This window comes from Rhipicephalus sanguineus, unplaced genomic scaffold (genome assembly GCF_013339695.2).
Source record: "Rhipicephalus sanguineus isolate Rsan-2018 unplaced genomic scaffold, BIME_Rsan_1.4 Seq1004, whole genome shotgun sequence".
In the NCBI taxonomy this organism is placed as follows: domain Eukaryota; kingdom Metazoa; phylum Arthropoda; class Arachnida; order Ixodida; family Ixodidae; genus Rhipicephalus; species Rhipicephalus sanguineus.
Window position 1 is genome coordinate 1,199 of NW_023614149.1, and position 72,089 is coordinate 73,287.

The window sequence follows — 72,089 nt, forward strand, 5'->3', positions numbered from 1 at the left end:
TCGATCACAAGAGCACGCGCCAACACGTCGGAAAAAAAAGCGCGACGTCGACGTCATCTGCAATCTAAACGCGAAGGCGCCTAAAGGCCCCCAAGATTCGCGAGCACTATGTCGGAGGCAACGATGCACCGTTGATGGTTGCGCAGTGCGCATGCCCGCGCCCGCGCGTGACTGCCACCTCTTCCACGACAGCGCGGGCAGCACCTGTGAATTCTTACCTGTGTGCTAGGCTAGCGTACGCTCGTATCAACGACGCGGGGTGCAAATCGGTTCGCAACAACCGTACTCCAATACATTGCAGGCTAATGGGCCTTGGCCGGCAGCACAGAAAAATTCGTATCACCCCGAAATTCGTACGAGCCGTGAACGTATCACCGAGGTTTTACTCTAAATCTATATATGCCAAAACTGGTACGATGAGACATATCTGTATGACGAACATAAATGACAGGTGGTACATGAAAATAATGACATGCATGTCATGTGATGATGATCTACATGCCACGCTCATGGTGCGCTCGCGGCCGTTTCGCTAGCTTGATACACGCCAACCTTGGTATCGCACGACGTGAATGTATGAAGAACATAAATGACAGGTCCTAATATGCAAATCTTATCATGGATGTCATGTACGGCATGATTTACATGACACTGTCTTGGTGCGCTTCCGGCCGTTTTAGTAGCTGGATATATACCAAAGCTGATATGGCATCAGATGAGTGCGTGATGAATATAAGTGGCAGGGCATGCATTGTACATTGTGCGCCCGTTTCTTCCTTTGTGTTGATGTATTCGAATTTCACCCACAAAATGTTGTAGCAACGCTCGGCGCAGATCGCGTAGCATTGTTTGGGAAGCTTCGCGATTTTCGGACATCTTTCTGTTAAGATTACGCGCAGGGCGCGAATAGTCAAGTTTATTCGAGAGCTCTTGCAAGCGCTAACGATAACGCTAAAAGCTTAATAGTATAATAATAATTGTTGAGGTTTAACGTCCCAAAACCACGCTATGATTATGAGAGACGCCGTAGTGGAGGGCTCCGGAAATTTCGACCGCTTGGGGTTCCTGTACGTGTACCTGAATCTAAGCACACGGGCCTCAAGCATTTTCGCCTCCTTTGAAAATGTGGCCGCCGCAGCCGGCATTCGATCCCGCGACCTGCAGGCCAGCAGTCGAGCGCCATAACCACTAGACCACCGAGGCGGATAACGCTAGTACTTTCGATGCTGCATTTATAAATGAAGACGCGTCTTACCGCAAATCTGATTATCGACGGCTAACGCTCTGTTCGCCGCTATCAGTGTAAAGGCCTTCCGACTATTGCGTCGTCAGTGGGCCGTTCGCTAAGAAGCAGAAGAAAAGACTGCCTGGGAAGGCCCCGAAATCCAGACCGCTGGAGGCCATCTAATAACACCGACTGCAGTCTGCACAGCAAGAGTCACCATCTATAATCGGAATTACCCTGCGAGCTTCCTAATCCTACAACATTGCTCCAGAGACGTCATACTTTCTTTATTGTGAGGTATGAAAAAGAAAAAACAAATAAAAACAAAACCTCGGCCTGCACCAATAATATAGCAGGCAATGCCAATGAGAAAAGAAAAATGAACAGGGCAGAGCCAAGTTAAATTTGGAGGGGAAGGAGAAGGGGACTCCAACCCAGAGTAGCCGACAAAAAAAAAAAAAACTACTGTTCATGTTACATTGATTTCTTGCTGCTAACATGTGTCAGAGTTTAATCTTCGGTACTGAATCTTGAAAGTGGTAGCTCTTCAGTCTTGTCTTCGTGGAATCTCCTTGTCTTGTTTCCTTGGGGGCAGGCTGTTGATTTTTGGTTTAACTTCTACTGATTAAGTGCTCTGTAAATAATGAAATTTTGATGACTGACGTCATACTGGGCGTGGACTTCTTAAACCATCACGGCTCCGTCATCGACTTCAGAACGGAGTCGACAAGTCTATCGTCGGACAAAACGACACCGCCGGATGGAAACTCATGTCAACGTGCCCTGAATGTGCTCGAGGATGGAGCGACCATTCCGCCTTGCTCTAGCGTCATAATTCACTTCGGCACTGAAAAAGCTGAAGACATCGAAGGTGTCATCGAGAGCGATCGGCGTTTGATGCTAGACCGTGACATTAGCGTCGCAAGAGGCATTACTCGGTTGCATGAAGGAAAAGGAAGTGTGATGCTAACGAACTTCAGCCAAGAATGTGGACACCTGAGCTGGGGCACAACCATAGGAGTACGCAGGGTCGCCCTTCGGGGGGGGGGGGGCGCAGAGCCCCCGCCTCCGTATCGCCGCCCCGCCTCCTATTGGGTCATAGTATGGGGAAGACGTAGCACGTCGGCAGGATAACCGGTGGTCATTAAGGGTAACTGACTGGATTCCAAGAGAGGGCAAACGCCTGAGGGGAAGGCAGAAAATTAGGTGGGTAGATGAGATTAAGAAGTTTGCAGGTATAACGTGGCCAACAGAAAGCACAGGACCGGGTTGATTGGCGGAACATGGGAGAGGCCTTTGCCCTGCAGTGGGCGTAGACAGGCTGATGGATGATGATGATGATGGGGAAGACATTGCCCCCTGCCCTCGTAAGTAACAAGGCGGGGGGGTGGGGGTTGCCCCCTTGCCCCTCCCAGCGCGCTCGCCTATGGGCACGACGATTGCATACATCGAGGAAATCGTAGCCATTAGCGGTGCGTTTGCATTTTCAGGTTCTGACGAGCTGAAACGACGACCGCAATACCTGAACCATCCTTCGACGTCAACCCAAGTCTCACACGCACGCCAACAGCAACATCCCCGATGCCTTCTGCAGAAATGCAAGGGCTGTTTCTCGTCGGCATCGCGGGTCCGACAAACGCCCCTTGCTAAGCACCGCATCATAACGGAAGAAACATGAATGCCCGAAAAACAGTGTTCCATACTCGCCGCCATGGCTGCGATCGGCGCTGACTAACACTCCTAGGTTTAAATGCACATATACACCCTATAAAGTGGACGGAAGGATGACCGCCGCCGTAGCTCAGTGACAGAGCATCGGACGCGGTATTCGAAGGTCGCAGGTTCGGTACCTGATGGCGGCAAGCTACGTCTTCGTCAACTTTTCTTTCTTCCATTTATATCCAATTGTTACAAATAACATCTCCTATACTTTCCTTGGTAATACTGTCTGTTAGTTCTCATTAATCCAAGAGCCTCACCGTCCTCTGCGCATCAATTCGCGAGGATTTGAATATGTCTCTGACTGTCTGCTAACAACAATGTCATCCGCGTGTATTAAAGGGACCCCGAAATGGTTTTGATGATTTTGTACGAACACATTGGGCCGGTTGAGCAAGTCCTAAGGATCATTTACAGACCGATTTAAGCTCTGTGCGTGAGCTGTGTAATTTATTACAAGGCTTTAAAGCTGCGAATCGCCACCGATCACAGCGGCTCAGCCAAACGCGTTTTCAAACCGCCCACTTTCACTGCGCGTCGTCTTGGAAGCGCGACGTCACGCAGGCGGCTGATCTAAATTGGACATGTTCAGTCCACGTCGCTGAACCTCCTGTGGGCAGCGAGCGTCGTCTCCCTGTGTTACAACGTGCTCCGTGTTCACGTGAGCTGAGCGACAGTGTTTATATCGAGGTTTCTTTTCTTGGACACAATGAATTGTCCTAGCCGTGTTGTGTACCACATATCTAACAATTGGTGAATTGAAAAGCTGCGACATCGTGCTATGTTTGTGAGGCATCTGGCGAGCGGAATCCCTTGAGCTCGTCGCTGCAATGAGCGTCGTGCTATCGCTATCCGTTGAACGCCACGATTCACGTGTCTGCGGCTGTAACTTCACCCCTGAGGACACAACACATTGCCCGAGTTTACGCTTATCGGTGATCGTTCTCGAATTCTTTTTGTTTGTCCGCATGGTTTTACAGGTTGTCGCCGTACAGGAGAATAAAATAAGATCGGCTGGTAGTGTGGCGGCACCTCTTGGAGCAGATACCAACCACTCCGCGAGCTTTGTCTTTGTTGCCAGACGGCGTGCTGCCGGGCACACTGGGCCTCCGAGATTGCGCGCAACCTGTCGGCGCGCGATATCGGAGGCCATGGCTGGGCGAAGCACAAACTATCGAGTGCGCTCATGAGAGCGCTGCGATCGCCGGCAATGCCAGCATGTCTGTGAGTTGATGGTGCAAGGCAGTGGTGAGGAGGAGAGTATAGATATTGTCCGTAGCAGCATTGGTACACGGAGCGTCGCTTAATTTCTAGTGCGAATGATTTGGGAATGCTCTTGCCTAAACGCTGACATAACTTCAAAAACCGTTTCAGGGTCCCTTTAAAACCCATCTTCTTTCCTTGTACAACAGACGGAAGGTCGAGAAAGGGTCATGGCTTCTTACGCTAGCCGGTCATTTTTGAAGGCCGAATCTAATCACTCGACGACAGAAAAGGAGTGCCTTGCCATCATCTCTGTGACCTCAAAGTTTCGCCTCTTACTTTACGGCAGGCCCTTCAGTGTTGTGAGCGACCATCACGCCTTGTGTTGGCTAGCTAACTTGAAGGACACTTCAGGTCGCCTTGCACGGTGGACTCTGAGTCTTCAGGAAGTCGAAATTACCGTTGTTTACGTGTCCCGATGGAAGCACCCCGACACCGACTGCCTGTCTCGCGCCCCGTCGACTCGCCTTTGCAGGACGACCAGGAGAGAACTACTTCTTGGGAACCATAAGTGCCTACGACCTCGCTGAACTACACCTGGCCGACCCGGAACTTACGGGCCTTGTGGCATATCTCGAAGGCAAGACTGAAGCTGTTCCAAAGGTATTCAAGCGAGGACTGGCGTCGTTTTTCTTGCAGAACGGCGTCCTGCTAAAGCACATTTTATCGCTACTTCGAGCCGGCTACCTCTGGTTATACCATCAGCGTTACGTCCAGAGGTTCTGAAAGCTTTACACGAAGACCCAACGGCTGGACACCATAGATTTTGCCGCACTCTCGCGAGTATACAATAAAAGTACTACTAGCCTCGTCTGACTGCCGACGTCACTCATTACGTAAAGACTTGCCGAGATAGCCAGCGACGGAAGACACAGCCGACCAGGCCAGCCGGATTTCTACAGCCCATCAAACCAGCTCGCCGGCCGTTCCAGCAAATCGGGATGAACTTGCTGGGGCCGTTCCCGACGTCGACTTCGGGAAACAAATGGATCATCATGGCTACCGATTACCTCAACCGCTACGCCGAGACAAGGGCCCTGCCCAAAGGCAGTGCCGCCGGGGTAGCCAAGTTCTTCGTTGAGAACATCTTCCTGCGTCATGGCGCCCCACGGGTCCTCATCACTGACAGAGGTACGGCATTGAGTTCTGATCTAACTCATGTGATCGCGAGATACAGCCAAACAATCACCGCCGGACCACAGCCTACCACCCGCAGACCAATGGCTTCACTGAGCGTCTAAATAAGACCATCGCCACCATGCTGGCCCTGTACTACGTCGACGTCGAACAGAAGACGTGGGATGCCATCCTTCCGTATGTGACCATCGCTTACAACAGGGGCATACAAGAAATGACGCAGATGACGCCCTAAAACTTGGTCTACGGAAGGAGCCCGGCAACGACGCTCAACGCGATGCTGCCTGCTACCAGCGACGAAGACATTCTCGACGTCGCCGCTCACTTGCAACGTGCCGAAGAAGCTCGACAGCTCGCCCGCCAGCGCATCAAGAACCAGAAGAGGATCGACAGCCGTCTCTATAATCTTCGGCGACGCCACATGGAATACCAACAAGGTGACGGTGTCTCCGTCTGGGCAACGATACGCCGACGAGAGCTTAATGAAAAACTTCTTCGGCGATACTTCGGGCCATACAAACTGCTTCGGCGTCTCGGCGCACTGGACTGCAAGGTTGTTCTGGACGGCATCACAAACCCTCAGCGGCGCAGCGCACGACCTGAAGTCGTTCATGTCGTGCGCCTCAAGCCGTTTGCGCGGTAATGAACCTCAGGACTGTGGCTTTTACTTGCTTTACTGCTGTTCATTCGTGTTGCATGCATTTTTTTTACATACTTCCATGTTTTGTCTTACGCATCGGGGCGATGCTTTTTCAGAGGGGGGCAGTGCCTCACCCATTTCTTCCTTAATGTTGATGTATTCGAGTTTCACGCACAAAACTTGTTAGCAACGCTCGATGCAGCTCGCGTCGCAATGTTCGGGAAGCTTCGCGATTGCCTAAGATCATTCTTCTAAGATTACACACATGACGCGAATAGTAAAGTTTCTTCGAGGGCTCTCGCAAGCGCCAACGATAACGCTAGAACCTTCGATGCCGCATGTGTAAATGAGGATGCGCTTTACCGCAAATTAGATTATCCACGGCTGACGCTCTATTCGCCGCTATGAGTGTATACAGCGCGTATTGCTTGTAGTTCGACTTTTTGTTTCCAGGGCACAAGTTTAAAGAGTTTTGTCTTGAACACGCAGACTGCTGCCTTCGTCAACGTCACGAACAAGTGACAATATGCTAGAATATATGTTTCATTAGCATGGTATATGGCAGATTGTGCATGCATGCATGCATGACAAACATGCGATACATGGTGAACTAGATTTCGTGACATGGATGACTTCACTTGCCCCAAAACCAAAAAGGCAATGTATGCATTTCTTTGCTGGCTGCTTCGTACTACATCGATTTTCACAGTGCGCGGGATCTGCCGAATTGTTTTTTCTTAGAACGCACGGCTTTTTTCAGTGTGATCGCGAGCGAGTGCGCGGACACGTCGCGGCATCCCGCGGCGGCCGCGGTAACTGTGCAGCTCACAGTGCTCAGATCTGCCAATGGCCGTGAGCTTTTTGTTTATGGCGTAGTTATTTGTGTTTATGGCATCATTTGTCCAGATCAGAGCAATCAGTCTCTGGCTGACTCTGGTAATTAATTGCGAGCGCCAGGCCGCGTGCTACGCTATAACGTTTGGCTCACAGCTTCTCAGGAGCCTCGACTACCGATCGGCAGCGTTTCCTGACCATGCTGAAAACGTGTTGCAGGGCCCTTTTAAAGAGTAGCCTGTGAAGACAAGAGGAGCCTATCTGCGACCTGCTGATATACAGCACAGCCAAAAACTTGAACGACAGTGCAGCGGCGTCAGTCACTGGGGAAGGGGTGGCAAGGTTGCAGCATTCGCTGCTCAGAATGCGTATTTGATTTGCGTATGAGACAAGCAAATCGCATATCTCATACTAAAGATAACTTTCTCGGTTGCACCCGACCGTCTTGGTGAAGAATTTTACGGAGAGAGCACTTACCCCGTAGTATCAGGTGAAGAAGGTTATTTAAAAAAACAATTACTCCAGGCCGTGTGCTTTCAGAAAACGCTTCAATAATAATAATATCTGGGGTTTAACGTCCCAAAACCACGGTATGATTATGAGGGAGTCCGTGTTGGAGGGCTTCGGAAATTTCGACCACCTAGGGTTCTTTAACGTGCACCTAAATCTAAGTACGCGGGTCTCAAAAATTTCGCCTCCAAGAAAATGCTTGACGTGCCACGAAAAAAAAAGAGAATTTAGGCTGTAAAACAGATTTCATCGGTAGTTAAGCAAAGAGCTGTCGCCCTCCAGATATGGACATAAAATCGATAAGATCGTCTGTAATGCTAAGAAGATAAATCGCTCACCTGAAAACAGTTCTTTTGGGCGAATGCGCTCAAGAAAGAGAATTATTTTGGAGCAATTACTTCAGAGAAAGAAAATGTAGCTAGTTATCAGCAGAAATTCTCACCTTCACTAAGTCTTTCCAACCCTTTTTGCATGCCTAATTAATAGGCGCATGTTCAGTTTCTGACACTAGGAAATTCGGAAGGATGCGCAGTTTTAAATGCGCAAGCGTTTACATTCCGGCTCAAAGAGAAAATCGCCCGCCCACCAGTCCAGCTGTGTCTCTGTTACGTAGGACGATCACTACCGTAAAGATATAAATGAACAAAGAAGTTTTGTTTGCGGGGGTAGGTTTGATACAGAGTCTTAACAAGTGGGCTCACGCAGTACGTATATCGAAGACTTTTTTTACTTCCTGCCGCACGACGGATCATTATATTTTGTTAGACACTGTATTAGTTGTAACAATAATTGCCACAATCGGTCTCCTTCGAAAATGGGTGTTGCTTTCTACGGCTGTTTTTTTTTGGGGGGGGAGGGGGGAATGTAGACATTGGCTTGTTGGAGGGAATACATTATTGTGCAAAAATTAGGAATCTGCATTGGCTCTCAGGTTGCACATGTCTTTTTATATACCACAGGAAAATTGACAAATCCTTAAGGGACGCCTTAGGCGACTATTATTACGGTATTTCGTTACTATGACGATTACTTGATTTTTTGGCGTAGTGACGAATTTGAATCCTCAGTATGCGAACAAACTACTGCGACGGGGGGAGGGTTGAAGTTTACCAAAGAATTGTGTCGGAGCGTCATAATACAAACTTTACGTATTTTATGACGTTTCAGGAGAACCACCTGTGCTGAAAGTATTCCTACATATTCATAGCTGCTGCTAAACTTTGCATCCAGGGATTTTAAGGTGGTAAAACAAACGCAATCTTCATGTCGCGCCTTCGGGCCTCTCTCACCAAATCATCTGTGCACGAGAATAGCGCCAGCGTTAATTAGCAGGCTACGCGCCTATTTGCAGTCGGCTATCCTCGCGTTGCTGTTGTCAATTTTGCTGAACGCTTGAACGGTATTTCATACGTCTATTACTTATTGCATAGGCCATGGAAACTGGGAAATAGACAAGGTATTAACTAAGGGTGTGGGAATGTTCGAGTTTCGAATTCCAGTCGAATAATACCTAATCGAATAATTCGATTCGAATTTCGAATAGCTAGTTCGAAGTTTCGAATAATTCGACATGACGAATATCTAAAACGCGATAAAGGTGCAACATTGTAAGGAGGGTGTCTAAAACTAACGCTAACGTCGTAACAGGAGGCATTCGTTAAAACTTTCTCCTGATATGCTGGTTAAAAAACCAGCGAACGTTTATTTCAAGGAGATTATGTCATTTTCGCATCTCATGGATCCAGAAAAAAGGCCAGTGAACAGTCAGGGAGGCTGCAAAACTGCTAGCGTCAGAAAATAACCGCCACACTATGCGCAGACCATTTAGCCGAGAGCTTAAAAAGTAGCCCAAATGAGCCCTGATTTCATGAAAAGATGATCCCTTGAAATGCTGGAAAGAGCTTGGACTGGACTTTATCCAGGAATCGCCAAAATTGCTTTGCGATTCCTTGCCACCCTGCTACCGAGTTGCCAAGTGAGAGCACGCTTTAAACGGCAGAAAACACCGTGACATCATGGCGAGAGATCCTGAAGTCAGGTGATGTTGAACAGCTTCTGTTTCTGCATAGCAATTTGTAGGCTATATGTAACAGTCACTAACCGAGTTATGTGCTCGAGGACATGGTCAGATTTCACTTCTTTGTTTTTTTCTTTCAATTTTCATTAAAATCTTTTGTACTCGATAATCGATTCGATATTCGATATTTTTGGCTACTATTCGGCACTACTCGATTCGAATTCGATTGGAGATGAAATTTGTCTATTCGCACATCCCTTGTTAACATTGTTTGCAAGACTGCCAATAAGTTAGGTGATATGAGCCGCCGTGCAGAGAAGGAGCAGGTACTAGAGAAAATGCGATGGACATTTGTTTAGTGAAGCAAACCAGCAAAACGCACAAACAGCAGTACAGGGCGCAGCTATAAAATCACGGCATAAATCTAAGCATGCGGTTAACTCCATAATAATATAGTCAAAATGCTCATGCCAACTAATTGTCAACGTAACTTTTGTGCTACGTCAAATGCAATCGAACAATAAGCTCGAAGGAATTATCTTACCTTCAGAATATCGTCCACGAACGTAGCGTTGTTCATGTCTCATATCGAAGGCCAACGTGCGCACAATGTTATTATTCCCTGCTGGACAGAGATGAAGGTCGAGCAACCGCGTGCTTTCAACAGCTGTTTGGCTACGAGGGAGTACCTCGTGCCGCTTCGAATGCTTTCTGCAACAAAGTAATCGCTAGTGGCCAGAGGAAAATAGCACGCAGCAGCGCTACGGCGAACGATTATTTCAACTAGGCGAGCTAAAGAGAGAAGTAAACGACATAACATAGTTTTAAGCCCAATCCACCACAATTCCAGAAGATGTAGCCATTTGAAGAGACCTTCGATGAAACTTCAGTTGGACCTACTTGGTACATATCCTGAGGTTAAAGTAATAGCACAAACATTAAGACAACCCACGTACAAAACACACGACACACACAAGCGCTGCCTAACAACTGCTTTATCCCTTCATACGTCAGTGAATATACAAACCGATAAGCGCAGCCGCACGTGCGCACACAACAATAGATACTCGAAAAGCTTTTTTTTATTAGATCTAGATTTGTGTGCGCAGGTGCGGTTGTGTTGCCTTGAGCTTATTATGCATTGACGTATGAAGGAATAAAGCAGCCGTTAGTCAGCGCTTGTGTGTATCGCGTCCTTGCAATGTGGGGTGTCCTAGGTGTTTGCGCTGTAACATGAACCTCAAGATAAATAGAGAATTAACTAGACAGCTTATTTGGGCCCTTGGGCATGTCCAGAAAACAAGAAACAGCGTGATCAACATGACGGAGACTAGCGCTGTGAGTCAGCGCTTAGCCCTTGTCTGTCCTGATGTTCGCGCTGTTTCTCGTTTTCTACTGAGAACTAAGCCGTTATAAATAAAGGACAGATATGAGGTAGTTGATGTCTCTTCCAGGGGGAATTTGTAGGACAGGCGCGCAGGGAGAAACACTTAGCGCTAAAAATGTACCGCCGTAAACGCAGGATATGGCACTAGACATCACCTCATACTTTACTTTATGAACCATATATTCGAGGGATCCGTGAAACCCAAAGTATGAAAAAGTGACGTTTATTTTATTTTCTTGCAACGGTGAATGTTATTGGTTCATTGCGCTGGTCGCGTTGATCACAAATTATTTGCGTGAGAAGTACGGAGAGTAATTACCGAAGGAAGGAGAATTGATCAAGGGCTAGTTTTCTATGTTATGTCCAACCTAATAAATCGAACAGACAATGAATCAAAGGAAAGCACAGGGGCATTATTTTTAGTCTTTAACAGTAATGTGGTAATTATGGTATAAATGTAAAGACATTAAAGTTTACGAAAAGACAACTTGCCGCCGGTAGGGACCCAACCTACGGCCGTCAGATAACGCGTCCGATGCTCTATCAGCCCGCCTTTCTCACGGCGCATGCGCCCTTCCCCTAGCGGAAAGGCCACGAAACGCCTCTGATTTCGGAGGCTTTCATCCTGGCAATACCGGTCGTCCGACCTCTACCAAAACGCAGAAGGCAGCGCAAAAAATTTAAAATGTGCATTGAGCTATAGGGGCGGTATCCTCCCGTCCAGTTTATGGGGTATTTGGGTGCCCGGAAACCTGGGAGTGTAATTATTGTTATGTAGCGAAGACGCGAACTTACAACCACCAACTTGCCAGGCTACCTTCAAGCTATAGTGTAAATTTTCCTTCCGCAATAGTAATTTCCGGCACGCAATGCTACTACGGCAAATTAAAAAGTCACTGATAGTGCACCCACTTCACGGCGGGTGTGAACACGCGTGTACACAATGACGTGCACATCTCAACGCTTATGCAGCAGCACGAACAGGTCGATTAGAAGTTGTGTGGATACCTGGGCATGATGGTATGCTGGGAAGTGAATGAGAGAAATCAATCGTCTGTACAACATTGAACGAGGCATGACGTTCCTTTTGCGGGCCGGCTTTAATTGGAGTCTCTTGCCTCCGCGGCCCCGCTAAGGGGCTAGGCGATGTTCCCCAAGCTTGGCAGCGCTGAGCCCTGACTGGTTTCAGCATCGTCAGGTCGAAAAACTTCCTTACCCAGAGCGAGCAGGCCTTCTGCTCCTGCTTTTGTACATCCCTTGTTTTCCGGTCTTGCGGACTAGCACCAACCATTCCCAGGATGGGACATCCATCAGACTGTAGAGCCTCGATGTCCTCCGAGGAGGACATCGAGGTACTCTAGGGTTGGATTCACGGATGTTAGGAGCATCCCCTTTGAATTGGGGGGGGGGAGGCGGAAGTGCCGCCTAGCTGTTTATTAGCCCTCTTAGCCTGTGCTGCTTATGCTACTAATGAGTTCTCAATTCTTCCTTTTTTGACTTTAAAACATAAAAGACCAGGTTCTCCCTGGTTGGAGGTACATCCATCCAAGTGCGAAGATCGACTGCTCCCACCTTCGGTCCATGCTTCAGACTGCACAAGGCCCACACATTGTGATTGGTGACTTTAACGCTCATCTCCCCTCTGGGGTAGCACGGTAATGAATGGTCGTGGCAGAGATTTGTCGGATTTCGTGTGTAATTTCGACTAAGGGTGCTCAACGACGGATCACCTACATTCATTCGAGGAACTTCTTACAGCAGCTGTCTCGACCTTACGTTTGTGTCCAGGAGTCTCCTGTCTTCTGCATCTTGGTACACGGATATAGAGACTCATGGTATGACCACCTTCCAACCTACGTTCAGTTTAAGTGGTTCCGCCGCTTCGACTTACGTGTAGTCATCAAACACTGGAGTTTATTCAGGACATCGGTGAAAACCGGCTGTCAGCGCACCACTATACCATCCGAAGTTGAAGAGATCATTGCTTCTTCCTTGCGTGACACAACAAGACAAGTTAACATCCCGATGCAGCGATCAGCTATCGATGTACAATACGAGGCCCTTCGTGCTATCCGCCGCCGCGCAGAACGGCGATACAGAAGAACAAGATCGCCGTCAGACCTCTCAGCCTGTCGTCAAGCTCAACGACACGTTCTTCGGCACCTCGACAAGCTTGACAGGCAGCGATGGAGGACATTTCTGCGGATCTCTGGACCCAAGACAGCCTCTATCTAAGATCTGGCGGATAGTACGAAGTCTGCAGTCATTTCCACAACAAACTCAGCCATTCCGTGCCGTTGCTCTGCATCAGGGTCTGAGCGAATTGGAGGTAGCCAAGGACTACTGTTGCCTTGTCGTGGACACTTCTGATACCGTGATTCAAACTCTTACCACCACGGCCCCCCCGTGTTTTGATGAGCGCCTTGATGTACCTTTTACAATGCAAGAACTGGAAGCAGCAATCTCACTTTCCCGACGCTCATCGGCTCCAGGGCCGGACGGAATCACGTACGCTGCGCTCCGCCATCTTGATACAGAGCCGACAGATCCTGTTGTCCTACAACACCTCCTGGGAGTCGGGAAATGTTCCAGAGAAGTGAAGTGCAGTTGCATAGTTGCGCTGCTTAAACCGGGGAAGTGCCCTAACGAACTCTCATCCTACCGGCCGATCGCCTTAGCCAGTTGCGTTGGCAAAGTGATGGAAATGATGGTCTTGTCGAGGTTAGAGTGGCTCTTAGAGAGCAATAATTGCTTTCCGAATTCATGAATGGCTTTAGGAGGCCGATCAGCCATTGACGGTGTCATCAACTTGGTCTCCGACGTTGAGCAGGAAAGATGTCGACGCAGATTAGTGGCCGCAGTTTTTCTTGATATAAAGGGCCTACGACAATGTCTTGCATTATGCCATCCTTGATGCGCTAGAGGATTTAGACATCGGCGGCCGAATGTATGCATGGATCGTGAGTTACCTTAGTGGCCGTACCGTGTATATGTCGACGAACGACGGAGATACCGATCGTTATAATATTCCGCGGAGTTCCCCAAGGGGGTGTTCTCAGTCCGACCCTCTTCAACATCACGTTGATTGACTTGGTGCTGAACTTCCTGACACGGTGAAGGTTAGCACATATGCTGACGACATCTGCATATGGGCGTCTGGAGCTACACGTCCTCAATTGCGTGCCCGACTGCAACGTGCAGTTACCATCACAGCAAGGTACCTACGACGTCAAGGTCTCGCACTCTCAACTGAAAAATGCGCACTGCTAGCATTTACGCGCAACAAATGACGAGGTACCCAATAATCGTGAATGGGACCGAGATTCCTACGGTAGCACAACACAAATTCCTGGTGTCATCATCGACCGGATCTATCGTGGTCTAAACACGTCGCTGCTAAGGAAGCCAAAGCTGAAAAGTTTTGTCCCGTGTTCGGTTCTTGCAGGAGCAAGATGGGTCCGCCGGAGGCTGCTCTCCTACAACTGTACCAATCTTTATTTCGTAGTATACTTACGACAGCATGCCCGCTCTCCAACATGAAACCTAGTTGTGTGCGCACGCTAGAAAGCATCCAAGCTCAAGGTTTGCGCACATGCTTGGGCCTGCCACGGTGCCATCAACCAATGGTACTATCGCCGAAGCTCGGGCTTGTCCCATGGATGTATATAGGCTCTGCGAGCCCCTTCGAGTCCATCTTCGCTTGCTGACCCGACACAGGCAACATCCCCTATCAGCACTCCCTGTTACCCACCCAGACTGCTGTTGTTCTAGAGCTCTATCGCGGCACGAGAACATTATGCCATCAAGATTCTCTCCAACATCTATTCCTGTGACACCTCCGTGGGTTCTGCCTAGACCGCTTGTTAGGCTTCAGATACTGGGATTACGAAGAAGTCCCTGGTACCATCTATCGGCCTAAAGCAACTTACCCTCCTGCACATTTATACAATGTATGGCTGCGGCACACGTATACACTGATGGATCTACCACCTCACGTGCTTCCGCCGCAGCCTTGTCATTCCGCAAATGGACCGTCGCTAGAAGTTTCAAGTTGGATCACAGACCACTTCGACTGCTGCGGAACTTGTTGCTATTCGGGAAGCAATACGATTCATTTCCGCAGAGCCCGCTCGAAGATGGACGATATTCTGTGATGCCAAAGCTGCTCCCAAATCATCGATTGCATCATGATACAAGGCCCGTATTATACCTTATCGAGAGAAATTGCTGAGCTTCTTGGCAATGCTATGAAAAATGGACATCATGTAGCATTCCAGTGGATACCTGCTCACTGTGGCGTGATGGGGAATGAAAAGGCTGACGCCGAAGCTAAAGCAGCTTTACATAATGCCCCGGAAGTGTGCATTGCGTTTTCGCGAGCAGACACTAACGCCTTACTTCGGCAAGTAATGCGCACCTACACTTCGGAGCACTGGAACAAACCAGAACGCCGGCACAAGCGGCTTCATAAATGGGACCCAGAAATGAAGTTTCGTATGCCTCACAAGCTGAAGCGAAATATGACATGCATCATTCACCGCATTCGTCTTGGTGTGGCATTCACAAGACGCTATGCCCACTTGATCGGCTGCAGTGACACAGGTCCCGATTGTGGTCATTGTCGGATACCAGAGACACTTCAACATATATTTTGCGCCTGTCCAGCGTACGCACGAGAACGACAAAAACTGATCTCATCGATTGGGCAGTATCATAGTAGGCCTTTAACCGATGAGGTTGTGTTAGGTCCTTGGCCTGACGTCAGCAGCACAAGTGTGGTCGTAAAAGCAGTCGTAGCCTTCTTACAAGCCACTGGACTGGATGCACGTCTTTAGATTTGCCCCAGCGTCACGAACTATATTCTCATCTCCCTACCTTACCATCGTCATTCATCACTCTTTCGCTCCCCTGTCCCCCCTCCCCATGTAGAGTAGCAGGCCAGAGCAAACTATAGCTCAGGCCGACCTCTCTGCCTTTCTGTAAATAAATTCTCTCTCTCTCTCTCTCTCTCTCTTTTTTTGCTCACATTTACACGCCACAAATCTCGCAGCCTTCTCTCACTTGGCTCTATGGTCGATCCATTTATGCTCCCAAAACTGTCCTTGAATCCCAACATCTCGGGCAGACTTACTCCTTCCTTGGCTATTGGTTTGATACCTTGACAGTCAACTATTACATGATCCACGGTTCCTGATCCCTTCCAACATATGAAACACGATTTATTGACAATAGAAAATTGCCTTCTGTAGCTTCGCGTTCTCACACGTTCTCATTTGGCCTCAAAGAGCAGGGAACTTCCCTGTGAATTGTGATAAAATATTTCTCTCCTGATTTCACTGTTTCCAGCCCGATATACTTCAAATGATCGTTTTTTATCCATTGCCTATATCGGGCGCTTCCTTTCTGTTTTTCTGACTTCATGTTTAATAGCTGCGCAAAGAGCGCGGCAGACACACAAAGACAAGCAACCGACGAGGACTAGCGCTGGCGGTTGCTTATAATCCTCTTCGTCCGTCCCTTATCTTTGTGTATCTCCCACGCTGTTCACGCAGCTATGGAATACCAACTAGCCCGGTCACACACCTTGCTTCATGTTTAGGTCTCTTTGTATTACTATTATCACCTGCTTTGTAATATTTACTCGTTAGTTTCCTTGCCCATCTCCTCCACTGTGTGTCCACATTTTTCATTATAAGTACCTACATATTATAGCTGTCCGTCTCTTTTCATCCATGCCTCTCAGCAGTTTTTTGTAGCGGATTTTCCCCTGAGCTTCCCGAGCTTCGAAGGATGCCAATCAATGTCTCCCTGTACCGCTTTACTTGTGGTCTTCCCATGAGCACCTAGTGCCAGCCTCCCAACTTCCCTTTGATTTATTTCAAGTCTCGTCTGTACTTCAGATCTCATGCACAGCACGTAGTTAGCAAAAGTTAGCCCTGACATCATTATTGCCTTCCAGATACCCCTGAACACCTCAAACCTGTTGTGTCCCCTCAGTGCTGTGTTTCATTATGGCTGCATTTCTCTTGCAGCCATAACGATCTCCCCTTTCTGTTTTGCTAAGTACCTGATTTATTCTTTGATCCGCACTCCTAAATATTATTACTCTGCTCTTGGTATCTCATTTCCTTGTGTTGTGACTGGACGGTCCGTTGTATCATTGAACACCATGAAACGAGATTTCCTAACGCTGAACTGAAATCCAAAAGCCTCGTCCTCTCCACATAAATTCGCTAAGATTTGAATATATCTCTGACTGTCCACTAACAAAACAATGCCGTCCGCCTATATTAAACCGGTAGTCGCTGCTCAGCAAGCACACCATGTCGTTTATACGAAAGGTGATACGCTATGCTACTGCTCTCGAGCTTTCTCTCAGTGCCTATCATGTATGTCATGAAGAGGATTGGTGATGTGCACGCAGCGCCATCTCTCGTTTTCAGCAGGGCGCACTGCCGTGCCTGAATGGGAAATATGCGAAAATAATATCTGACGAGAAAACTAGTTACCAAAAAGGACTCCCGGGTCCTTACAACAGAGAACCATTCAAAGAACCTCCTAAAATAGCACTACGAAATGCGTGATTTCCCAGAATGTTTAATATTTTGCAACTTGGCTCCCCGTGTTTCTAATAGGCTGTCTTCAAATGTCCTGGCAAACCACGCGCTTTGTACTGCGATACTGCAATTTTGCAAGATCGCTCCAGTGGGTTTCTGCTCTTTAGAACCGGGTCCTTTTTAACAACTAGTTGTTTTTGTCAGATATAATTTTTCTTCGCGCCTTCCCCATTCATTTACGGCAGGCAGCTGTTGCAGCTGCCGAAAGATGGCGCTACGTACAGATGTCCCAAGATCAGGAAATCTTGTGGGATATATTGAAAGAAGTGGGCACAGGCGACGACTGTATACAGCTTTTGAGGGAGACATACCGAGAAATACCGTTTTTGCATAGACGGGAAGGAGTTTTGTAGCAAACAGAACGTTGAGATTAGCAAGGGGCTGAGACAGGGATTTCCTTTGTCCCCGCTGTTATTCCTGCTGGCATGGTGGAGTATGGAAATGCGCTAGAAGGTAGCACATTGGTTTAATCTGTCACAACAGACAGAGCGGCGTGATTACTGAGCAGAAACTTCCAGCATTATTTACGCTGACCTATTGTCTTATTTCCCGACAGTCGAGATGATATACGGCAGCTGGCGGGTATATGCGGAAGGAAAGGCGAAGTTCTAGGACTAGGATTTAGTGTTACAAAATGTGGATTGATGGTATTGAATGATCCTTGTGATCAGGCGGCGTCAATAAAGGGCCAAGAAATACCGAGGGTGAGCGAATACAAGTACCTCGGAGTATTCATAAATGAGGGTGACAGGTACATGGAGGTACAGGAAGAAGCCTCGACAGCAAAATGAAAGAGGAATGCTGCAATAATGAAGCACAGCGAGTTGTGGGGATGCAATAGGTACGAAGTGCTTCGAGGTCTGTGGAAAGGTGTAATGGTTCTAGGGCTTACTTTTGGGAACTCAGTGGTGTGCATGAGGGCAGAGGTGCAAACGGGAATGGATATAACTCAAAGGACTGTGCGATGTCTCGCGTTCGGTGCTCACGGGAAGACGACAAATGAGGCTATAAAGGGCGACATGGGATGGGCAGGATTTGAGGCGAGGGAAGCTCGGAGCAAAATAAGGTTCAATAAAAAGGGTAGGGAATAGGAAGGAGAGTAGATGGCAGGGAAGGTGTTCCGTTATTTTTATAGGAAGAGCGTGGACACACAGTGGAGAAAAAGAACTAGGAGCTCACTAGTAAATATACAGCCGGTAGTGTAAGCAATATGTAAACAAGAGCGTTAAGCGAAAAGTCAGAGAGACGGAGAGGATTTACTGGACGGCAGCAGAAAAAACGCCAGGCCTGCGCTGAAACCGCGCACAGTCACAGCGAAAGCAGGAAGAGCGGCGTTTCTAGAGCCCGTTGTAAGCTCTCTTGGGGCTAGAATACAAGTACACTAGAAAGGTACCCGCTACGCCATAAATCACAATTTTTGTGAAGTTGGGAAGCACCTTGCAAGCCATTATTTGTCATTTTGCGGAGAAGCGAGGCACCAGCTACACGTCTGTAAGGCATTATGTGAACTTTGTTGACGCGACGACTGATGACGATGAAGAATGTTGGCTCAGCCCTTTGTAATGGGTTGGAATCTTTAAACGGCCCACCAGTTATGTAATTTGCATTGGGTGACGCCCGGTCGCTATTTCCCTCTCCCGTCATGCTGTATAACATACGTTGACGTGGAAAAGAGACGGACGGGGGGGGGGCGAAGAACTTTACTGAGACCCGAGGAAATGGATCATGCGCTTATGGGCTTCCTTGGCAACCAATACAAGTGCACTTGCGAGGAACCCACTACACTATAAATCATTGTAATTTCACTGAGACCCCGAGGAAGTGGATCATGCGCTTATAGGCTTCCTTGGCAACCAATACAAGTGCACTTGCGAGGAACCCACTACGCTATAAATCATTGTAATTTTTGAAAAGTAGGGCAGCAGGCACTGTGCCATTTTTCGTCATTCTACGGAGAGCGTTGGTACCTGCTAAACGCATGTAAGGCATTATGCGCACTTTGTTGATGCTGTGCCTGATGACGATGAAGAATTATGGCAGAGCCCTTTGTAATGGGTTCGAAGCATTCAACAGCCTACTCGTTGCGCAATTCGCATTGTGTGACGCCGTGTTACAGAATTCGCGTTGTGCGACGCTTGGTGCCTATTTTACCTTCTACCACGCTATATTGCACATGCTAATGGGTTCCTTCCCGACATGAAGCCTGTATAAGACCTTTTTGCAAAGCAGTTTCAAGCACCGGCATGGCTCAGATGAAAATCGGGCTTTCAGAAATTTTCATCTGAGCCATGCCGGTGCTTGAAACTGCTTTGCAAATTTGTATACTTTGTATTTGTATACAATATTTGTATACTGTATCACGCAAAATACTATATAAGGACTTAATATCTATGCTCTTCCCCCCCGCTGTACCGATCATCATATTTTGATCTTCCAGGCCACGATGTGTTGAAAAGAGTGCAAAAAATGTATATATCTCCCAATTCAAAAACATTCTTTTATAAACTCCATTCTGAAACACTCCCCGTAAAACATGGTTAAACAAAAGGCATTTTTGTATCGTCGGTGAACTGCCGTCTCTGTGATGTACCTGAAACAATAGAGCATTGCTTCGTGAGCTGCAAAGATGCGATTCTTTTCTGGGATGTCCTTCAGCGAACTCTGCAGAAAGAATTTGAAATTAATTCGTACACTATTCGTTATTTGATGCCAACACCTCTTGATGAAGTGCCGTACGATATGTTCCTTGTTATCGGTATGCACAGTTTGTGGAAGACGCGAATGCAGGACCGTAACGCAGAGCCGATCACCTCGTCACGTATACATTTCACCCGAATGGTTATTAATTTAAAAGAAGTTTACGACGAACTTGATTTCAGGCCGGACTGGTACAAAATCTTGGCGAGGTGCTTAGCCTCGCCACCTTTTCTGGGCAACACCTGATGAAGAACTCTCCCTGGAATGGACTATAAGTTAGTCTTCCAGTTTTGTGGAAGTGCTTGTACTTTCATTGTCGCTAAGTGACTGTAGTAGTGTAACTCTACTGTTGTGATACTGTGTACTATTTTCATACGCACTCTATTAAATACCATGATCAAAAAAAAAAAAAAACCGGCATGGCTCAGAGGTTGAATACTGGGCTCGCACGCAGAGGGCCCAGGTTCGAACCTTGTTCCATTCTGGAATTTTTTCTTATTTCGTTTTTTTTTCTTATTTCGAGCGATACTGGTTACGGACACCGGCGGCGGCGGCGGCGGCGGCGGACAACTACGGCGCCAAAAACGGCCGGTGAAATGATCTCATAACAGCTTTCGCTGTAAAAACCGGCTTTGAGTAACTACCGAAAGGGCAAAAAAAATGAAATAGGGGGGGCATTTTACGATAATCCAAGGGGATGCACTTTACTGTTTGAAGTGAGATCAGGTTGCCTTAGAACGCGTACTTATAAAGCGAGATTCAGTAAAGAAGAACAATGCACGTGCTGTGGGGAACATAAGGAAACGGTGCAGCATGTTCTGATTGAATGTGGACATATCCACCCAGGTGTACGTTTGGGCACGAGCCTACATGAAGCCTTGGGTTTTAGAGACGACAATGGAAAGCTGATCACACCCGCGATTGAAATAAGTAACAGACGGTTAAGTATTGGTGGAAGAAAAATAGAGAAAGGACAAAAATAAATATTGGGAAATATATAAAGACATTCTGCCGTAAAGGGCAGAGAACTGGGCTGAGAACTTGTTTTTTTTTTTCTGTAGTAACATAGATTTAATTGAAGTAGAGACACTAGGACAACAATAAGAAAAAGAAAAGTACAGGGATTTTTTCTTTTTTGTCGAGCCTGGTAGTACACTTCTCACAAACCCGCTATAAAGGGGACGCTCATAGCATCAATCCATCCATCCCAATTCCTGGGACTGTCCGACACCTTGATAGAAGGCAGGAAGTTTGAGCGTGTTGGTAGTTAATCGCGGTTCAGAAGCCACAGCGCGCTAGCAAACACGAGACAAGATGAAAACAGGGCAAGCGCTTGAGCGCTTGTCCTTTTTCATCTTGTTTCGTGTTCGTTAGTGCGCTATGAGTGCCCGAAGCCTTAGTGGAGAGACCACTTTCCGAAAAAAAGGATCCTGATACCTTGGCCTAGGCTTTCGTGCATGCACAACGCCACAAAAGCCTTATTGTGCTTCCTGCAGTCGACGGGAATTCATAACGTTTTGATCCACTAGAGTGTGTTCGTGTTCCATATGTGCCCACTAAGTACCCACTAGTTATTCTTGCTGTTCTGTTTTATTTCCTATCTTACCTTCTGTTCCCTTAACTCTCTCCTTACGTGCCGGGTTTTCAAAAGAGCACGTGGGGGGTTTAACCTCACTGCCTAAATGTCGTAATGGAAGGCGCAAGTCTGGTTTTCTACAATTCAGTACCTTACTGCACACGCCATCCCTCAACCGTGCTAGAATTGTCTGGTAGAATTCCTTCTTTGCCGTCTAATCATGCGGTAAAGTTCCTGATGAACAATGCTTCTGGAGTAAAAAAAAAATTAAGACGGTTTCGCACAGTAAGGGGCAGTTAAGCTAGGAAAGCAAGTGGAGCTTAGGAAATCCTTATTGAGGCTGTTCCTTATAAATTTCTTTATTTTTCCTTCTTCTTTCTCTTTTCTCGTTCTCACTCTCGACCGATAGCAACACAATCTAACGGTTCCTATAAATCAGCGTTCTGCTAGCATGCCGAGATAGCCGAGCGGTTTACGGCGTTCGACTAGCGGACCGTGGGTGCCCTGGTTCTAATCCAGCTCGCCTAGAAATTGTAGTTCCTTTTATTTGAGGAGCTTCGCTTCTTCCATGCTCTTCACTTCTCTTCGCCTCTCTCCTTCTTTGCTTCCTTCAAACGTGTTCCAGGCGGACGCATGGGGAACGTCATCGCTCGGCGAGGTTTTTCAGCGCACTCCGAACAGCCTACCTCCGGATTAAATGCTTCGCTGTTAAAAAAAAAAACACACACACAAACTTCACCTTGATCATCGCCTGATCGTATGCATTTTTTGGAAGAGGAGACCATTTTCTAAACCGCAGCGACATTAGCACCTTTCTTTCAGCGCCATAGCCATAAACCCACGTCTCTTCGCCGATTATGCCAAACTTCGCCAAGGCCCGTTGCATGTTTGTAGGTGAATTTCCCACACACACGTGTCCTTCAAGCTGATTTATTGTCACTTTGGTAATAAAGCGACCGAGCAGAATGTTCACGCGCCCACGTCAGTGGCTGTAGCTCGCGAAGTAAACGGCCGCATCGAAACTCGGCAAATTGTAGTTTTGATCATCTAAGCGTGCAGTATACGCGCGCCCGGTGGCCACAGCGGTTACTTTTTGCACACATCTCGTATACGTTCATTTCTGTACATATATACATCTTGCATACATCTTGTATACCTTAGAGCGGCTTCGTATAATATGACAATTTAGATGTTGTCGTGTATTGATCTGCACTTTACACAAAAATGCTGGTTCGCCTTTAGTGTCCGTTTAGACAACTCGACGACGATGCACGGAGTCGTGAACCACACCACAAGGTTTTCGAGCGACAAAAACAAGACGACCGACAATGCTCCGACGCCGCACGACTACGACGTTCCAGGGCCGCAATGCACTGGGAAATAAAAACGCGTGACGCTGAACGTTATCGGCAAACAAACAACGCACTATACTCGTTACAACCCAAGCGAAAATGTAAGCTCCGCTCACAGGACCGCGGCACGCCTGCCCGTCACGTGTGAAAGACAGTCGTGCCACCTGCTTTCCACTCGAACCGCAACTACTTTTTCTCGGCTATAATGTAAATACTACGCATGTAAGAGTTTCTCGTTACTGCATAAAACATTGCGTGCGGCAGAGCAGCGATGTCACATCCCTAACGAAACGTATGTCTGTATGCGAAAGTCAACTGTCAACACTCGAGAAGTGCTTGACGTCACAAAAATGAGTGAGCGCTATTGATGGATCAGTTATGCAAGTTCTCTGTGGGAGGGAGACCGACGGCTCCGGGCGAAGTTGAGATTTCTTTCTTAGGTCGTAACCCAGTACATTCACCCGTTCGTCGTCTCATGCAGTCTCGTGCGGGATTACGGTGTTGCAACCGCTTCTGTCCGTTTCACATTTTTTGCCGGGTGTTTCTAGTAATTATAACAAACACTGAGGCGCCACTTAAGCAACTCCCGGAGGAGATTTTGCGTGCAATTTATTATTCGTTTTCTTTTTCTTTTATACGGCACCATTCTAGCGCCCATTTCCTCATTCCCTTTGGGCTCGTCGACCAGAAGCAGCTCGCATTCCTTTTAAAACGATGGCAGAAAGGCGGGTGAACAGGATCCCTCGCGACACTCCGCCCTCCGTGCGACAGCAGTGGGTGCCTATATCCAGGCGGCTACAGGCAGGGAAACAAAAGCATAATATGTAAACCGCAGGGTTAAACCTGCCACCGTGATGGTGGCGACTGCGGTGGCGCGCATTTCGATGGCGAACGAAATGCCGCAGGCCCGTGTGCTTAGATTTAGGTGCACGTTAAGAAAATCCAGGTGACCGAAATGTCCTGAGACCTAATACGCGTGCCTCATAATCATAGCGTGGTTTTGGCACGCCAATCACCAGGTACTATTATTAACGTGCCGACATCACAACACGATTCTGCATTAAATTTTGAAGCCCTTGGGTTTTTTAACGTGCACCTAAATTAGCACACGCAGCTGACCGTTTATTAAATTTCTGCGACAATCATAGCATGAAAAAAAGATGACGCGCACATACACGGTCGCTGCACTTTTCACCGGTAACATGAACTCAAAAGAAAAATTCACAGTGTAGAAGAAAACGTTTAACGGGATAGGGTTAAAGATAGGGTGTGTGAATATCAAATTTTTCGAATACGAATCGAATACGAATATCCACCTTCGAATATCGAATCGAATATCGAATATCAAAGGAAAAATGCCTCCACAGTAACAATATTTCATTTAACATGTAGCTATTACAAAAAAAAAAACATTAACAGCCTGACTGGCAACACAAACATACACTGCTACACAATGTCCAGGCTAGCACAATGCACATCACAACACAAGCAATATCACGGCACAATGAAAGTAATGAATACATGTTATCATGAAGAAATGAGTTGCTCCACATGATCAGGCAGCAGCGCTCCCTTGTAACAGAGACAACTCCCCCCCCCCCCCCCCCCCGCCACTGAAAAGGCACGCTCGCTTGGAACAGAATTGGTTGGTATATGGGGCAAAGCTTTGCCAGATTGGGGTATCTGAAGGTGCCTACAGTCCGCCACCAGTCACGTGGGCCACTGTCTTTCTTCAGAAGTGGTCCTGCATAGTGAACGAGTGGTAGTGCGGTACGTTACGGCCGCATAATATTGAAAATGTACGGTTACATGACCGCCAACAGCGCTGCACGTCGGAGATGCACCAGCAATAAATCATACGTATTGGGGCGCTCGTCGCAGGCAGATATCGTGCCTCCGTGTACTTACGATGTTTGTCGCTCCTCTCGGCAATGCTTGTAGCGATACGAACGCAGCAGAAATGTGGGAGACGAGCTTTTTTTATACATGTTAATCGAACCGCAATATTCGAATTTTTTCGATTATCGAAGTTATCGATTATTCGAAACTTTTCGAATACACGATTTTCGAATCGAATACGATATATTCGAATGTAATATTCGACGAATATTAGAAACTTTCGAATATTCGCACACCCCTAGTTAAGAGCTGATTTCGCAGACATTCCGTTGTTGCTGTCACCGTCGGAGTCGCTGGTTGTGAGCGAAAAAATCAGCGTTTCCCGTGAGCGAAAATTCGAGATAGCTGCAAAATCAAGAAATACAAAAATCCGGCAGATCCCACGCACTGTGGGAAATCGATGCAATGCGAAGCAGCCAGCAAGGAGCTGCATACATCACCTTGTTTGTCTTTGAGGCAAATAAAGTCATTCATGTCATGACATCTATTTCACTATATAGCGCATTTTGTCATGCATCCACGCATGTACCATCTGGCATATTTCATGCTAATGAAAACTTATTCTGTATATACAATGCATTACCCGTCAGTTATGTTTGTCATCCACTCACGTCACGCAATACCAATTTTTGGCGTATATCAAACTAGCGAAGCCGTCACGAGCGCACCAAAAGCATGGCATGTATATCATGCCGCACATGACATCCATGCAATTATTTGCACGTTAGCACATGTTACATATTTGCGTCATACAGTCACGTCGCGCAATAGCAGTTTTGGTGGCATATCAAGCTAGCGAAACGGCTGCGCGCCCACCAGCGTGGCACGTAAATCATGCCAGTCATGATATGCATGTTGTTATTTTTATGTTACCATCTGTCATTTATGTTCGTCAGAGTCACATCACAGAATTCCAATTTTCGGGTACATCAAGCTAGTGAACCGGCTGCCAGCGCATCGTGAGATGTAAATCATGCCGAACATCACATGCAGTCGTTATTTTCTGTTACCACCTGTCGTTTGTGGTCGTCATACAGTCACGCCGCGCAATACCAGTTGGTGTATATCAAGCTAGCGAAGGCGGCTGTCATCGCAACATGAGCGTGCCATGTAAATCATGACGTACGTGATATGCATGTCATCATTTGCACGTAACCACCTGTCATTCACGTTCATCATACAGTCACGTCGTGCAATACCAATTTTCGTGTACATGAAGCTAGCGAACCGGCTGCTAACACACTATGACTTATAAATCATGCCCGTACGTGACATGTATTCATGTCATTATTTTCAATGTAACACCTGTCATTATGTTGGTCATAATAGTGACGTACGCAATACCAATTTTAGTACATATCAAGCTACGGAAGCGGCCGCGACCTCCCCATGAGGCGTACCATTTCGTATACCAAAAATGGTACTGTCGTACCATTTTTTGTGTATATGAAGTTAACGAAACGGCCGCAAAGAGCACCAAGACCGTGGCATGTAAATCATGCCGTCCATGACATGCATATCATTATTTTCATGTGATGACCGCTCATTCTGTTCGTGATACAGTCATGTCATGCCACATCAATTTTAGCATAATTCCCATTACGAAACGGGCAGGAGAGCACTAAGTCGTAGCCCCTAGTAGATAGATAGATAGATAGAGAGATAGATAGATAGATAGATAGATAGATAGATAGATAGATAGATATGATAGAATAGATAGATAGAGTAGATAGATAGATAGATAGATAGATAGATAGATAGATAGATGATAGATAGATAGATAGATAGATAGATAGATAGATAGATAGATAGATAGATAGATAGATAGATAGATAGATAGATAGATAGATAGATAGATAGATAGATAGATAGATAGATAGATAGATACTCTCAAAGTCGCAGAAGTTCGCTCAGAAATGATTCGCATTTTAACGGACCGTTGTAAAAATTGGTAGGGACCCTTATGCGGTTGCCAACGGAGACATGAAGGCAAAACCCATGGGCAGGGAGGGATCGTCTTCGTAACTTCTTTATCGCCTCAGGATCACGCTTTCGCAAAGACGAAGAGAGGAGGTCACACGTGCGTTTGTTTCTTCTTAATTGTTTTTTTACGCGCACGATGGAAAGACGTAGTGAGGGAAGTTAACGCGCAGCTCTTGCCACGTGTACCAAGTGACAATTTGTATAGTTTCGGGGTGGCCTTAATGGCGGTACGATTACAAGCTGTGACGTTTGCGACACTTACATCAGCGCTGTTGTCTGTCTTTTCTAATCTTGTCCTCGTTTTAGTCGCGCTAGTATTCGTTCAGGATGGACTTACCGGGGTTGGCGACATCCTCAACGACTTGCCGCAGCACATGCGCTGATTCTGTTGCCCATCTCAGGCACCGTGTACCACTTACGGGCGCGATGTCGTACTTCTCGACGAGTGACACAGTCGTCGTACCTGTTAGAGGAATAGGCAAGTGTGATCGTGTTTGTAAGATCTAAATTTTAGTTTTGCCATTTTTTGAGCGCGTTGGAAACTGAATTCGAAAACATATTCAGCGCTAGCAGACAAGGATGGCGAGAGATACGACACCGCAACGCGCTAACTTCAACAACTTTATTTCTAGGAAGCATCAATTATTTGCACAGTGGCGCCACATCCTTTGCAAACAAGAAGGTGGCAAAGGATTGGACTGAATGTAGCGCTAACAGTTGAAGGTTGACGCATTGTGGTGTCGTTGCCCTGCGTGTCCTTGGCTGCTAGCACTGAATATGTTTTCGAATTTAGTAAGATCGCCGGTAACCGCCGTATCGCACCAGTCAAATCTCATTTATTCCTGCGAGCTTGCAGGCGTCATCACGCAAGCTAGTCACCTTCTGCTATTGCTTTTCCTTTGTCATGGTACCCATAAAAGTGTTTAGTCTCTGTATAATTTTTATCATTCCCTCATTATGGGTTTCACTGTTGTGAGTTACCGGACTACACTCATCAGCTAAAGTAATGACTTCCAATGATGCTTACGAAAGGCCCGCAATGTCCATTATGCAAGGACTTGCATTTCCTCTTAAGAGAACATTGACGTGATCGAAAAAAATCATATGCACTGAACTTGGACAAGACACGATATCGCAACCCAGCTGCAACTAGGCCGCATTCACAAAACGTTTCCTTCGTAAGTGCGTTTCCCCCTGGGAAGCCGGTTTCGCCAATATGTCCCGCATCACGATTCCATCAAATATTCTCTTACGAAAAATTTTTTGCGTAAGAAATTTTGCGAATACGGGCCCTGATGGCCAGGTTAAGGCAAGATGGTTAAGGGGAATATGATATGGTTTATGCCACTCCGCCCAGTTATCTAGACTGAGCATTAAATGGACTACGAGGTTTTATTAAGGCGGAAACCTTGGTGCCTCATCAACCGCGAAAATTAACCGGCGCGTCGCGTCAGCCGCGTCAACAAGGGTGATGCAAAAAATCAGCATCACGTGTTGCACGTCACCACATGACGTCACAGATCGCCAAAAATTTGTGACGTCACTATAACGTAATCACATGACATGGTATCTTGGCGAACGGTGGGCCGATCACGGAGGCAATGCAAAACCACGTTAGGTGCAGAAAGCTTTCGGAGGGTGGCGGGGCAGGATCACACGTGACAAACATCGACTGAGAAAAAAAAATGGTTTTCGCCTTCCAGTCGTGTAAAAAGGTACCCTCTAACACTGTTCAGACTCATTGTTTACATTTTTTACTTTCGGGTTGCGTAGAATGAAGGCTGAAGAGATTAGTGCAGCAAGAACAGCAGCGATAGGTGCACGCAGTCCGAAGTTATCCAGCCTAGAACACTCAAAATACAATAAAATGGAGGCCTAACCCTCAACTCGATTTTCGCGGGGCCACCTGACCACGTTTCACTCGCCCTGTTACGTTTGAATGACGCCCCAATGATATGAACTGAAAGATCCTGGGTGTGTTCCAATACTCACCGAGACAGCTAAATAGACAGCTAAGTGGACAGCGGCCATCTTAAGTCCCAGTCCAGTTCTCACGTAGCCGGCAAAATAGACAAGCTTCGAAAAGACACCATCTGAGACAAATACGATGCAGGCTACTCTGCCGTCCAAACAGATGGCGGCTCAGTGAACGCTCGGATAGCTCTGATGTCGCCGGTATGTTCGTCTGCACACCAGCAGACGCTTTTCCAGGTGCTCAATGTGAGCTGCGTTCAAGTTTTGATAGATCTGAACACGAAAAAAAGGTAAAGAAAATAACTGTTACGTTCGTTTTTCTTAGCTTTTCTTTTCGACGCGAGGTGGCGTCACGTCGCGCAGACGCCATCCAGACGCGTTTCATTTCTCGGAGTACCACGGCTCGATGCTGTCTTCTAAGCTGTCAGGTAGACTGTCTACGATGCTGTCCAGAATTGCAACACAGCCCCTATGTACGGGATGCTTGCATACAATGTTCCCGTTCTTTCCAACGTAATGATGACTCAGAAGACACTGAGATCGGGCTAGTTGTACGATCCATATTTTCTATAAGCGCGAAGGACACGTGACAAGCGCTTGTCCTGTGTGCTTCGTTTGTGTCACGTGTCCTTCGCGCTTATAGAAAATATGTAATGATGACGCCGTTGCGATAGTAACAAACAATGTGGTGCATTAAGCGTGACTGCGTGTGCGAAACGAGGCAGATCGCGAACGCCTCTATCATGTTTTGTTGTTTTAGTAATCTTTCTTGTTGCGACGGCGTCTTTATCAAGCAGAACAACGATAGCTTTCACAAATCGCGAGAAGGGCTGGCGGCCATCGCTATCAATTCTCAGCGTTGCTGGAGGAAAGCTGCGTCCGTGTTTAGAGCCTTTCAGATCGAAGAATACTGCTTGTAAAATAACTACGTGCTTTTGGGATTAACTACTACAGCTACAGACACTGCTAAGGGTGAGCTTTCTGGCGCGCCGTAAAAAAATTGGGTCGAGAAAGATCAGTTGTCGGTCCCTTCATTTAGGAGGAGGGCAAGTAACTATATCACAAATCCAATGTTTTTATATTTACCTTAACTTCAAATTTCTTGCATAAAAAAAATGTTACGAACCGTTACGGAACAGAAACGGAACGGAACTTTTTGCGGTGAACGAAACTAAAATCGAAACGAAAAACATTTCGTTCCGACACCCTGCTCACACTTCAAAGCAGTAGTGTTCATACGCTAGCTCAATATTTATTTACTAGAGGCGTGAGTTACGGATGGGGGCAGGCGCCGTGACACCTCCCCCCCCCCCCCCCCCCCCACTCCCCGCAAGCTCTTTCACAGGAAGTTCTTGATAAAAGTACCAAGTGTGAGTCATCTCTTTCAATAAAGTTGTTCTGTCTTACTGGATTGCAACCACTGATAACTTGTATATGAAGGTATGACATCAAAAGGCGACAAATAGAACACTTAATATTCGAGATATTGGTTTAAAGGGCATTGACACCAGGGTTGAAAAAGCTTATTATACGCTAACGGACTCATGAGTCGACTCACTCAGACTCAGATCGAGCCGTGAGTTTGAGTCTGAGTGAGTCGGGGTGAATAATATTTAAGTGTGTTTGAGTCCGAGTGAGTCCGGCTGAGAAAAATTTCCGAGTCTCAGACCGAGTGAGTCCGGTTGAGGAAAATTCTGGTGAGTCTGAGTCCGAGTGAGCTCTAAGGGCAAAATATATTTCACGAGTGAGTCTGAGTGAGCTTCACATTTTTTGCCGACCTATGGGTTCATTACGTTACCTTGATGCGAAAACCGACTTTAATTCTCTAATCCCAATGTGTGAGTACTTTCAAAATGAACTTTTTTTCTTATAATCTGCAGAAACACTTTGAATGACTTAAGAAACTGTTACACTATGTTTAGGGGATATTCATGATGCTTGGTGCTCCGGCAACACTTAGCGCGTCCGCCATTTTTGTTGGGCGCGTCTCCATAAGGGAAGACCACGGAGAGGCTGAGCCGCAGTCATTGGCGAAGTTTTCGGACCAAGAAATGCGGCAGTTTTTTCTTCAGCCAGCGCAGAACGGTCAGCAGACCTCACTGTGCTGCCACAAATCGACGATAACTAAATATAGAAACTCTTCGCTCTTAAAAACTGATCCGGACGGCCGCTGCAAGAGGCACGCCGCTTCGCAAGGCCGAACTGCTGTTCTCCAGTGACGTGCTCTTCCGATCTGAGGTACGCGTTGAAGAAGAGTGTTCTTCGCAGAAAAGGTGTGACTGTCAAACTTCTAAGATAACCTTGCACTGCAATACATCTCCATTGCATTTCCCTCTACGAATTTATACACGCGTCATGAACACTCGTCAGATATTGACACCACGCTGTTTCTGCGCTACCTGTGCGACGCTGTGCTGCTTAACGATCGGCTCATTTCTTTAGCCACAAGTATCTCTACGCCCTCCACAGCAGAGTGTGTCGTTTTTTTTTTTTTCGAAATAAACAAGGCATGCATGTGTGCATGAGCGGTGCGCCGCAAGCCAAGCAAAATTACTGATTGTGCATTTCAGGCAGGTCACCACCTTCAAAAACGCGCTTTTTGAAAAAAATTGACTTTTTTTTCGGCTTCACATTTTCAAGCTCCCTCTCTATTCATGAATATTTACCAAAAAGAATATGCAGTTATCTTGAGCTGTTCGAAAGTTATAACCATTTTCTAACCCCTCCTAGACGCATCCAAAACCGAAACTTAATGTTTATGATTCCACAACACCTGCCATTACGTTATTAATGCCTCTCCGTATACATAATACATAATGCTAAGTTGTTTAAGTACGTTTCAATGTTTGTGGGTGTTTTCGATTTATTTCAAAATTTCCTGAACACGGTTGCGGCACACTGTTGTGTAAGTTGTGCGTGTTTTTTCGTACGCCATTTCAAGCTCTTGGTCTTAGTTACGGCCTCTCAAGCACAAAGTTATAGTATTCCATGAAATATGGCGAAGTATAGGACAAAAAGAAGCGTCAACGCAAGTTAGGGAATCTATACCAAGCGTGGACCCACTGCGCACGACGTGGATGAGAGTCGACTGGAACGAGAAAAAAAAAAACGTTCTTCAGCTGGCTCAAAAAGATTGTGCCGCTTTAAAAGAGTGCCAAGCTATGAGCCTGGTTAATTTCAGATATATTGAAGGTTTCTTTAAAATAGACATTCGGTTCAAATGTTTAAAGCCATTTTTCTCAAAACATGATTTTTTGCATCCTACAGCTACGCGAACAGTGATAACTTTCCTTCTAAGAAATATTTTTGCATAAATTTTTGCGTGCTATTTATAATAGGTGGAACTGTGCATTCAAGCAGAATGATTGAAAACGAGGAGTAAATTTTTGCACTATGGCCAATGTTATGCAAAACAATCCTTTGAAATCAACTTTATCAGTATTTTTAGATTACGCGCCTTAGATTAGAGATCTGGTAATCGCGGTGGTTAGATCCACAGATTATTGTCCTCACTGTGCAACTGCCAAGTCGCGTTTGATTCGCACAAAGCATTTTCGAGTTATGACTGTTGGCGCAACGTGCATTTTATGGCACATTTTGATTTTTAGAATTTCTATTTTTTACAATTTTAGCAATTTCATCATTTTATAGTTTACACTTACCATGCCCTACAAGCCGAAACCATAATTATAACGTGTGGACTACAAGTGTAAACTTTTTTCTCGAAGGTCGTGACAGCTACCTTCAACTGTATACAAAGACAGCGGCACAAATAATGGTCTTTTTACTGCACACTGGTTGCCTATAATGTTTTGTCGTTATCTATCGTGCGGATTGAGTTTGTCATTCTGGTTTTAGGGGCGAAGCTCTTTAGGTGTGGGTCGTTCCCTCCTCTGTACTAGTAGTGGTAGTATGTAGCCAGTTCTAGTTTAATGAATTGCTCACTAGATCAGCAGTTCACTAGATGTCATAATTTACAAGACAATCTCGTAGTGTTCCTTGATTTACACTACAGACATACTTTGCGGGCGATATACTCTAGTGAGCTTTCAACTTTTCGTCTTAATGTACATGATAAAGAAATTATTCCTACAAAAACACAAAGCACACCTTGAGCGAGTTGCTTGGTTTTCGGACGCTTATGTGCAGTAAACGCCGTGCATTGTTCGCGAAGCCGGAGCATAGCCGGAGTGCTTGCACATTCGCGTTCCGTTGGCTTTCGTTGGGCATGCTACCGACCTCGCGTCGTGGAACGCGAAGAGGAACGCTACGCGCGTCGTGTCTTCCCTTTAGCCTTGCCGTTAATTCTCACAGGGCGAGCGGGAACGCGGACGCTCTTGGCGCGCATTCTCTTTCGCTCGGAGTCGTGCTCGCTCTTGGCGCGCTTTTTTTTTCGCTCGGAAGCGGACACTTCCCTGCATTTCACCGATCACAAAGCGGTGATAATGAAGGGACCACGTAATAAACAGTACAAAAAGTTTGTTGTTTAATATATTATGACGTCTTGGTTGACGCGACGTTTATTCGACTGAAGGCCTCGGAAGAGAATAGGCCGAGCGCGCACACACCCGATGATGATGACAATGACACACGGTCACGATGAGGACAAGAGACAAACGGATGATGATGATTATGATAATGCACAGATGAGGAAGAAGCACATAACTAGTGCACACAATATACACGGTGTTTCACACTCTTTATATGATGTACTGGGCGAATTTCACGGAAGAGTTTCACGGTTTACCGAAGATTCTCTCCGGAACTTCGCCCCACTCATCATCATTCACCCCGTGGTAATGCTGTGATTTTTTCTTGGACATTATGTGCGCGTTCATTGACATATCTTGTTAATATATTGTGCTCTTTGCTTTCGCATGCCACGGAGGCGTGCATAATCGCGCGCTATTGCAAACGAGGGCCCGCGATCAGCGGAAAGATGAGTGCAATAATCTACCGATCTACCTAAGTTACTGTATACTACCTTTAGGTAGCAAATACAGTAACTCTAGATCTACCGAACAGCTCTATCTACTGTACCATTACGTAACTCTCTGCTCCATGTTCGCAGCGCACGCTGACCGAAGAAAGCAAAACAAAAATGAAAGGGGAGGGATAAGGCGCGTAAAGCGAAGGGCAGACGCGGCATGCGGACTATGTACTTCGGCACACACAGCTGCCTTGCGAAGCTTGCAAAGAGATGGCTTTGGAATCTTTGCGCTAATCGAGTCTCGTGTGGCGGCACTGATTTACCGTGAACGTGCGCAGAGCGTCTGTGGAACTGCCTACACACGTTTTATATGTAAATTACTGCTTTCGTCGATCTGCAACACCGACAAGCTAATGTTGCAATCGTGCTCTCTCGCGAGTGTGCGTCGTCGTCCGTCTCTTTTAAATGCATATATCTTAATATAGTGTTCTGCAATTCAAGCTTATGTTGCAGGCGAGCAACTAAATGGCACGGAGAAATAAGAACTGAGGTTGTAGAGCGCTTTTGCGCGCGCCGGCCATTCCGAAGCAAATCACAGTGCTGATCTTGTTGACGAAACAAGTTCGCGCCGGTACATTATTTTTCTTCGTTCAGGTAGCTGATATTTAGGTTAAAATAGTGTTACCTTGTTCCCTGCATTGTCAGGGCTCCCTCTTCGCTTGAAGACCGCACGAAGCATTGGGAAGTCTTCGCAGAACGAAGATAAAAAAAAAACAGTATCCAGCACCTGAAAGGCTGCGATATGCGACTGCTTTCGTTTTCGCGCCCATCAAAACATGGCGGAGCGAGCCTATGGGACAATCGACAGATGGCGCTGTGCATTTTGATTATCCCCCATAGATTGTGAGAAAAAAGTGGCGCATACATCTATATATATATATATATATATATATATATATATATATATATGACGTAAGCAGGCATGCAGGGATGGCTGGTAGAAGCCGTCGAGGAAGAAGTGCGCGTGTGATAGAATAAAAGTGTGGCGTATGAGCCACGGCACGTCTATCACATATAGCGTCACATATATATATTATATATATAGTGAGACGAAGGACTCACGTACGAAATGTAGCTTTATTAACGTTTCGTACGTGACCCTTCTTCTCACTCATCTATCGTACCGGACCCATCGATCTTCATACCCAAAGTATATATATATATATATATATAATATATATATATATATATACACTGTCTTTACAGCAGGGCATGAAAAGTGGCACACATGTTACCGCTGTCCTCAGGCGGTATCAAATGCAAAAAAAATTGCACAGGAACATTATTTACAAATTTAAGGGGGCTGGTTACTTCTAGAATTGTTTCAAGCATTCAATGCACAGCGGGACTTGGTATTTGCTGCCCAGATAACGGTTGTGCAATTATGGCTAGCACACGAAAGGCGACCTGTGACAGGTATACATCAGCCAACCCGACTTCGCGACTGCAGTAATTAGCTGCACCTAACGCCGACTGCGATTGACGCCGCTTTTGGGAATAAAACCGGCGCTCAATAGAAAGGAAAATACTGCATATGTGCAGCTGTACTGGTGCGATAGCAGTCCTATTAGGGCTAACATCACCAGCCAAAATCGGGCCCGAGAATGGTTCGTTGAAGGAAACTTAACGATAAGCGCAGCAAAAATCTTGTAGCAAGTGAGTCACTAGGCTCTCTTTAGTAAACAGGCAAAATATCTCTGTGTTGCAAGTGAGTCACTAGGCTTTGTTTAGTAAACAGGTAAAATGGGAGCCTTCACAGGTGCGTTGAAGCAATATTTTCAAGGCGCTCATTCAGGCCACTGCAGCGGATACCCAGCAGTAATCAAGGCACGCGCAAAATCCAACTTGCTGTCCGCGCCACCTGTCGTAGCGATGTAAAGACTCATAATAGCCTTTTGAATACCTCGGTAGATGGTACCACCGGTAAGAGCGGCGCCAATTCGGACCGTTTTTTATTGTGAGTGTTTCAAATGCACACTTGTACGGCTGTCCTACAAAGGGTTAAGTTATCGCCAAATGAAAACACCAAAAGAGCTGCGCTCAGAATTCGCATTAGGCAATCTCGTAATCGTGCGTGAATTTTTTCAAGTTTAAAGAGGCCATCCTACGGACTTTTTGAGCACACTTACCATTGAAGCCACCGATGATGTAGATACAGCCTTCCAGTATGGCTGCGGCGAAGTTGCTTTTGGCGTGAGGCATGCTGGGTAGCTCGGAGTATCTATGTTTTTGTACGTCAAGCTGCTGCACTGAAACACGTAAATGAACAAGTCTCAATATGACGCCTGAAAGAAACGCTTGGCTTTGCCTTTCATGATCCTGGTATCTCGCACTTGCACAGTTTCTGAACACTGCAACATGTCAATAGCCACATATAAACTGGACACGTCATATGTAATAGGATGCTTCTGTATTTGCATGCCGAAGCCGCAGTTTGACTAATCATCTGACAGCCGTAGCCATGCAGTCACTCATTCATGTACTTCCGCGATATACGCCGGAAACACATGACAAAATCACTCCTAAAATCGTTAAGTTACGTTACTAATTATGTATCTAGAATTTTTCAAAATCTAACTCGCCACGGTGGTCTCGTGGTTATGGTGCTCGACTGCTGACTCGAAGATCACGCGATCGCATACCGGCCGTGGCGGCGGCCGCATTTTCGATGGAGGCGAAAATGCTTGAGGCCCGTGTACTTAGATTTAAATGCACGTTAAAGAACCCCAGGTGGTCGAAATTTCCGGAGCCCTCAACTACGGCGTCCCTCATGATCATATCGCGGTTTTAAGACGTCAAACCTCAACATTTGTATTATAAATTTGTCAAAATCCAATTAAATTACATCACAAATTACAGCTAGCTAAAAGTAATGTGAATGAATCACTGTTACTTTTGAAAAGTAATGGCATTACTGTGAAATTACTTGAACAAATGTTTACTGACCCCTCTTGTTTGGAAGTAAACCTCCTATGAGGGCTAGTTGGTATGACTTCATGATATGACTTCAGTTCTTCGTAGCACGAACAGCCATGACGTCTTGTTTGGGGTTTCGAGGGCCGTGGCCTTCCAGCAACGTTATTGAAGGCTTCGATTTCAGATGCTAACTATGGGGCTTTTCTGTGGTCCTGCCTCGTTCCCACGCTGCAGGTTTGGCATTCAGATTATTTGTCTTTGTCATTTTTCTTTGGTTTCTTGATGAATTTTTTATGCGATATGAGACGCGGACGTGCTCTATTTTACTAAAATTGAATTTGGAAAGTAATGAGTAATTTTCTTGAAAGTACTCACGTGAACTAACTTAATGCATTACAAAATAACCAGCACACAAATGAATTTAATTACATTAATAATTACAGCAGGAGTTAACTTTATTTCTGTAATGTGATTACTGCCAAGTTAGACAGGAAAGTGTGGAAGACGGTGGATTAATCGTCATGGCGCGTTCGAACACTGTGATTTTGTGGCACGATTCCGTGGAGACGATGACTATACTCCGTTTCACACATCAAGTGCGACGCTGTGGAGGCCAGCGAGACTTCTTGCAGTAATTATGTTCGCATTAAGAAATAGTACAATGTTTTAACTAGCAGAATCGATTTTAGGGGCGAAGCACCTTAGGGCCTCGGCGTATCGGCGGGCGTCGTCGTCCGCTGTCGCCGTGCGCATCGTCGTGTCCTGTCCATTTGCTTGAGTGCAAGAGTGGGCGCCACTGCCTCAGCATTCGCCATGTGGCGAGAGTGCACTGTAAGCGAGAGGCAGCGAACGGCGCGCGTTGATTATGGAAACGCTCTTTCTGCGATGAACACTGAACTACCAGCTCGCAAGGAACGAAAACGCGCCCTCGCCCACGAGAGACAACGCCGATGCATGCAGCGTCTGCTAGCGAGTTTCTTGATTCAAAAAAAAAAACCGACTGTCTGCGCTGTACAACCGTTCACCGGCCACCCCGTATGTACAGGCACTGCATCTTGACCTGCAATGTAGTGCCGGTGGGTGATTACTCCTGTACGTAGTTGAGCAATAAAGATTCGCAGCGTGCACATTAACTAAAAGCGGATCTGTGTCCGCTGCGGGTCTCTGTGTCTAATCTTTCTTGTGTCTCTGATTGCCCATTAGCAATGATTTTGATGTGGGAAACACCGGCACACACCGCATGCTTCGCCCTTCCACAGGTTTCACGTTAGTGGAGTTGAAACACCCTTCCCTACATGCTTCGCCCCTCCCTGCTTTTCTTTTCTTATCGTTTTTAGGCTAAGTAACAAATCGCAATATTTTGTGCTTGGCTTCGTTGTTGCTTGCTTATACTTTTGCTCGCTTTTCCAAGAAACCCAGTTACACGACTGTTGTTTTACGGCTGGATCGCTTAGCGTCTTGTTTTTTTTTTTTTGTATTTCATTTTCAGCCCGTCACGACGCGTCACGCGAGGCTTGTGCGAGCGTTTACAAGGACAAAAACAGAACACAAGATGCGTGGAGTTATATATTTGCCACAGCGTTGCACCGGATGTGTGAAACGGAGTATAGTGTTCACGCACGCTCGTGGAAATGCTCCGTCGACATACTAGGTCTCTGATATGCGGTGCGCTGATGTCCTATCTGCATTACCGCGCCCATTCCCCAGAATATCAATGAGCACAGTTTCGAAACTATCGTCACTTAGTCGTTTGCGAATATTGTTAGTAGCTACGTAGGACTTCACACCGCATTGTTACACAAGCCCGCTGGGGCAGCGAACCTTAGGATTCATTTAGAATTACCCGGCATTATGCTCCAGGAAGAAATGACTACTTAGGTTTCCGCGACGCCAAATCAAGTGCACGTGCTAATACTAGTCGTATAGATATAAGTGACCCGAAACATTGTTAAGTACTCATTGCCGAACGCCAAATAAAAAAAATATTTACGTTGGCTTCAAAGACGCGTGCTTTAACGACTAACGAGTGAAAAGAGACGTACGGGTGGAGACGCGAGCGACGCCGTTGCTGCCGCCAATGATGTAGATCATGTCCCCGTAGGCTAACAACTTGTGACCACTGCGTCGCCAGGGCATGGACTGCATGTGGGTCCAGACGTCGGTGGACGGATCGTAAAACTCCACAGTATCCAGGACTGAGAAACCTGTGTAGCCGCCAGCGCTGCAAGAGGGCGTATACTGTCGTCACAATCGTCACAGTAATCACAGTAACCGCTATCGTGAACATTATAACTCCAGAACCACCACACCCACAATCACAGTTATGTACGCAATAGGGACAGTCCGTGATGGCTCAAGGCAGCATCGTCCAGTGTAAGCTTGTATGAAGATCGCGGACCAGCTGGCTGAGGTGCTATGATGGTGCGTGGCTGAGCTAGCGCTGCTAAAGACGCGGGTGCAATGCCCGCCCAGAAAAGCGAAAACACTGGTGCACATTGATTTCAGCGCGCGTTAATAAATGCGCAGATAGATGCGGCCATGGTGGCCGCATCTATCTGGAGTACCCTACTACATCGAGCGCCTTATGATTATATCGTGCCTTTCGCACGTAAAACACGATCCTATTTTATTAAGATAGAAGCGTAACTACAATGACTTGTGAACCACACTTGTTCAAGGTAGTATTGTCACGTGGTGAAGAAGGCGGCACTCACACTGGCAGAGACAAAACTCTTTATTGGGCGAACCTGCGCGCAGAAAACGAAGTGACTCAACGCAAAAGCAATGCACGCTGTACACTGCTAGCGTCGAGCAAGTTCGTCGGCCGCCGGTAATCTTCTCCTATGTGAAGTGCGTCGCCTTTTATGCAAGCCGTATCGAACCTTTCAGCGTTATCGCTAGCGCTCGCGTTGGGTCTAGAATGAAATCGATTACTCGTGCCCTGCGCGTCATCTTAAGAGAAAAATTAGCTTAGCTTGCGCAGCAAGCGCAAAGCTATAAGACAGCAGAGCTGATGGGCACTCATGTAGTACTGGCTCTTGCTACACGTGGTGCTAGGTTTAGCACATTTTCTCTTTCTTCATTCCCCTATTTCTTTTCTCTCTTTTCTCTCTTTTCTATGTATTCTGTGTATGCATATTTTTCTCTGTTCATTTCTATTTCTTTGTTTCTCTCTCTTTTTGGGTCTTTCTATCGGTCTCTTTTTCTTTCTCTTTCTTTGATTCTGTCTCTTTCTCTCCTCCTTTCTGCCTTTCGTTCTCTCTATTTCTCTCTTTCTCTTTCGTTCAATGCTTTGTTCTCCCCACCTCCTTTCCCTCCTTGTGACCCTCACATCTGTCGTCCTCACCCTCACTCCCCTTTCCCTTCTCCTTGCTTTACTACACTGTACAAGTCTATGCTGTGCTCTGCTGCTAGCGTGCTTGGATAGCCGAGTGGTTAAGACGCTTGCCTTCGGTTCGTGTGTACGCTGGTTCGAATCTCGTCTCGCGAAGAAAAATTTTCCCCTTAGAATTTCTCTCTTTCTCTATCTTTATTTCTCTCTCTTTCTGTACTCGCCCATCACAGTTATTGCATAATGCGCCGCAGAAATCGGCGCACGCGTCGTGGGAGCGAATCAGGAGATGAAGACGAGGACGAAAAGGAGGACGAAGAGAGAGCGTGTCGGTTAATGATGATAGTTTTTTCTTTCCGACAGACAGATTGCGCCCGGCTTAAACAACTCCGCTGTCAAAAGCTGAAGCAATGACGAAGTTTCCAAACAGTGTGGCACTCCCTGCATTGAAAAAGTTAAATTAAGCTACGTGAAACGGAAAAAGACAGGCCAATATCTTTGACGATGCAATAATTATGTCGACATTTTATTCAAGCTGAAATTAGGCCCCGGGATCTACGTGCCAAAATGAACGTACAACTATAAACTGCCATAATGGGGAGCGCCGAATCGCAATTCACCACGTGTGGTCCTTTAAAGAGCATCTAACTGAAGTGCACTGGTGCTTCTGTAGTTCGCACCATCGAAATCCGACCAACGTGGCGAGCAAATTAAACCGTGCCCGCGAGATTCGCTGCGCAACATTTTTCCGCGCTCAATTTTTATAAAGTACGTGAACGCTAGTTCGACTTTGAAAAATTCATGGAGTCCTTTTATCTTATTTTAGCCACACCGGCTCAATAAAATGTCCTGAAAATTGGCATGTTATGTCCCTGTGTTCCGTTGGGACGCAAGGAAGGAGAATTTAAAGGCTCGTTTTTCTGTGTCAGACTCAACCTTAACGAAACCCAACAGACAATGTAGCCAAGTGAAGCATAGGGGAGGTTACCTGTAGTAATTATTACATAAAGTTGAAGAACTTAAATTGGACGAAAAGATAACGTGCCGCCGGCGGGGAGCGAAGCTGCAATCTTCGGACAACGTGTCCGATGCTCTACCAATTCAGCTACAGCGGTGGTCGTCCTCCCGTCCACTTTATCGGCTATATATGTGCATTTAAGCCTCGGAGTGTCAATCGGCGCAGCTCGTAGCTATTACGGCGAGTGTGGAACACTTTTTTGCCTGCTGGCCTCACGTAGCATGTGACCTTTCTACGAGCTGTCAGCTGACCAATAATCCCTCACGTACTACCTGAAGGCAACAAGACTGCGAGAACTAGAACCCTGACTATGAATTATTCATAACTCTAATTTCTTTATATATATCATCACGTTTGCATATTCATATCACTAACAACGTCCCCTATACTTTCCTTGGCTTCATTGCTTGTTGGTGTTCATTAAGGGCGGCGCACAAGTTAATACTGACGCAAGAATTATGCAAGCCCAAGGAAACCCTCACCAGATTTATGCTGTTGCGGTGCGGATACGTCAATTGCGGCGTCGCCACGTCTATTTTTATCTTGTCACTTTTGTCGCTTAGCAAGCGTCTTCTGGTGGCAGGAGCTGTTCTTTTAGTACTGTGAAAGGGAACTTGCCAAGTGCGAGAAAAGTTCTTTGTCTTTAGCGCCCCTGTAACCCAAGGCGGCTAAATTCCTCTGCGATCTTTACGCTTAAATAAGTGTGTATGTGACTGATAATCAGGAAATAGGATCATGGATGCTGTAACGCAGAGTATAGGCGCCGGGCGGCCGTCGTAAGGCGCCCGCTGCACGCCTCCCGAAAAGCGCCCCAAGCGGCGGCAGGGACAGCGTTGGCATGTGAAGCAGACGACGCGGAGGAGGCTCTGCTACTTTCGGCGTATATTCGAAGAGAAGCGGTGGCGTTTCTCTCTGCGTTTGACGCCCAGAGGCAAAGAGAAGCGGTAGGAAGTGTTCTTTTGAACAATGCACGAAGCGTTAGACTGTTGAACATGTGTTCAGACAGCGGGGCCCGTCGTCGGGCTTCGAGACTCCCGCGCAGTCGTTTGCGGTCGTGGACGCGTTTAATGGTCGCCAAGTCATCTAGAAAGAATGACACGTATCCCTTTCATGTGCAAACCCATGAGCGCCGTCGAAACATCAACGAGTCCTTCTTTGTGTGTGCTGTGCTTTTAGGCATTTGTTTTCGTTCGGAGGCGGACCAGAGGGGGCACGATGCCCCCCCCCCCCCTTCGGGACTGCAAATGGAACGGGCCCGATTGGCGACAAACTGTCAAATAAATATATATTCATTTTAACTGCAGAACTCGCTGTTACTCGCTGTTGTCTGGAGGGTTATCGGTGGGATGACGAGTCCTGACAGCGCAAGTTCAACTTTGGTGCTGTCAGTTATTTTGCGCTGCGGTTTTAAAGCCTTGACCAGCTGGAGTCCACGTTTTCATGCGTCTGCTCTAGAAAAGGGTCGCCGCTTGCACGATGCAGGTCACGTGTACGACATCATGGCATATAAAGGCGACAACGAGCTGCAGTCTCCTACGCAATACTTACCATGTCGCGCACAAATAATTTTTTTCTTCTTTCTCGCTTGCACGTATAGTTATCTGTTAATCTCTTTTCTACATGTTATTTTATTCTACTACCCTGTAATTTGTACTCTGTGAAAATCTTCATATACAATGTATTGAATTGTACTGTGTGCCCCCCTCACCCTATGCCTCTTACGGGGCCTGTGAGGTATTCCCAAATAAATAAAAATGAATAAATTGCGTTGGAACTGCGCCCCGCAGACGAAGCTTAACGCAATAAGCTGCTATGTGGATCTACATGCAAGTAGCACCATTTCTATTTTTAGATGCGAAGCATCTTATAGCGGAGTTCAATCCGGTGGTGGTGGTGTGTGCGGCGTGACCACCCATGCTGCGCATGCGCATACCCTCTCCACACACCTCCTCTCCACTCACCATCACCACTCCTCCTCTTCCCTTCCCCCACTCCCCTTTTCCCCCTCCCTCTCCACTCTCTTCCTCTGAAACGCCTGCTAGACATGCCGAAATTCTCTCCTGCGCAACGCCGCGATGAGCGCCAGCGCATGCGCGTCCCCTCCCCCTCTCTCTCCTCTCATACGCTTCCCCCCTATCGCGCGCCTGTCGACCGCGTTCCCCGCTCGCCCTGTGAGAATCAACGGCCAGGCTAGATGGAAGACAAGACGCGCGTAGCGTTCCTCTTCGCGTTCCACGACGCGAGGTCGGTAGCATGCCCAACGAACGCCAACGGAACGCGATCGTGCAAGTGCTCCGGCTTCGGATCGCTCATGGTCCCCTTTAGCGGAAAATGGCGTAATTTTTTTAATACTTCGTTATTCTCTATACACGTAAACATTGTCTCCCACGATTTAAAAAGCCGACGCTACGTCTCCGATTCGATTTTCGGCTTTTTTTACGCGATGCTTCGCCGATTGCACATATTGTTCCTCCGTTGTACCTATTGCACACTCCTGTTCCCGTTTTGTTTTCCTTTTGCAGTGTTAGCTACACTTGCCTAGCCGGAGCCGATTTCACGTGGATCCTCATGAGCCGTGCTGCGCATGCGCAAGATTCAGTGATGTCACACAGCTGGCTCACCGCTCTCGGCGCACTCCCGCCACCGCGATGTCACGCTCTCTCCGCCACACCGCCCCGCGCGACTCGCCGCTTCCGGTCTGCGCATTCGAGAGGAGTGACGTCGTAGCCATGGTAGACGCACTGGCGCCAGCGCGCGCGCATCTATTCGCCTTCGCTGTGCAGTCGCCGTCTGACACAGCGCTGGAGCCACGTGATAGCGCCTCTGACTGGCGTTTGCAGGTGGGTAACGCCATGGAGAAGGAGAGCGCAAATGCTGCTCAACGCCGCAGAAGAGGCGAGAGGCTTATCTCGTCGGATCCCGAAGTAGTTGCCTGGCAATTAGCGGTTCAGCGTACGAAGAATGAACAAAAGAAGGCTAATAATCCTAGACAATCTGGAAAGCTAAGAATAATCAGCTGAACCTTTGCTAACGCTACGTATATCCTGGCATAGCCGAGCTAAGCCACTGCAATTTTTTTTCGATGCTTCGCCGATCCTAATATATGAACAGCTATCTTCAGTCTGTGTATTTCATGTAACCTGACCCGACGAGGGCCGTCGTTGGCGGCCAGTGCGCGAGCAAGGCCGTCGTTGACGGCGATTGCAGACGGGAACCAATGGAACTGGATGTACTCCCCAGCTTTATCCATGTTTGAGATGCTGCTTGTGCAGGCTACAGCGCAACCTGTCTGCTCGGGCTTGGTTCCCCGAGGCATTTCGGCAGCGCACATTGAAGCGCAGCCAACATCCAGCCCCGCGTCCTCGCAGCAAGCGCTTGCCCCTTTCCGGCACCCACATGCCATTAGTTCCGCGCTTCCACCGAAAGAGGCGCCACCAGCCCAAACTCGCTCCGCGCCCGGTGCCGATAGTTACTGCTAGCGTCGTTGATTTTGTTGTTTGACTTCACGACACCCGCCCAAGATTACAAGAAACAAAAGCCCCACCGTCTGAAGCTCCATGAGATCGTATTTGTAAGAACTTAGGTGACGCTGGGAGGGCGCTTTCTGAATCGGGGCCTCACACACGGCAACAAATTAGACAACGTGAGTGCTGCGGTATCAGTCACGGTGTAACACACCAAGCAGGCTTTCCTGCCAAAATTAGTGTCTTCCATGGGCGCCTACAAAACTTGGAGGACAATTGAGTTTCACTTTCAAGAGTAAAACGCGATAGCGTAATCGAACCGTGTTCGTATCGCCTTCCCAATTGCTAGCCTCGCTTCGCTTCTCGGTCGACACCTAAACGGTGCCGCAAGGAAAGCCCTAGAGCGGACGCACGCATGCGGCGGGACAGAATACGGCAAGCGCGCCCGTGGGCCCTTTGCGCCATCTCGCGGGTTTTCTGTCAAACCGCTGAAGAAACTCCGAGATGTGCGCACCACCAACGGTAAATGGTGTATATAGATAGCTCGCCGTCAGTATGCTAGAGGATGTATGCGTGGTGGCCGAGCGGCTAAAGTCATCGCGCCACGGAGTGAGTAGTCGCATGCAGGTTCTCACTCGCGCTTACAATAAAACCACAATAAAATAAGCTCATAATAATAATAATAATAATAATAATAATAATAATAATAATATCTGGGGTTTAACGTCCCAAAAATAAAACGAGCTCAAGGCTACGTTCAGCACTAGTACGCTGGCAGAGGTACCTAATTATAAATCTGGGGTTTCACCTGCCAAAACCATGATATGATGAGGGACGCCTTAGTGGCGGGTCCGGAAATTAGACCACATAAGCTTCGTTAGCGTGCACCTAAGTTAAGTACAGGGATCTCTAGCATTTCATCGCCATCAAAATGCGTCTGCCGCGGCCGGGATCGAGACCGCGACTTTTGGGTCAGCAGCCGAGCACACTAACGACTGTGCCACCGCGGCACCTTCTGTCAGGCGTGCCTATGTAAGCAGGAGAAGTGAAAATCACAAACATTGCCCGCAGGCGTACATTAAATGCACACTAAAAGCAAGTAACAATTTATGTCACAGTGAAAGGTCAGTGCTTGAGAACGTCTCGAACGTCATTATGCCCAACAGCGCTTTAGCAATCGACAAATTACGAGAAATGTAGCACACGGTTCGCGCCACCAGTGGGGCATTCCGGAACGAGAGCCCGATGATGTAGAAACTCCTCAGTAGAGTGACTAGTACTCAAACTACCCATGGTAAAATAGAACATTGCAGTGCTTTACAAGACTGAAAAAATGCATCTTGTGTATTTGGTTTGATTCAAGAAAAAAGAAAAGTTTTGTGCTAGTATGGGGACCTGCGCATTGGTCCAAAAGTTTCGTTTTTGCTGGGCTGTGCTCTGCTGTTCTGCAGCGCCGGCTGTCGGAAAGGAAAGGGCGGCATGGCAAATGCTAGGTCACAAAGCCCGTTTTGGGAGGCGGGTGGTCTGAATAGCCTTAACTGCATGCGGACCGCCAAACTTGATTTTCACTTGAACTAAGCGGCACAACACAAGCACTACGAGGTTGATGGAACGCTATTTCAATAATCTACGTCGACTTTATATTTACCTTTCCTGTCCTTCTAAAGAGTGTGCCTGGACCATGGAGTGCTTTACCGTGTGCTTTACCGTGTGAGTGAAGCGGCTCCGGTGGAAATATCGAGCATGACTATAGATGGCAAAAAAAAGGAAGCGGCGGTAATCAATGAATTCAAGCCTCCAGCCCTCACATGTAGATGCGCCCGCGAGCCACCGCGGCGCTCGCGTCGCTGCGGTATTCATTCATGCTGGCAATCTCGGTCCAGTTATTCTTCTTCACGTTGTAGCGCTCCGCCGTTTTGATACGAGAGTTACCGTCGTAGCCTCCCATGGCGTAGATGTGCCCCTGCAATAACAGGACGTCATCTAGTTACATAACGTCTGCGAACAATTGTAGGATTTCGGCACACTTGTACGTCGCGCCCTCTTCGACGGCGGCCGCAAAGCCGGTCGCCACTGAGTGGAAACTATGCGAATGAAATCATATCATAAGGATACAAATTACGTCCCGGGATCAGGTAAAGGCTACCTCAGTATAGCGGGACAATATCATGCTACACGCACGGACAGCGTGAAGAAATGCCGTTGACTAGAACTCTCGGGATATGGCGTTAAGCAGTGGCTTCCTTTTGTCACCCGTCAATTCGGCAAACATACCGATCACGTCACTACATAGCCTACCGATATCAATGATAACCAACAATACGCAAAATGAAACAATCGATTCATGATGTTGAACAGCGCACATGAGGGGGCGGTTGAAAAGTAAACAGGACAGGCGATAAGCGATTCCGTTAGTAATACATGATGACTCGCAACTACGTTTGATCACATACCACCGTAAAACGTACACAGTCGCACGCAAAACGCATAAAGAAAGACAAACAAGAGAAGAATGCGATACACACTACACGTGGATACTTTGACCACTTCATTCCAATGTGCCATCTAGATACGCTAATTCTGTCTGAGATAGCGCATTCGAAGGCTGGCTGACGGACACCGTGCTTTTCCGTGCAATCTGTGCTGCCTCGACACCTAACCTCGTGTCCCTATCTCTATTCCTGTACAAAAGCTGTGTGTCATAAAAATTCGGCGAACAACTGCACTTACGGCAATGCGCAGACACATGCGCGTATTCTTCTTTGTTCAGACTCAAGACATGCTCCCTCAGCTTAACATTCATGCATCGCCCCGTCTGTCCTATGTATACCCGCCCGCAAGAAAGCCTAAAAGAGCATACGACATTCGTCGGGAAACTTACGTACTTATCAACACGATTCACATTGCACCTTTCAGCCGGGTCGTGATTAAAACCTTCAGCATGCCTTACCACCGCCGGACATGTCGCTCGCAGTTAACCAAGAGCGGAGAAAGCGACTTATACCCCTTATCGATTCGCAACGTCCTTGAGACCGTGGGAAAATGTTTGCCAGATAAGGCATAACAACCTTGCTCTCACATCTCTATTGGTTCATCATATCGCGAGACCTCTACCTATTTGATCAGTTTCTCGCAACTGGCTGAAATCAAGCTCGCTGTGTACCAGACTTTCTCTTCAAACCTGGTCACTTGATGCGTGGATGAACCACTATATGTATGAACACATGTCTTCGTTAGAGCGGAACGTAGGCCGGGCAAACAAATGGCATTCTTTACCACCTTCGAACGGTCAGAGCAAGAGTTCAGCGAGCGGTTTTGCTGAATGTGAAAAATTACTCCCAACACACATGACCTTCCCAACGTCGCAGCCTAAATTCGACGTACTGTAATTATTGTTCATTTGGTAGCTCTGAAGTGAGCCTCAAGCCTTCGCCTACTATACTGAACACCTCTAAATGACTGACACCTTCTTAGCGCATTCATGATTGTCAATACGAAGGAAAATCGCCCACGTTTATGAACGCCTTCAACGCTTACCCTGAAAGGGCCCTCTGTAGGCCACAATCCACTTATGCAAGGAAAATGTTACTTAGTACTGGAGGCACCTATATATTATATATATATTATATATATATATATATAATATATATATATATATATATATATATATATATATATATATATATATATATATATATATTGCCCACTCTGTGGGTGAACAACTTGCCATCCAGCCAACGATTGTCGACTGCAAGTTACACTCAAAAATTCGAGGAAGCTCTTCAACAGCACAATTACTAACGAACTGTATCTCAGCATTCCGTTAATTAATGCATGCCTTTCCACAGTGCAGGAAATCTTATATGGCAAGGCAATCTTTACTGATTGCAGTAAATCTTTTGTGGCAAGGACTAAAAAGATCCTCGACGTCCACAACAAATGCAACATAATTTCCTGATACTTGACGAAAGCCAGCAAAAGAATGGGACACGAGAAACGGGCAGACGAAAACACCGCTGGAACTAACTGCTGTGATTTTATTGAAAAAAAAGCATCAACCAAGAAACCTCACAACGCATGTGCAGCACGTCTGTATCACCTACAACGTCACCGGAGAAAGAGAGTACACAATCATCTTTCTTGCCATCGTTGCAACACAATAAATGCCTTGCAATGAGGCAAATGACGGTGTGCTTATACATTTATCTCAGCTTTTCCTAATGTAGTATGCCTCTACAATTTCACGTTATTCTTTGCCCTTTCCTCTTCCCAGATAAGTGACATTGCTCATTCGAAACCCAGCAATACGAAAAAAAATTTCTTGTGTTCTGCTCGTTATTCCTTAATAGCGATTCGTGAAACGTGACGAAGAAACGGACGCACGTACACGATGAGTAGGTAAGAAATGCTTACACATTTAGAATTTGGCTCGCATATGCACACAACGACTTGACTATACTGATCGACTGAGTTTGCAGATGACGTCAAGATGGTTGCAGAGCCCCCTCATAACGCCTGACAGCATATGCCCATTTTATATATACCCAACGCGAACGCTAAAGCAATACAGTTCCCGAAAACTTGTTAGTGCTTTTGATAATGGTGAATAGATGCGTTCCATCGCCTGCGGTTTGAGTTAGGCAAGCACGACAACTTCACTGCACCTATGACCATCGCGCATATAAGCAACGCCACTCGCATAACCATGGATAGACTAAAGCTGAAGAGTTCACAAAAACTAGGTGTTTTCTCTTAATGGTAAAAGCGGTTTCTTTTCGTCGCCCACACTTGCCTCGAGATAAACCACGCTGACGTAGCAGCGCGGGTACGCCATGTTTGCCTTGGCGCTCCATCTTGCCAAGGGGACCTCGAAGCACACGACGGAGTGGAAACACTCGCGACCGTTGAAGCCGCCCACGACGTAAATGCACTGGTTGATCACCGCCACGCCGTGGTACGACCTGCGGTGGTGAGAACCGCTTAAATACCAACGTTTTTCTTTTCTGTACCGCCTACAAGCGATATGTGAGAGCCCATCCTAACATACAGCTTCCCTCCCTGCACCTCCTGCCTCCGTTGGCGAGAGTTGTGAACAGTGCTGTCCTTTACTGCCATATTTGCTCTTGTCAACACTGGCGCTTTTTCATCATCATCATCATCAGCCTGGCTGCGCGGGAAAAGGCCTCTCCCGTGTTCTACCCATCAACCCGGTCCTGTGCTTGCTGTAGCCATGTTATATCCGCAAACTTTTTAATCTCACCTGCCCACCTAACCTGTCTCCCCTGGCGTGTTTGCCTTCTCTTAAAATCCAGCCAGTTACTCTAAATGACCAGCGGAGTTACTCTTAATGCACAGCCCATGTCCATTTCTTCTTCTGAATTTCGACTAAGATGTCCTTAGCACCCGTTTGTTCCCTGACCCCCTCTGCTCTCTATTGTCTCTTAGGGTTACACGTATCATATTCATTTCCATTGCTGGCTGCGTCGTCCATAACTTAAATTGAACCCTCTTTGTAAGCCTCCAGGCTTCTGCTCCGCAGTTAAGCACCGGTAAGATGCAGCTGTTATATACTTTCCTTTTGAGAAATAGTGGTAAACTACCATTCCTGATTTGAGAATGCCTGCCGAATGTGCTGCACCCCATTCTTATTCTAGTTACTTCAGTCTCTTGGTTCGGCTCCGTGGTCACTAGATGTCCTAAGTAGACGTATTCCTTCACCACTTCCAGTGCCTCGCTACCATAGTCCTCCATAAAGCAAGCGACAAAATTCCAACAACAACAACAACAACAACAACAACAACAACAACAACAACAACAACAACAACAATAATAATAATAATAATAATAATAATAATAATAATAATAATAATAATAATAATAATAATAATAATATCTAGGGTTCAACGTCCCAAAACCACGATATGGTAGTGGAGGGCTCCGGAAATTTCGACCACCTGGGGTTCTTTAACGTGCACCTAAATCTAAGTACACGGGCCGCAAGCATTTTAGCCTCCATCGAAAATGCATCCGCCGCGGCCGGGATTCGATTCCGCGACCTTCGGGTGTATTCCGAAATTGGGGCACGCTTAAGCTTCGCCTCTAAGAGTTGAACGCGATAGCGATATCCTGTCCCTAGTGCGTACTTCGACCACATAGTACATACTTCTTATTGTATGTTTTTACTCGAGTAGTTCAGATTGTGCATCATTGCACTGTAATTGACAAAGTACAAATTAGTCGCATAGCGCATCACACCGAGCTTTGGTGACTGCCTTCTCGGCCTCCGTCTTGCGTGGCCGCCTTCGTTGTCGTGCGCCACTTGACACTGAACAGAATGCGCGCACTAAGGTATGTGGCTTATGTAATGGGTAGCATGCTTTAAATCAGGAGGAATTATGCGCGAGAAACATTTACGAAGTTGCGATGCACCCACTACGTGGTCATAAGGGAATACGCGCAGTAATGTGTGTGCCTTTTGTAATGGGTGGCTGTCTTTAAACCACCAAGTCGTTATGATATTGACGTGGTGTGACGCCCGATGGCAATGTACGCTTGTACCCCGCAATATTACTGCCATATTACATCTCGTACTGTGACACCCGTATACAGGACGCGTATTTTTGGGAAGCATGAAAGTTACTTTCAGTGCAGCTCCAAGCAGAGGCGTGACTGTGTGGTAGAACACCTGCTTGCCACGCAGACGGCCTGGGTTCGGTTCTCACTAGGACCCGACATTTTTATTATTTATTTTATTTGCAGCTTTCTTGATTTTTTGGTCACGGACAAGATGACAGTGATTCCACTCCTGCCCCAACTGCGCCAAAGTGCGCCAAATTGTATTACTGCACCATCCTGATAATATGGACGAAATTTGCGCCAAACTGCGCCAAAGTCTCGGGTTTGGGGCCGTCTATCACCGGCAATCGCACCGCCGCCGCGTCAGAACATGTGCAGCTCGATCTTGGGGCTGCAATAAAGTCGCAATCATGGACCAAGAATTATTCCGCTGAATAAATGGCGCTCGCGCGTGCGTTCCGAGTAAGCCACGATTGCCATGCACGGTGCCGACGCAGCTTCTGTTCTGCAAGTCGGCTCGACGGCAAAACGCGCTCTCCGCAGAGGCTCGTGACGTCTAGGCCTATCGGTAGCGAGAAAGTGCGACGGTGATTTATCGGCGGACGTCGTCTGTTCCAGAAACGGTGCTGATAGCTCGTTTCAAGCGTCGCACGGCACGTAAGGAAAGCAATGTTCAGTAATAACTACATGAGTACCGCTAAAATGTCTGTGACTTCTGTTCCGGACATCGCGGAATGAAATCTGGGATCGCTCGCAGTAGATATATGGACATTATCGAATTTTCCTTGCTTCGCGTTTATGGAAGAGCACCGCGAACGGTGGAAACGGCGTTGACACTTTTCCTCAGATATACTTATCCATGGATCTTCATCCAGACAACCTTTTTTGTAATTGCTTATACCACCACGTCCGAGTTTAATCACTCTGCGGTAAATACCCCCTAAAAGGGCCTGCTCTTTCGAGCTCACGTGCTAGGGTTACAATTCGAATTTTTTGCTTGCTTTTTAAAAATGTCATCTCATTAATAAAAGCATATATCCTGGTCGGAGCAGCCGCAAATGCGCAGCTGTCAGTAGCGGGCCCGTCGCTGACGGCCACAGTGAAGCGGCTACGCCGTGTTGCACGTCCGCCCCTCACTTTCGGGGGTCAATAGCTAACGGTTAAAAAAATTCAGTTTCGCTTAAAGGGGTCATGAACCACTTTTCCAAGTAATGATCTAATAACCTCAGTATCGGAGTGTACTGCCTCCCGAATCGATTGCCGCAAAAATTTCTCGAATCCGTCAAGAATCAGCGGAGTTACGGGGGTTTGGCGCACGCTCCCAGCGCTTTCTCTCTTTTCTCGTGCCGACGAGCGCACTGGAAGCTAGACAGGGAGGGATGGCATGGGGGAAAGAAGTTACGCCAGCGCGCGTCATGAAACGCGATCGCTCTCCCGCTGTGATTCGCTTGCGCGAGTGCGGCGCCGGCAAGTGGCGGCATTCCGCGGCAAGAAGCGCATCGGATCCGAACGCCGCTCTCGATTTACGTCGGCTATCGGCCAATAAGCATGCTATGTCTTTGCGACGTACAGCGGACAGACGCCCCGCCCACCGACGAGAGTGAGAACCGGCCTCTGTTTGAAAAGAGGGTGCCTGGGGAAACGGCAACCTTCGCGCTCCGCTTGTGGCCATTACGCGGCGCGCACGACTGTAATATTTGGCAGAGCAGTTCATAGCCGTGTCAGCTTTCCGCAGGATGTGTTTTTTCAATCAGCCCAAGGGGTGCTTCATGACCCCTTTAAGAGCGAAGCAATGAATGCGATACCAAAAAATTGTATTGTGAAACGAAGTAAGACTAGCAGCTAACTCTTTTGGATCCGATCTCGCGTAACTCAACAAAACGCTGGTTTAGGGGAATATGGCCCCTCCAGGAACCGAAGCGTTTTCTTGCTCTGAGTTTCTCTAAACGCGAAGTAAGCGTTGAGAGCACAGCAAGTTTACGAGCCGTCTCCTGATGCCTCGACATAGCGCGCGCGCAAGCGCCTGCGCCCTTCGAACGATGCGCCCCCCCCTCTTCGCCTCCACTGGCATCCCTCATGCTCCTTATGAAAGATGGGCGGGCGTGTTCCTCTGTTGATGAGCAATCGACGGCAGGCCCGCACGCGGGAAGATGTTATCTCATGCGCTGTCCGTGCGACGGAGACAGACGGCCGGATAGTTTAATCTCCGCTTCAGCCACGTTCGTCGCCAGCACTCGCGAGCTTTTACCCGCGGCTAGAATGCGCGTGGTGATGTTAATAATTTGGACTTTATACGGAAAATTACGGCAACGGCGACGGCAAAAATCCGCCAAGAGTGTCCATATAATTGTTATCGCAAGGGTCAATGTACGGGGCAGATTTTGCGCCCCCCCCCCCCGCTTAGGTGATTTGGGGGGGGGGGGGGCGCTCCCCCTGTGCGCACGCCTATGCTCCTGAGATGATTTTTTCCATGAGATTTGCAATGAATCGAAATATTTCTAGCATTCATAAGAGCCCCATAACAATACTCAGGTGATTGAATGTGAATGCAATATGCTTCTGTATTGCACTCCCAGGTTGTAAACTTCGCTGCTCCAAAGTGCTCCCAGATGCAAAATTATCTGCTCCAAAGTGCTCCAAGATGAAAATTTTGCTGCTCCAAAGTGCTCCAAAACGGAAATTTTGCTGCTCCAAAAATTGCTCCAAATCAGAAGTCCTCGGTAGCATCACTGAGATGATGATTTTTCGCTCCCCAAGCAACGAAGCCCGACACCCACGCCGACGGCGGAATTTCTGCGAAACGAGCTGTTTAACGCTATCGCGTTAAAAAGAAGGGTGTACAGTAAACCCTCGGTGATACGAATCTCGCGGGGTTACCAAAATATTCGTACCCTCCGAAATTCGTATCACGAGAAAACATAAAAAATTAGTATGCGACGAAAGAAAGTTGGCATACGTTTTGATTTAGTGTTTCTCAAGGCCGCAGCGACGTCATGAACAGCTCTGAATAATCATCTGAATAATCTGAATCTGAGTACTGAGGCGAAAGTGACTTTAGAAGCGTTTTGCACGCGATAGATGAAAGCAAGAAAATTTTGGAATCGCTGTCCTTTGTTGCTGTTATTTTCTTGTCGCGGTGGTATTGGGCTGCATTTCGGGAGATTTACGGCCGTGCCCGCAGAATTGGGAGGTTTGCTCGAAATTCAGGAGTCTCCCGTGCAAATTGGAGAGTTGGCAGGTGTGCGCGTACGTTGCGAGGCCTAGCTCCTTCGCCAAGACCTTCCGCTTCGTCTCTTGGGGCCTTCATCCACCTTTTATGGTACTTCGTGATGGACCCGCCGCGCAAGTTCCGGTTTTGTTTCATAGAACGTCTGATTGCGAGGACATGGCTTGCATCGACGTGGCAGGTACGTGTTAACACAATACAAACACGCTGCTGCCGCGAGCACTGCGTCACGCAACGCGTTGAAAGAAAAAAAAAAAGGAAAAGAAACGCGACGTCAATGCCATCTGTAATCTAAACGCGAAGGCGCATAAAGGTCTCAAAGATTCGCGCGCCCAATCTCGGAGGCAACGAGGCACCGTTGATAGTCGCGCAGCTGGCATGCCCGCACCCGCGAGTGACTGCCGCAACAGTGCGGGCGCCTGTTCGCAGATACCTGTGCGCTAGCGTACGTTCGTATCAAACGTCGCGGGTTTGAACATCGGTTCACAACAACCGTACTCCAATACATTGCAGGCTAATGAGCCTTGGCCGGGACCATAGAGAAATTCGTATCACCCCGAAATTCGTACGATCCGTGATCGTATCACCGAGGTTTTACTGTATAGCATTTAGACACGGTCTCCCCAATGCTGTTCACCGAGTGCTTGCAGGAAGTGTTCAGATTGCGAATAGTTATGAATAGAAGTTAATGGAGAGTACCTCAGTGACCGGCGATCCGGTGATGACATTGCATTGATGAGTAATTCAAGGGATAACTTGCAACTCATGATTACCTGAATTGGAGAAGGAAAACAGAGTGGTAGGTGTGAAAATTAATGTGCAGAAACTAAAGTAATGAGCAACAATCTCGGAAGAGAACACTTCTTCGCGACAGGTAGTGAGGCGCTTGGAAGTGTCACTTTGTACTGTCGTCTAATGGTTGTTAATGTTGCCTAGCGCTGACCTACTATTGGCCAACGTCGAGTAATGTTGGCTTGTGTTGAATAAATAATAATAACATCTTGGTTTTAACGTACCAAAACCACGATATGATTATGAGAGACGCCGTAGTGGAGGGCTCCGGAAATTTCGACCACCTGGGGTTCTTTAACGTGCACCTAAATCTAGGTACACGGGCCTCAAACATTTTCGCCTCCATCGAAAATGCAGCCGCCGCGGCCGGATTCGATCCCGCGACCTTCTGGTCAGTGTTCGAGCGCCATAACCACTAGACCACCGTGGCGGGGCTGTTGAATAAATAGATACAAGTGCTGGCTAAATGACAATTACAGGTGGCTAATTTGGCTATTAAAGGGTATCCGCTGTTATAACAACAACACCGTTTGCATTTATTCTAATGACGCGCTCGCATGCGTTTTCTTATATAACCAAAGCTGTTAATGCTGAACTGAATCTAAATCTGGCCATCTTGCATGGAAGTTTCATTGATGTAAATAATGCGTATGTATATACTCCGTTTCAGTTTTCAGTTACTCTGCAGAGTCCTACACACACACACACAACATTGCGCGACGGAATATAAAACCCGCATAGACGGTGAGTTGTTTTCGCTATTGTCCGATAGGACTCTATAAAATGTGCGCAAATGTGAAGTGATAGCATGCTTTGATAGTGACAGGCACGGCGATTTACGTAATGGCATGACCCCTAATGTGCTTGACCAGTTGCTGCGCTGCATCTACTTGCCTTTGTGCTGCGTTGCTTCCTCGGCGGCTCTCCGCGCACGACGTCGGTGACATTACCTGAGCCGAAAAACTAAGGACCGCTAAGCGGCGCTCAAGTGGACTTTCATGCTTTCGCATTAACAACTCATAACAAGCGCATTAGGTGCACATGGCTGTTTTATGAAGTTACCATTGGAATAGACAACAGCCCTCAGCAGCACCAATCATCAGCATCGTCGTCGTCTTCGCATATTTTATGTACATCAGAGGACGAAGGCCTATACAATGATGTACGCCCCCGTCCTAAGCGAGCTATTCACGATCAGCGGAAAGCGGGAGTGATTCCAACGAAAATATGCTTATGTTTGGAGGCATTATTTTTGTACTTTTGGCAGTAATATATGCGACATTTCGTGCCATTTTGATTGCCTTCCCGCCCACTCCTGCGCTTTCCGACTCGAGAATACAGTCGCCATGGGAGACATTCAATGAAGTGTCTCCTTGATCGCCTTAAATGAGCGCGAACGTTTTCTGCGATTAACTATCGAACATGAGTGTACCTCCTTGACACACACACACACACACACGCGCACGCACGCACACACGCACACACACACACACACACACACACACACACACACAACCACCCACACACACACACACACAACACAACACCACACACCACACTCATCACACACCACACGCACACACCAAACACACACACACACACACACACGTATAGTCAGCATTGTGAGATCCTAGATGTTTTTAGAATTGGTTACCAAGGACTCGGTTTTACGTGAGCGCGGCGTGATTCTCCGTTTATTCTCCGTAATCCTAAACGCAACCGAATCGCGGTTGGATATATACGCGAAAGCAGCGCGAAGAAGTTTCGGCGAAGGTTTGTGAGGCATGCTATTCGTTAAAAAGCCAACACAAAAATTGCCTAGCTATGACGCGTGCGTAGTGGTAACAAAACGTAGGCCGCGTACGCACAGCCCGGTATAGGAAGTTTCGATACAGGCCACAAAGCTACACCGGCGCAAATAACATATTTCCGTAGAGATTCAGCAGTAAATCGAGAGAAAAGTGTCAGCATTACGCCAGATTCAGATGGAATTAGAATCTATCCAGACTTGCGCCACATCCAGCTTCCATTACGCGAATTCAGTTCATGACAGTTTCCAGTCCATTTCCAGCTTAAATAAATGCCTGCTGGCGAGAACTGTTCTCTCACAATGTGCATCACATCTGCCACGCTTTCTCTCCTTCACTGCCACCAACACTTTGGCGAATTCGCAAACGTTCCTTCAGTATTTGCACGCGTCAACTGACCAGTCTGCTGACATGCCAGCCTCTAATTGGCTCAAATTACTTTTACGAGGAATATATAGCGTGAGAGGGTCCAGTGGTTCTAAGCCCTTGTTCGCGATCATAGCGCAACCCCCTTACTCTACGCCTACTGGCGCGATATGAAGTATTTTCTTCGCTACAGGCACCTGCACCACAATGCCTTTTACGCCATGAGCTTGCAAGAGGGGACCACAATACCTGGGCGAGGTGTACTGGTTGCCCATGGAGCGCCACCTGGTGGCTCGATAGTTGTACGTGATCATCCTGTTGGTGGCGCCGTCAGTCCATCCGCCGAAGACGAAGATGATGTGCTTGGGAATCCGAGGCGTGAGCCACATCCTATGGGACAGGTCGATACCGGCGACTTCGCCAACCGACAAAGACTTCGTGGTCAACGACTGCACGGGGAACGCATGTGTCCAATTGGCAAAAGGTGTGCGCGTCCCGATGGAGAGCCCCCGACAAAGGACGTTATTATATAGGGACATTTGTATCTGAGTCAGTTTACACAAGAGCATTTCTCTCATTATGCGTTGCGCTTGCACATTAACGTCTGCGCAAACAAAGGAGGCCCTGCTTCACATTTGCATTTTGCATTAAAGCCATTACAAAATTTCTATCATGTTGATGTTGTTGTGCCCTTATGCGAGCAAATGAGTAGTAGTTACTAGATTCAACTCACCGTCGCAAGATGACGCTTCAGCACTGTTACATCGGTGTAACAAGAGCACTTTTGATCGCGGTGAGGGCCGATCTGGATGGGACTTATTTCTTGAAGGCGACGAACAAGATTGTCGCTTCTACACGGTACAGCCTCATCCAGATCGAGTGTGGCGCAGACGTGAGCCAAATCGCGATCTCGAAGCCAGACCGGGATGCGCAGATCACGATCGTCTCGATCCCGACCAGCCCTGGTCGCAATTAAGTGTCACCGTTTAGCAGCACACGATACGGATCGGCCCTGATCGCGATCAAAAGTGCCCGTGTGACACCGGTATTACTCGCATCTCCGTAGCAGCCACAGAACCCGAGTGACGTCGCGGCGCGATGCGGTAGGTAGGTAAAAACTTTAGTTTTCCTTTTGAAAGGACGTGGGCAAAGGGATAGAGATAATATTTGGGGAAACACAGGTATCAATGCAGTTTCCAAGAATGAGCCTTCGTCCCTCTATGCCATACCGGTTTTACAATCTGTTGCATTAAACCAAAGCGATGACATCTTATACGATCACTGAACAATTCTATATAAGAACGTGCGGTTTGGATTTACTTCTAATACCTATTCCGAAGCACGATGATTGCGACTTGCGCTAATTACGTACAGTGGCGCGAAGCCAGCATGCGCAGACTTTTCAATATGGGCTGGCGAGAGCGTCTGCCAAGCGTAATTGAAGAGTCTTGCGTAATCATTCAGTTGCGCATTGCAAGCTACAGACAGACGAATGCGGTGAGCGTGGAAATGTAAAACCGCATTTTGGTATAGTTTCGGAATTGTTCCCGTTTGAGTTTTTTCCAACAGAACAAGACACAACGCGCCAACGTGCCCAAAATACTAAAGGCGTAAATAAATGCGTGCAAGTCATGATAACGAAGGAAGCGCCCGGAGTGCAGAGGAACAGCAGCTGACCTGGTGGATCACGCCCAACAACTTTTGTGCTGTCTCTATCAGCCTGGACTTGGTGGGTTGGTCACGACCTTCTCGAGCTCTCTGTAACAAGAGGTAAACGACGTTGGACACCGCGGCTATGTAGTCCAATATGCGACACACGCATTTTGAAGTGGACGAAGTGAAGACGAGAGACAGGGTGTTGGCCTGCCGTCTTGACTTCGCACCGTCTTATGCACCATTCGGTACCGTTCTAACAGCGTAGCAGCCACCTTCGCGACCACCTTCGCGATACGTACACGTAACGCAGTACTATTGAAATTGACGTTTGCTAGCCCAAGAACACTTGTTGCAGGTGGTTCAAGTAATCAAATAGGCTAAAGACGCTTAAGGGGGTATGGTAGGATAAATCGAGCGGAAACGCATTTTTTATTGCACTACTAAAAAATAATGCACACTGTGAGGAGCAAAACTATGCAGTGGTGAGCGCGTAGGAGCGCTCGAAACTAATCCAGGCAGACGGACGCAAAGGCTTATTTGCATGTTGCTTTCCATCATAGATTTGGCGTGCAGGTGTTTTTTATAATAAATATGGATAGATAGTCATATGCTGTCTTTTTCATAATTTGTGATTGCGAATCACTTCTAAATAGTCTAAACGTGGGACTTTGAAAAGTGTGTGTTCTATATTTAAGGAGAAAAAAAAGAGTAATTCGATTGTCTGTATTCTGGTATATGATGAATGAGGGCAATATTTTTTTTTCTGGCAAGATAAAGGTAGGAAATTATTCTTTTTGGTAGGGAGTAATGACAGTGTCATGTGGCATCAGTGTGCAAAACTTAAGGGTCTTGCTTTCTTTTTTTTTCGTTTCCGAGGGAACGCGCATCAAAGTTTACATTCCAGGCTAACATTCGGTTCTCAAATGCCAAAGAAAGTTAAGAAGGGCTGAAAGAAAAAAAATACACCATCTGAAAGCCAAAAGCATCCTTAATGAACAGGCAAAATTTACAGTGAGATATTGAACAGTTGCTTAGATATGAGGCTAAAACACACATGAAACATTTACCCTACCATAACACTTTAAAAAACAAATGCCCAGAGGTAACAAAGGGCCTTTGAAATTAAAGTTTCTGTTTACTATACATTACATACATGATATGTATCTATTTCACTTGCATCGTTCTCAGTATTGCGATAGACGACCACGTCGTTCAAGGCGATGCAATGTTTGAAGACAATGCAATGTTTAACAGGATGTGTCTGGTGCCTGTTTGTGTGCAAGCAAACATGAACTTCTCGCCCAACTTCTTACCGCGTTATGATGATTCGCTAACAATCGCGATGCCAACGAAATCGATTCGTGGCGACAAAGAAACGTCAATGCCCACTGGCGCTCCATTAAAGTGCATACAGACGCGCCGGTGACCTACGTTGGCGGGGGTTTGTGCACTCACGCGGCGCTGCACCATGCGAGGCGCACTAGAGGCAGGAACCTCGCGAGATATGCCTTCCTCTCGGCCATGTCGGCGGAGATCCACTTCAGGAGCGCGTTGAATGCGTCCATCTCCATCGGTACGTGCAGTCGGTTATCTTCCAGGATGACGCGCATCTCCTCTGGCGTAAGTGCCTCGAACTGGCTGCCGCTCTTCCACACCTGCATCAACGTACGGACGAGTCTGGCTAGGTCGTTTAAAGATAAACTATTTTCTCTGTGATACTATCCACAACCGCAGCACTAGCGGCGGCTAACGATCTGTTTTAATTGGCAATGCTTGAATACACAGGTGTCATGCTGCTGAGACAAAAGAACACACACTTCACTTGGCTAGGCCTCTATGGCCACCTTCATCTACTATGGCGATGGAAAGAAACGCAAACAGTGGAAAGAGTAGCTTTCGGCACAGTCGACCTCTGACATGCCTTGACCAATAATGCCTTCAGCCGGCGGCACCGTAGCGCTAGAATCTTGATCTGGATGGCGCTATCGCACAGCGTGTGCTTATCATCCAAGGTCGATCCAAATAGTTCTCGAAACTTCGGGCCAAAAGCGGTTCAGAACCTATTGCCAGCAACATCAACAAAGGGAGTTATGGGTGCTGCGATTGAAGCGCGACTCGGTGTGGAGGGAACAAACACTAACAGCGTGACACCAAGTTTGATTCGAGGGCGAAGCAATCTTAGCGTTTTACAAAAGGCATTTATTTCCCGTGCAATATTATATAGGTGCAATGTGCAAAGAATTTATGACAGTAGTTAATTGTAACCAAAAGCCTATTTCTCAGCGCCCTCTCAAGAGCGGCACAAGCCAGTGTCATTTATTTCAGCCCTTGCGATGTATGGAAATGCGCGCTCGTAAAGGTAATAATAATAATAATATATGGGGTTTATCGTCCCAAAACCACGATATGGTTATGAAGGACGCCGTAATGGAGGGCTCCGGAAAATTCGACCTCCTGGGGTTCTTTAACATGCCCGGAAATCTAAGTACACGGGCCTCAACCATTTTCGCCTCCATCGAAAATGCAGCCACCGCGGCAGGGATTCGATCCCGCGACTTTCGGGTCGGCAGTCGAGCGCCATAAGCACCACACCACCGTGGCAGGGCCGCTCGTAAAGGTCGTCGCGAGGACACGCACCCTCACGTGTTTTCGTGTTCAGCACTTGCATGCGTTCTCTGAATTATTGAGGCGATGATTTATTTTTTGCTGTGCGCGTAGTTGGTGAGATGCGTTTCATCGTTGGTGAACGCGTTGAGTACAGTGTCCAACGGGCAACAGGACGATGCGGATAAAATTTAACGCCAAACGCTCGCCTCTGTACCCGCTGAAACGATGTGCTGTGCAAGGATGCACAAGCAATACACGTACGCTTGGCGATCATGTCTTCTAGATAAGACACAGGGGCAACGGTTCAGAGTAGTAAGCTCGCTGGATTTTCATTATTCAGCATTCCTGCTGCCTGGTTTCCTTCGTGAACACGCAGCTACTACTATTATTCCTGTCATCGGTGAGCAGATTGATATGTTATCTATCGCGCTACAATTCACATGCCTGTATACGTTACACGCAAAGGTAATTTATCGGAGCATAAGGCAAAACATGGCGCACGTAGTGTCCATGCACTTTTTGTACTTATTACCACACTTGGTGCTCATTATTCAAGCTTGAAAAAAATTGCGCTATAGCGACCATTGAATAAAGCGGAAATATTATTTTGCGTGACTAGGCGTCATTTCTTCTTGTTATAACTGAATCACACATGCTATGCACACTTTAAGGAACCTGCATATATGAGAAGCAAATAAGCAACATCGCGGGTATGAGAGGTACGTGCTGCTTCGTTTAATCCAGCTGCGGAAGATGCCACGATCGCAGAATAAAAGTTCCAAGAATAAATTTTACGAGTGTACCTAAGGCAAATTAAGCGGCTGTACACCCTAAACACCATTGCCTAGATATGAGCCGATATTATTTAGCTGGCGTTGACTTGAAGCGCACTCGCCAAGACTCGCCGGCTGGCCTTAGCGCGAGTTCTTAGCGATCAGGCGCCTGCGAAAACAATTTTTAGATCCAATTTCGCGCTAGTGCCAACAAAATGACGTCACTTTTTTGCCCGAATTCCGTGACCGTCTACTTATTTTTTTGTTCCGCCGGAAGTGTTCCCTCCTCCCACAGATGGCGCTAAGGCCGATGAGCCGCTGATGAGCGGCCATTTGTGAACGTATGGGCTTCTATGAAAGGTTGGCTACCAGATACATTTAACTTGTATCATCTGCCAGTCATGCCTGGTACTCGGAAGGGACACGCTGTGCGATACTGCCAGCCAAATTTAGATTCTAGCGCTGCGGTGACGCCGGCTGAAATCACAGCTTCGCCTAGCCACAGTCAAGGCATATCAGAGTTCGACTGTGCCGAGAGCCACGCATTCGCCGATCGCGTTTCTTTCCATCGCGATGGTACAGTGGTCAACGATTCTATGCGATAGCGGAACGTCTGCACAGACACATTTGGTATCTAGATCGGCGAGGAACGCAGATGGGCCCCTGCGGATCGCGCCACAAAAGCACCCTCTGCGCTCATCGGTTCCAAACATACTTCCGGGGCGGCTTCCGCGAAAACCACTCGTCGCAGCCACTGCGAGTGCTTCCCAGCGGCTGTCTGCGAATGGCGGCCTCTGGTCCTGACCGAGATCCATGAGTGTACTTGCCGTAAGACCGAGAAGTGTCGCTAGTTCTTTCTCAGTGACGAACTTGCGCGAAAAGGCAACGCTGATTGGATTCCAGCAGGAAAGAACGGCGCTCTATACGTGGCTTCCGGAGCAAGTATCAAAACGAGGCGCGGAACCAAGTTCGGCGCATCCAGATGCACCGAAACCGCGCTGATCGGTCTCGGACCAATTTTTGCGGCAGTTGCCGCCGGATTCCCTCACCGCGAGCCAATCTGAGCGCGAATCAAAAATACGAAAAATGGTGGTGCGCATATCATATCGCAGTCATCAAAGTCCGTAGCGAAAGCGAAGTCTCTCGTAATCGCCCTGTTCTTTTCGACAGGCACCGTAGTGAAGCACAACGACTGCTGTCACGAGTAGCAGTCCTGCTCTACTATACTCGGCGACAACTTTTCTTGACAGCACTGTGGAAGCTACAGAACCGAAGTCGCAACTGCCTGCTACAGCGCCAAAAATAGTACTTAAGTTAATGATAATTTTATCGTTGGCCTTGCTGAAATAAATGCTGCTTATTATTATGAGACTCAAGCAGTTGCCGGAAGTTGTAGGTAAAATACAGTTATTGTTAACCTTACAAGAATGCCTTCCTTTTCTTCCATTCTTAGGACATCACCGCCATTTTCAGCACGGTGTTTCCAAGGTAACATCGGGCGTCCATTGACGTAGTGGGTCAGTGTGCGGCCGCAAACGTTCCCAAGGAAAATATACCCCTAATGTGCCGCTAAATGTACACTGATCAATCGAAAGTTTTCTCCCATTCACATTTTCCTGCTATGTAATTTTCATACAAGCGTTAACAATGCGAGCGAGCGAAACCGAAATCAGCCGCATAGCTGCCGTACTACTTGCGGAGTCAACACGAATGTGCGGAAGACCCGCCTCCGTAGCCTTCACTCCACTGTCAAGATAAGTTGTCGCCGGTTTAGGAAAGCGTTCGATGGTCCGCTTGTGAGACGAATGCTGTCGGAAGGAGGCACCAAAGGCAAATGGTTTCATCTCGATCTATAATACATAAGCTCAGCGGTCCGAGGATTCGCTGGGGGCAGAAGAAACGCCAGCTGGCACACTGGCCATGTGTCGCTAAGTGATCAATGGTTCCTTATCACTGATACGCTGAAAGAGGAGATAAAGAAGGCATTCAAAATAGCACCATTACACAGCATGATTCTGTTTGCACTCGACGGTTTTACATGATGAATGCGTCTTATAACGTTGCATGCACTATATCACCAAGTCCATGCACGAAATAAAATAGCAAAAATGTGACCTAGTTCGGTTTGTCGAAGGCGTGTGGCATACATCTTAGGAAGGTCTGCAAAGTGAACTTTTACGGTGGCATATTCCAGCAAACATCGATATACTGCACTGATGAATGAATTTCCCGGTCTTCGTATTTGTGGCGGCCAGTGTCCGTGATGGTGTGAATTTTCGTAGCGTTAGCTACACTTGTCGTAGCCGGAGCTTATTTCGCGTGGATCTCATGAGCCGTGTCTGCGCATTGCGGGAGGGATCAGTGATGTCACACAGCTGCTCACCGGAGCAGGCATATCACGCGCTCTCCGCCAACCGCCGCGCGCCGGCTCGCCGCTGTTAATCTGCGCGTTCGGGAAGAGTGGCGTCGTAGCCGCGGCAGACACACTGGCGCCGGCTGCGCGCGACTACTCTCTGGAGAGTGGCGTAGCCAGGGGGGGGGAACACCGGGCCCGTGCCCCCCCCTCTCCCGGAAAAAAATTTTCCCGGGGATGAAAGGGCGCAAATGACAGTAAAACTGAGAGCTGGGCGACGTGGTATGAATTCATGTTGAAACTTTTTTAGTTTTTTTTTTCTTCATCCTCGGAATCAGCGGACCAACTTGTAGGCCCTCTGTCAAAGTGCAATCGTCGCTTCATTTTAACTTTTGCGTCCATTGCGGAGCTCGTTCTCTTTCGGACTCGACACCGGGGGGGGGGGGGGGGGGCGGTGGAGTAAACTTCGAAATCGATGCTCATGGCACCACTCCCCAGATGGCCCCAGACTGGCTGCCTTCCATGCTTTCCGGTTCCGGCAATGGCTTCAAAGGGGCTGCGAAATGCTGCCAAGCTGTGTATAGGCGAAGACACCAATGCGAATGAACGGACGTATTAGGATGTTGGCAGCAGCTGTCACGCGAGCATCACGTACGCAGTAAAGATGCGGCTTCTAACAGCATGAGCAGTGTCCTCCGTTTTTTGTGCGCGCTTAAAAAAGTTCAACATGAACGCAAAATGACACTCGATCCCACTTATCTGCCCAGACCCCAATGTCGGATCAAGGAGGTGCCTCCCCGGAAAAAAATTTCTGCTACGCCACTGTCTCTGGAGCTGGCGTTCCGACCAAAGGGCCTTTTGCTCAAACGGCTTTCGCTGTTCGAAGATTTTTTTCATCATTGAAATCCTCCATTTTCCACAGAATTGTGTCCTACTTCGATTACCACGAATTCAGGAATTATAGCAACGCGAAAAGTAAACCATTTTGTGAGTACTTTGAAATTTCTGCTTTGATCAAGTAATAAATCGTTGAATATGATTCCGGTCCATGCGCACGTACCTGATCGAAGTTGCGAATCAGGTAGCGGAAAACTTCACTGGCGAGGTAGTTGTAACCGCGGCTGGATGCCAGGTGGTAATTGTCTATGCAGCTTTCCGGTTGGAGGTCGTGCTTGAGGAAGTTCACGCAGTGATTGAGCAGCTGGCTTAACTGCGTCGTTTAAACCACACTGGATGAATACCGTGCAGTGTATTGCATTTCAATGATGAGTTTTTACGTACGCAAACAAGACATGAGCGAGTTTTAGTATGGTGGGAACACTTACGTTAGCGTTAGCGTGCGTCTCAACGCTAACGCTAAAACGGAACGCGCTGCGTGCCAACTGGCGGTCTTTTAGCACAGCGGAAGGCATTCCCGCTAACGATAACGCAAGCACATACAGCGCCATCTAGACATAAAAACACTACATGCACTGTAGAATCCACAAAAGCGCCACTAAGTCGAGCTGTGATCCAAAGTCACCGTTGTTGCGCTGCCATGTCGCGTTGGCAGAGAAGCGTTGAATTCTGACGACCAAAAACACACGGTTTCTGTCGACATGCCGCGTTCGAGGTTAAAAGTCGGTCCCGCTCGTGAAACTCACACGCATCACGCAATCAGATTCATGCACTGCCGCGCCAAAACATGAAGGGAAACGAATCGTGACATGTCTACGGCTTGACTTGTGGCCGTATCTTGGAAAGAGGTGACTGAAGACAGCGTCGCCTCTCTGCGCGGCTACAGAAAACACGAGCGGGACCTTGTTATAACAAATTTTGTTAAGCCTTCTGCACCGCAAATACACTTTGTATCTCAAAAACGGAGCTATTTTATCGGCAGTACACTGTTGGCGAAGCCTCATTACTCAAATTTAAATCAAATACGAACATTATTTGGGAATGCATGAGTGTAATAATGCAGGACGACGACTAGGAAGATTCGAAGTGGACGGCTCTCGCTTCAGGAGGCACCGCCATCTTGCCCTACGTACGGGATCTCTTGCGTGCGTTAGCGTTGAACGCTATATTCCAGAAATAGCGTTCGTACGTAAGAGCTCGGGCTACGTTTACGTTCTGCTCATGCGCAGTTAGGAGCACGCAACGCCAACGCTAACGCTAAATCCTTGCGTTTGCTGTTTTCCGATATACTAAAACTCGCTATGGTTATGACACTACAAGGCATTTCCTGCAGTAGAAGACTCTGCATTTATCCTGACCAGCTGGGTTTCCTTAGTCCGCACGTACATTTATGTATAGGGGCGTTCTTGCTAACCCTTCCATCAAAGTCTTGGAGGACGCTTGAGCTTCGCCTTCAAGAGTGGAACGCAATAGCCTAATATGGTCGCGTTCTCACCGCCTACCCCTTTGCCTGCCATGCTTGGCTACTGGGTGAAAACCTCAACCGTGCCGCTAGGATAGAAACTTGTGCGCGCATTACACTGGCCGTTTGTAGCTGCTCTAGAATGTATGCTGCAAATACAGTCGCGAAGTTCACAGTACGCCATAATTCATCATTACGCGAGGTAACGGAGTGCCCACAGTATGTTTATGTAAAGCTATACGCGCACTATGTAGGCGCACACTTCGTTCATACTGTGGCTGATGACGATCAAAATGAATTCTATCTCAGTCATATGGCTCTTAATCTACCCCTCACTATGGGCGGATGAGCAGGCCTCATACGCGTCAGTTATGCCATAATGAGTGTCACCTGCAGTAAGAGGGAAGAGCTAGGCCACTGGTTGCCTACCGATAGATGCTCGCCACCTACGGCTAACTAATTAACAGGGGCTAGCTTTGATGCTACCTATCATCATAGGTCGGCAAAAAACGTGGAGGTCACTCAGACTCACTCATGAAATATATTTTGCCCTCAGAGCTCACTCGGACTCCGACTCACCGAAAATTTCCTCAACCGGACTCACTCGTACTCAGACTCACTGAAATTTTTCTTACTCGGACTCACTCAGACTCACGGCTCTGTCTTAGTCTTAGTGAGTCTGAGTAAGTCGACTCATGGGTCCGTTAGCGTATAATTGGCTTTTTCGACCATGGTGTCAATGCTCTTCAACACCAATACTTCGCATAATTGATGCTTCACTTGGCGCCTTTTGATCTCGTACCTAGATATGAGTTATCAGTGGTTGCAATCCAGAAAGGACATTTTTATTGAAGGAGGTGACTCAAATAAGATATTTTTATGAAGAAGTTCCTGTAAATGAGATTGCGGGAGAGAAGTCAGCCTGACCCCCCCCCCCCCCCCCCGCTTTGTACGTAACTCACGCCTTTGATTAATAAATATTGAGCTGGCGTATGAACGCTAGTGCTTTGAAGTATGTGTGAGTCGGCGGGAGTATAAACGTGGGCCGACATAAGGCTGATAGCAATGCTGAAGTTGTGTAGATAGAACCGTAGGTCGGCAAAAAAGCGTGGAGATCACCCAGGCTCACTCAAGAAATATATTTTGCACTTAGGGCTTACCCGGACTCAGACTGACTAAAGTTTTCCTCTGCCGGACTCACTCGGACTCAGACTAAAATTTTTCTCAGCCGGACTCAATCGGACTCAAGCTCATCAAAATATTACTCACCCGGACTTACTCAAACTCAGACTCACGGCTCGATCCGAGTCTGAGTGAGTCGACTCATGAGTGAGTTTGCCGACCTATGCCTATCATTGACTACAAGTACATCTGAACGTTACAGACACCTCGAGCCTTGTAACTCCTCGAGGTGCCCTAACTAGGTTATATACGTTGGATTAAGACATGTCGGTTCTGCCACGTAGATATCCTACTGTTCATGTAAATACACGGTCCACATTGAGCTATTATATAGTCGCCCTTCGCTACCAACGGCACCACGAAAAAACCGCAAGCACGACGCCTAAAACAACAGCCGATGGTCATGAAGACTATAACACTGAGTCGCGCCTGGCCTTTTAAGAAGCAGTGTTGAGAAGGCTGCGCTCATTCGTGTTGCCAAAGGCTAAGTAATGTTCAGAAACGCTTCAATGCGTTTGTCATTCTCGGCACAAAGCCTGCGAAGCGCCTAGACTGACCTCTAGCTTTTCGGCGAGCTCGAGCACCTTTGCGATGTTGTGCTGGCCTACAAGGTCACACAGGGGAATGCGGTAGGCGACGTCGACCAGCAGCTGGATCATCTCGCTGCCGAGGTCTTCCACCGTAACTCGCATGGGCGGCAGCCACTTCTGTTCGGGGCTCAGGCCTTTCTTGGCGAGAGCGAAGAGCGCGTAGCAGCCCGAATACCTGCGCACAAAGTCACCAATATTGTAGGAAAACTTTGCACTCACTGAACGCGTAAAATATTAAAGAAAAAACGAAAAAGAACGTTGCAATAGCGTCAGCGGGCTCTGTTGTTTAGCAGCAAAGTTCCTTCGCATCTTCTGCCTTCCACTGAGCACTCAGGTGGGCACGACGCGAGTGTCTTCGTCTTCCTCTCCCACCCAATTTTTTCAAATGGGCACGATGTCCGCTCCGTCGAAGATCATTTCTTGCGGATGTCATCTTAGATTCTTTTTAAGGTGAAAGCCTGATATGTCTCATGGGTCAAGGGGCTTTGAGATAATTGACGAGAACTGACGATACTTCGCGAGAGGTTGTCGGCGGCGGCGTCAACACGAGCGATAAAAAAAATCGAAGTAAGAAATGTGGGTGAAAAGTCACTTGATGCTCAATCATGTGTTCGTCGGTGTAGCAAAGGTCGCAAGACCTGAAAGTCACGAGACGCCATCAATGACGTCATGAACAACAAAAATTTGTGGCTTCACCACTACATTGCCAGGAGAGAAGTGCCACACACAACGACTGGAAAGTCATTGTGTGCCCCACTTTACTCCTTTGTCCGTGGTCTTGACTGGTTTATTCTTTCAACATCTTTCTCGAATGCATAATGGACGCTGTGGTTTCTTTAGCAAGGCTACAACCTGAAGCGAATTGTAGACTCGAAGTTCACGCAGACTTATAGTGGAAACCGAAACTAAGTTTCAGATACCAGAATTAAACAACCTAAAGTGGCTGTCACGCCAGAATTGCCAGCCAGGAATTCACTTCGCCGTCACAATTTTGCACAACGGAAGTTAGTAACGGCCATGTTTCATCTGCTGCGGATTGACTGTTTCGGCCTATCCCTTTTTGCAGCAGACGCAAAATTATGGTGAGGGAAATACGGAGACTCTTCACAAAAATATTTTGCAATCCGACTTTTCGAGACCGCTGAGGTTATAGGGGTTCTCCTTTTGCAACAACGAGCATGAACACAACAAGCCGCGCGTGCGAACCTGTCCCTAGTTTGGATCACACCGCGCACTAGAGGAGTGTAGTTACTCGCTACTAGTGCTACGCAGCAGCCCTAACAGAGTTGTGACCCCCTATCCCGCGGTTCGCGTTGAGTTGCGACCGCGGCGGGTTTCAGGCCAGTGGGGACAGAGACAAGTCTTTCAACTGAATGCTAGTTTTATATCACCTCGAGACAATTGTAACAAGTACGTAGCAAAGCACATCAAGGTTACACACCTCAGAGGCGGAGCGTTCCTCCGCACTGCACTGGGGGAAACAACAACAAAATAGCAATGCACACGTCCGAGGAAATGATAAAGGTCATCTCACCTCGCGTGGCTGCTTTTGCACTCCGGTCCGGGGCGGTGGTTCGCACTCCATGGCCGGAGCGCTGCAGGGGTGATAGCGGCGGTGGTGCTCACGGCTTGGGTCCGATGTGGTCCAGTCACATCTCCAAAGACCGAAGACCCGGGGGCCCCAAGAAAGCGGCGCGCTTCCCGGGGTCTGGAGAGGAGTCTCTCCAGAAAAGGGCAAGGAGGGAAAACGGGGCATCTCGACTTCGGCCAGGAGCAGGGCACGAAGAGGCAGCGGGAGCGGCACATGTGCCCTCTCCTACGCAACCCCCCTCGCCACTACGCGTACAAACGTAGCGCGAAGCCGAGGTGCCGCCGCGTTGAAGGCAATGGGTTGCGTGTGCAACCCCACAAGGTCCCTTGTTCACAGTGGTGAGAAAGAAAGCCACCCCTCTAATAGCGGTGGGGCTGCGCCAGCTTCTGCACGCACTTCTAGCTTGTTGTCGAGTTTTAAGATAGTGTATCTTTAGTAGACTGCATTCCAACGAATTTCTAGTGTATGTTTAATAGATTGTATTCCAACGAATTTCTAGCGATTTTTTGATGGCGACGATATATCACCATTTCTGGTCAATCGTGTGTCACGCGTCAACTACCTGTTCGGTCAATGCATTTGCGATTTTTCAGTGACAGTTCAATTTAAACAGGGTTCCAGAAACCTCGCACTATAACTTTTAACTCAAATACTCCTTCCGGAATATCGGAAGGGTTGCGGCAGAACATCGCAGAATATTGAAAGAACAGCGCACAAGAGATTCGTCCCATTCCTGCGCTGTTCTGACAACCTATCTATCTATCTATACTATCATATCTATCTATTATCATCTATCTATCTATCTATATCTATCTATCACTATCTATCTATCTATCTATCTATCTATCTATCTATCTATCTATCTATCTATCTATCTATCTATCTATCTATTGGGCGTGTGTGGGTGTGTTAATGAAGGTCTGCAAGCCCGCTGGATTACATTTCTCGACCTTCACGCTGTTGATTGTGCCCTGTGAAAATTACCGACTATGCATAATGTGGAGCCGTGCAACACTACTTCGGCATTTGGATCCTAGCAACTAGTTCCGCCCTTGCAGTTTGCTTTTTACAGCGGGACAGGTCTAGGGTTAGCTCTTCCGTAGACATTCGTTGTATTAATGGAACGGAACCTCATGAAATGACACCATGGCACAAAAATGCACGATGATGTATGCCGTCGGCGAAGACGCACCACTGTCACTTGTTTCGTGCGCGTCTTACTCTGTGCGTTATTCTGGCTTCCTATCGGAGATGGCAGAACTGATGATGATGATGGTAGGTTTTAGTGGCGCAAGGGCAACTCAGGCCAAAGAGCGCCAAACACAGGGTTATTGGTCGACTCAAGTAAAAAGTGTGGTACTCAAGGTGACGAATAAAATAAAACTGTGGTGTATAGGGCCGAAAATAATTAAAGGAAAAGATTGTGTGCGATGAGTTTCAAAGCGGGCACAAGCTATGGGCTTTACGAAGTCACGCAGCCTCGGCAGCAGTCCTTGTCAGGGCAAGGAGTGCGTGCTGCATGACGTCTGAACTAGAAATCTCAGTGATTCACTCAAGATTGAGAGAAGGCTGAGATTAGTGAGAGTATGAAACGGAACGTAAGAAGCCTACGCTAGCTAGAAGTTTAAAACACTTTTTCGGGGGAACATGGGCTCGTCACC

General features: G+C 47.4%; 1 protein-coding gene across 1 annotated transcript; it reads right to left on the reverse strand.

Annotated features, from left to right (window-relative positions):
* Positions 1-27,193: 27,193 nt before the first annotated feature.
* LOC125756478 (kelch-like protein 10) lies at positions 27,194-57,895 on the reverse strand (the record flags this gene model as incomplete). Its single annotated transcript, XM_049411317.1, has 6 exons — positions 57,567-57,895; positions 49,342-49,510; positions 46,358-46,512; positions 38,779-38,957; positions 35,950-36,069; positions 27,194-27,319 (listed from the first exon to the last, which is right to left on the reverse strand). Coding segments are annotated over exons 1-6 (1,078 nt in total), but the record flags the coding sequence as incomplete, so codon positions are not given.
* Between the last annotated feature and the right edge of the window lie 14,194 nt (positions 57,896-72,089).